Source organism: Arachis stenosperma, chromosome 10 (genome assembly GCF_014773155.1).
Source record: "Arachis stenosperma cultivar V10309 chromosome 10, arast.V10309.gnm1.PFL2, whole genome shotgun sequence".
Taxonomy (NCBI): domain Eukaryota; kingdom Viridiplantae; phylum Streptophyta; class Magnoliopsida; order Fabales; family Fabaceae; genus Arachis; species Arachis stenosperma.
The window spans coordinates 63,640,021-63,712,109 of NC_080386.1; the positions used below are offsets into that span (position 1 = coordinate 63,640,021).

General features: G+C 35.8%; 3 protein-coding genes and 1 non-coding gene across 5 annotated transcripts; 2 read left to right on the forward strand and 2 right to left on the reverse strand.

The window, feature by feature from the left end:
- Positions 1 to 20,087: 20,087 nt before the first annotated feature.
- On the forward strand, positions 20,088 to 25,117 carry LOC130954623 (polyadenylate-binding protein 8). Its single transcript, XM_057881379.1, has 9 exons — positions 20,088 to 20,837; positions 22,223 to 22,341; positions 22,448 to 23,104; positions 23,185 to 23,262; positions 23,390 to 23,479; positions 23,812 to 23,949; positions 24,083 to 24,256; positions 24,344 to 24,547; positions 24,673 to 25,117. Exons 1-9 carry the CDS (start codon positions 20,585 to 20,587, stop codon positions 24,916 to 24,918), a joined length of 1,959 nt encoding a protein of 652 aa, XP_057737362.1. The 5' UTR covers positions 20,088 to 20,584; the 3' UTR covers positions 24,919 to 25,117.
- Positions 25,118 to 32,415: 7,298 nt separating this feature from the next.
- LOC130958552 (small nucleolar RNA R71) lies at positions 32,416 to 32,522 on the forward strand. Its single transcript, XR_009077666.1, has one exon. It is a non-coding gene; the product is annotated as a small nucleolar RNA R71 (small nucleolar RNA).
- A 2,690-nt stretch (positions 32,523 to 35,212) lies between these two features.
- On the reverse strand, positions 35,213 to 36,644 carry LOC130957180 (uncharacterized). The gene is made up of 4 exons (XM_057884050.1): positions 36,545 to 36,644; positions 36,086 to 36,271; positions 35,642 to 35,708; positions 35,213 to 35,513 (listed from the first exon to the last, which is right to left on the reverse strand). The coding sequence occupies exons 1-4, from the start codon at positions 36,642 to 36,644 to the stop codon at positions 35,213 to 35,215; spliced, it is 654 nt and encodes a 217-aa protein (XP_057740033.1).
- Positions 36,645 to 43,765: 7,121 nt separating this feature from the next.
- LOC130954265 (probable E3 ubiquitin ligase SUD1) lies at positions 43,766 to 50,613 on the reverse strand. Of its 2 annotated transcripts, none has more exons than XM_057881003.1 (9): positions 50,059 to 50,613; positions 48,777 to 49,469; positions 47,354 to 48,121; positions 47,056 to 47,267; positions 46,602 to 46,964; positions 45,786 to 45,943; positions 45,543 to 45,706; positions 45,300 to 45,446; positions 43,766 to 44,763 (listed from the first exon to the last, which is right to left on the reverse strand). In XM_057881003.1, exons 1-9 carry the CDS (start codon positions 50,437 to 50,439, stop codon positions 44,281 to 44,283), a joined length of 3,369 nt encoding a protein of 1,122 aa, XP_057736986.1. In that variant the 5' UTR covers positions 50,440 to 50,613; the 3' UTR covers positions 43,766 to 44,280. The 2 variants fall into 2 exon arrangements, with proteins under 2 accessions (XP_057736986.1, XP_057736985.1); XM_057881002.1 differs by having other exon boundaries at positions 45,786 to 45,946.
- Positions 50,614 to 72,089: the final 21,476 nt, after the last annotated feature.

Below are 72,089 nucleotides of genomic sequence, written 5' to 3' on the forward strand. Positions count from 1 at the left end.
TTCGTACTTTTGTTTGTAGCTTGGATCCTTTTGAGGTCGTGACTTGTGGGGTGTCCAACTTGTTTTTCGGTTTTCTCGCTTTTATTTTGTATTTTTAGCGCCTTATAACCGATTTCTTTATGTTGGTCCCCTTCTAAGTTATTTTTGTAATCCTCTTTTCTGGGCCTTTGCCAGGTCTCTTTAAGGGATTACTTTTATAACTTATCTTTGTAGGAGACCGACTTCGTTAGTTCGATCTTTTCCTAGTTGTTTTTGTAATCCTCTTTCTTGGACCTTTGTTAGGTATCTTTCAAGGATTACTTTTACAACTTTGTTTTGTAGGAAACCGACTTCGTTAGGTCGATCTCTTCTAAGTTGTTTTTGTAATCCTCTTTCTTGGACCTTTGTTAGGTCTCTTTCAGGGATTACTTTTACAACTTGTTTTGTAGGAAACCGACTTCGTTAGGTCGATCTCTTCTAAGTTGTTTTTGTAATCCTCTTTCTTGGACCTTTGTTAGGTCTCTTTCAGGGATTACTTTTACAACTTGTTTTGTAGGAAACCGACTTCGTTAGGTCGATCTCTTCTAAGTTGTTTTTGTAATCCTCTTTCTTGGACCTTTGTTAAGTCTCTTTCAGGGATTACTTTTACAACTTGTTTTGTAGGAAACCGACTTCGTTAGGTCGATCTCTTCTAAGTTGTTTTTGTAATCCTCTTTCTTGGACCTTTGTTAGGTCTCTTTCAGGGATTACTTTTACAACTTGTTTTGTAGGAAACCGACTTCGTTAGGTCGGTCTCTTCTAAGTTATAGCAATTCCTCTTTAATAGGGTTGACCAGACCTCTTTCCAGGGATTCACTGATAACTTGGACTGGCTTGGTCTGACTTTTTAATGTCGGCCAGTCTTTTTTAAGTTATTATATAGCAATCCATAAGACCTCGTCAGGTTCTTTTTTGGGATCACTTTCGATAACTTCTTGCATTATTCTGTGTTCATCTTTTGCCGATTTGTAGATTGTGGTTTCTGTCCTGGTTTAATCGACCTTTAGGTGAATCGTGTTTTCACCTTTGTCATTCGATTATTCCTATCTAGATCGTATAGTGAATCTGTTCTTCACTTTTTGTTCGATCCGTTGCTCTATAATCGGACAATGAATGCTTCAGATTAATGCGTCTTGAGAACTTTGTAGAATATCTGAAATGTATTTTATTTAAAGAAAGTGCAAATATATACAGGCGGGAGTTTTTCATACCCTTAAGTCGGATTGAATCTCAATCTTGACGCCTCATTAAAAACCTTTTCAGGAAAAAGAGTGCATCTTGTGATGAGACCTTTATCTAACTATAGTACCTTCTTAGGTTACAGGCGTGCCATGATCTGGGGAGTTCTCGTCCCTCGAGTTTGGACAGTCTGTAGTAGCCCTTCCCAAGTACCTCTGTGACTCGGTAGGGTCCTTTCCAGTTGGCTGCCAGCTTTCCTTCCCCAGGTCGAGTTGTTCCAATATCATTTTGGATTAAGATGAAATCATTCTCAGCGAAACCTCTTGGCACTACCCTTTGATTATATCTGGAAGCCATTCACCGCTTTAGTGCTTCTTCTCTGATCCGAGCTCTTTCTTGGATTTCCGGGAGTAGGTCGAGCTCTTCTCTTTGAAGTTGAGAGTTGGTTTGTTCATTGTAGTGGACTACTCGGGGAGATCCTTCTTCAACTTCTTTTGGAATTTTTGCCTCCACTCTGTATGCTAGTTGAAATGGGGATTCGTTTGTAGTGGAATATGGAGTTGTTCGATACGCCCATAGGACTTGTGGAAGTTCCTCGGCCCAAGCTCCCTTTGCTTCTTGTAGTCTCCGTTTCAGCCCGGCCAATATGACTTTTTTGGTTGCTTCGGCTTGTCCATTGGCTTGGGGGTGTTCGACGGAGGTGAACTAATGTTTTATGTTTAAGTCGGCCACTAGTTTTCTGAAGCATGCATCTGTGAATTGGGTGCCATTATCCGTGGTGATGGAGTATGGAACCCCGAACCTTGTAATAAAGTTCCTATATAGGAATTTTTGACTTCTTTGAGCAGTGGCATTGGCTAGGGGTTCTGTCTCGATCCATTTTGTGAAGTAGTCTCCCCCTACTATGAGGAATTTGACTTGTCCTGATCCCTGTGGGAAGGGTCCGAGAAGATCGAGTCCCCATTTTGCAAATGGCCAGGGTGAGGTCATGCTAATGAGTTTTTCTGGCGGGGCGATGTGAAAGTTGGCATGCTTCTGACATGGTGGACATGTCTTTACAAATTCGGTAGCTTTCTTCCAAGACTTCCTTTGTATTGGAGGTCGGGACGCATTTTAACAATGGTGTTGAGATCCCTCTTTTGTATAGGATGTTGTTTATGATAGTGTAGTACTGTGCCTCCCTTTTTAACCTTTTTGCCTCTTTTTCATCTGTGGGAAGCGCTTCTGTTTTGAGGTAGTTAATTATGGGGGTAATCCATCCTTGATCCCGACCTGTTATGGCTAGGATTTTTTTTTCTTCCGATATTGATGGGTTCTGCAGTATTTCCTGGATGAGGCTTCTATTGTTGCCCCCTGGTTTGGTGTTGGCTAGCTTTGAGAGCGCGTCAGCTCGGGCATTTTGCTCGCGGGGTATGTGGCAGATCCTATATTCTCCAAGTTGTCCGAGCTGTTCTTTGGTTTTATCCAAATATTTTTTCATGGTAGGATCTTTGGCTTGGTAGCTTCCCATTATTTGCGAGGTAACGACTTGTGAGTCACTGTAGATGTTGAGTTTCTGAGCTCCAACTTCCCTAGCCAGCTTCAAACCAGCTAATAACGCTTCATATTCCGCCTGGTTGTTTGAGGCCGGGAATCCGAATTTTAGGGAAAGCTCAAGTTGGGTTCCTTGGTTGCTTTTGATTATCACACTTGAACCGCTTCCGGCTTTATTTGAGGAGCCGTCCACGTATATGTTCCACTCTATGGGGATTTCTGTGGTGTCTATGAATTCTGCAATGAAGTCGGCTAGGTATTGTGATTTGATGGCTGTCCGCGCTTCGTATTGGAGGTCGAATTCGGACAACTCGATTGCCCACTATAGGATTCTTCCTGTTAGATCTGTTTTCTGCAGTATCCCTTTTATGGGCTGGTTGGTCCGAACTCTGATGGTGTGCGCTTGGAAGTATGGGCGAAGTCGTCGGGATGTGAGTGTCAAAGCGTAGGCGAACTTCTCTATTTTCTGGTAGTTTAGCTCTGACCCATGTAGTGTTTAATAATGAAGTAGACGGGTTGTTGTCCCCCTTCATCTTCTCTAATTAGTGCTGAGGCTATTGCACGACTTCTTACGGCGAGGTATAGTATGAGTGGTTCTTTCTCTCGTGGTCGAGATAGAATGGGGGGCTGTCCCAGGAATTCTTTAGGAATTTGGACAAGGCTGCCAGTCTCCCATTGAGTTGTTGGACTTCTTTGACGCAGGTCGGGCTTTTCATGTTGAATATGGCCTGGCATTTATCTGGATTTGCCTCGATTCCTCTTTGTGTGAGCATGAAGCCCAGGAATTTTCCTGCCTCTACTGCGAAGGTGCATTTAGCCCGGTTGAGTCGCATGTCGTGCTTTCGTATGGTGTTGAACACTTGAACCAAGTCGGTTAGTAATATTTCTTCACTTTGTGTCTTTATCAACATGTCGTCCACATAGACCTCTATGATTTTTTTGATGTGGTCTGAAAAGACTTTATTCATTAGCCTTTGATAAGTAGCTCCTGCATTCTTAAGGCCGAAAGGCATTACGATATAGCAATAATTTGCTTTTGGTGTGAGAAACGAGATTTTTTCTTGATCTGGTGGATACATTGGAATCTGGTTGTAGCCTGAGTATGCGTCCATGAACGAGAGATACTTATATCCTGATGAGGCATCGACTAGAGCATCGATGCTTGGGAGTGGGTAAGGGTCTTTTGGGCAGGCTTTGTTGAGGTCAGTGTAGTCGGTGCACATTCGCCACTTCCCGTTTGACTTTTTCACCAAGACGACGTTTGCTAGCCATAGTGGGTATTTAACTTCTCTTATGAACCCTGCCTCTAGTAGTGCTTGTACTTGCTCTTCTACAGCTTGAGACCGGTCTGGCCCGAGTTTTCTTCGTCTTTGTTGTACCGGCCGGGATCCCAGGTAGACTGCCAGCTTGTGGCTCATTAGTTCGGGATCTATGCCTGGCATGTCGGCAGCTTTCCATGCGAAGAGATCAACATTATCTCGTAGAAACCGTATTAACGATTCTTTTGCGTCTCCTTTCAGGATCGTGCCAATATTAGTTGTTTTGTCTGAGGTATCTCCGATCTGGACTCTTTCTATTTCTCCTTCGGGTCGTGGGCGGAGTTCTTCTCGTCTTTGATCTCCGCCGAGTTCGATTGTGTGGAACTCTCCTCCTTCGCCTCGGAGATTTAGAATTTCGTTATAACAGCGACGCGCCATCTTTTGACCTGCTTTTATTGTAGCTATCCCTTCTGTAGTTGGGAATTTCATACATAGATGTGGAGTTGAAACTATTGCTCCGAGTTGATTTAACGTTGTCCGACCTATTAAGGCATTGTAGGCTGAGCTTACGTCGACTACGATATAGTCTATCTTAAGTGTTCTGGATTGGTTCCCCTTTCCGAAGGTCGTTTGTAACAATACGTATCCCAGTGGCTGTACTGGGGTATCCCCAAGTCCGAACAGGCTGTTCGGGTATGCTCTTAGTTCTTTTTCTTCTAAGCCGAGCTTGTCGAAGGCAGTTTTGAATAAGATGTCGGCAGAACTTCCTTGGTCAATTAATGTACGGTGGAGGTTGGCGTTTACCAATATGATTGTGATTACCATGGGATCGTCGTGTCCTGAGATGATTCCGGATGCATCTTCTTTGGTAAACATGATTGCTGGGATGTCTGGCACCTCTTTCTTGCCTTCGACATTATATACTTCTTTGAGGTGTCGCTTGCGGGATGATTTGGAGATTCCTCCTCCAGCAAATCCACCGTGTATTATGTGGATATGTCTTTCCGGTGTGCGGGGTGATCGTTCAGATCGTCCGACATCTTCATCTCTTCTTCTTTTTCTTGGTTCTTCATCCCGGTTGGCCAGGAATCGATCTAGTTTTCCTTCCCTAACTAATTTCTCTATGAAGTTTTTCAAGTCAAAGCATTCGTTGGTGGAATGTCCTCGGACTCGATGATACTCACAGTATTCGTTCCGATTTTCTCCTCCCCTTTTGCCTTTAAGTGGCCGAGCTGGGGGTATTTTTTCCGTATGGCAGACTTCTTTGTAAATATCTACCAGGGATACCCTAAGAGGGGTGTAATTATGATATTTTTTGATTTTCTCTCTGGAGCGATCTTCTTTTTTCCTGGATTCTTTATCTTTATCTCGGTAGGCAGAACCGAACCTCGAGACTTCCCCAAGTCGAGAATTCTCCTCCATGTTGATGTACTTTTGTGCCCATTCTTGTACTTTGTCTAAGGATGTCGGGTACCTCTTTGATATAGATTGGCTAAATGGTCCTTCTCGTAGGCCATTTATGAGACCCGTGATGGCAGCTTCTGTTGGTAGACTTTGTATATCCATGCATGTTTTGTTGAATCTTTCCATGTAGTTACGAAGACTCTCCCGATCTCGGAAACTCGAGATGGATTTTGGAGGTAGGTTGTCGAACCATCTAATGGCTGTCTTGGTAAGAGTTGTTGGAAAGACTTTGCAGCGAATTGCATCTGAGGCGTCAGTGAGGTACATTCTACTTCTGAAGTTGCTGAGATGGTGGTTGGGGTCCGAGGTGCCGTCATATAGAGTCATATCCAGAAGTTTGAAATCTTTTAGGATTTTGATCTTCATAATTTCCCTGGTGAATGGATCTTGATCTTTCTAAAAGCTATCCTCTGTGGAGGGTCTTGTAGCTTTAGTTTTGAGATCGGCTTCGAGTTTCATAAGCTTATCTTCTAATTCTCGGCGACGCCTTATCTCCCGATGTAGATCCTCTTCTTTTTCGCGTTGATGTTGGGCTTCTTTCTCAAGTTGAATTAATCGATTTTGAAGTGCTTCTATCATCCCTGGATTTGATGAATTTTTGTCTCCATTGGGTTCTGGAGTATCTTTAAGTATAGGATCCGTGTTCTTGTGCGGCGTTCTATCCTCCAAACCTAAGTCGTGGTCGTTGTCATGGTTGTCCGCCATGGTGTTGGGATGACTTCCAGGCTCCCCGGCAATGGCGCCAATGTTCCGAGGATTACCTGAAACTGTAGGTCGATCTCGGACGAGATCTTCTGTGTAGGTTGGAGCTGTTGTGTCCGACTTGTTGGACTTGGTGATGGTGCTGATCCTTCGTCCCCGGAGGGTGGGGGGTACCTGCAAGGGACTCCGATGCTTAAGTTAGCAAGGGTATTAAGCAGGTATTTAGTAGAATCAGAGTATGAGTTATACCTGGGTGCTCCAGTGTATTTATAATGGTGAGATATGGCCTCCTGTGGATAAGATAAGTTAGTTATCTTATCTTATCTTTATCTTATCTCTAAGTGAGGTCATCTTATCTTCACGGGAACCGCCCTTCTCTCTGTAGGCTTGGGCCGCCTTAGGATTTGGGGCGTGTTTCTCTATTTGGACCCTTCTCTGGGCTTTCCTGGGGACTTGACCGACCTCTTTTGGGAAGAGGTCGGGTTATCCTGACCTGAAGAGGTCGGTCACTTTGTCTGTCAAACATCCCGGGTCGGACACCTCGACCCAGGGTATGAACAGTATCAGTGTTAGAAAAAGTCAAAACAAAATTAAATCATAAAAAATAAACAGTGTGTCCGTGTTAATAAAATAAAAGAAAATCATAACTAATTGAAAACAAAATGAACCTATAACTTAGACAAAAATAAATATTTACTTAAAATTGTGAATATAAATTCTTTTAAGTTACTCTTTCAAAGAATCGTGATTATAGATTCTTTTAGGTTACTTCCAAAACCATGACTATAGAACCCTTTAGATCACCCCCTGATAAACCCCATTTTTAGGGTGTATCTTGTGCTTAATTTAGGGGATTTTATCAACCTTTTCTCACATTTATTCAATGAAATAGCATGGTTTTATAATTCTCCCTTAATTTGTGCTTAAGTGTGAAAACATGCTTTTTAGTTTTTAAAATAGCTAAATTTCATTCACCTTGATTCCATTAGATGCCTGGATATCTTTGTTAGTAAATACAGATTGAAAAGGGCTAGGAATGGATCAAAGGAGGAAGAGAAAAGTATGCAAAATGGAGAACTCATGAAGAAATGAAAGAATCGCAAAGCTGTCACCCCCTAAAACTGTGACTATAAACTTTGTTAGGTCATATTTTTTTGAAAAGTCATGATCAAAGACCTTTTTAAGTCATCCCCCAAAATCGTAACCATAAACCCCTTTAAGTCACCTCCTAGAACCATGACCATAGACCCTTTTACATCACTTTTTTTTTAAGAAACTATGACCATAGACTTCTTTAGTTCACTCCTAAAATTGTGATCATAGGTCCTTTTAAGCCACTCTTTTTCATAAAACCGTGACTATAGGTACTTTATGGTCATTCTTTTTTAAAAGACTGTGACCATAAATTTTTTTTTTGTTACAGTAAAAAATTGTGACTATAAACCTTTTATAGTCATAATTTTTTACTGTGACAAAAAAACTGTGGTCATAGACCTAAAATATTATAATAAAAATTCATATTTAAAATTTTATTTAAAATATGTGTATAAATATAGATATAAAATATTTTTTAAATTGAATCATGTATATAAAATAACTAAGATGAGAATAAAAAAAGTACATTTTTGTGATAAAATTAGATAAAATTATGAATTACATATAAGTTTCAAATAATCTAAAACATAAGCATCTTTGTCTAAGTCTTTTACGGGAAGATAAACTAGATCTTTTAGGGAGTTGTTTTCCTACCAATAATCCACCATTAATATTGTTAAATTTCCAAACTATGTAACCTATTTTGTGGTACCATTGCAAGCAAAACACTTGAACTTGTACGTTTAACACAATAAATATTTAAATAAACTTGAATGATCTATCTGCATAAAAAATGTTTAAATACGAGTCAATTTTGATTAAGAAAATGTTGAAAAGAAATTTAAAAGACAGTTAAAATGATAAATTCTAGTTTATTAAGAAGCCTAAATATCATGTAATTATTTTATATCTGACTTTATTTAGATTAAAAAAAATAGAAAGAGTGAATAGTCTTGTAAGACCTCGATACTAAAAGTGAGAAGCATCGTGGAGAAGAAGGAGAATTATTGAATAATAGAGTGTTGAAGATGAAAGTGCGTCCTCCGCGAGTGATTTCTAAAAGCTATCTTTTCGGAATATGAGTGGTGGAAGATAGTCTTACTGTCTTAGCATCAGGGATGACCATAGCTAGGGTAAAGTAAGGGTTTGAACTCAACTCTAATCCTATTCACGAGTTGAATTTGTTATTAAAATTTAATTCTACTCTATTTACGGATTGAAAACAACTAAACCCTAATTCTATTTGTAGTTAATCTGTGGACTGCAGGTAATCAACCCTACTCGCTGATTTTCACAAATAACAATATTATTATATAATCTAATGAGCATGCAAATTAAAAATTTAATACAAATAACACAATCATTCAACAAATAACACAATCATTCCATAAACAATATAACTATCAAATGTTTAAATCTACATAAAAATTTTTGTTTAAATTAACTAGCGGCTCAACAGGCACTGTCGTACTTGTTCAACCGCTTTCCTATTGAGTTAAAAAAATATTTTTATATTTTTATTTTTAAAATTGGAAATTTAATATCAATAATTAAAAATAAATTATGAAAAAATAAAATATTTTAAATTATTTAATATATGTAGAATGTATAAAATAAATAAGTTTAAATTAAAAAATAAAAAAATTAAGTTGTTATTATATGTAACAAAATCAAGATAAAAATTTACTAATATTATTTACAAATTAATTATTTATATATTAAATTTATTTATTTTCTCAATCTTATTTAATTTGAAATAAATTTAAAAATTTATATTCATATTCAAAACGTTCTTTTAGAAGATACATAATTCTAATAGATAAAAAATTATTTCTTTAATCTTATATTGAACAACTTTAATTATCTTAAATTTTATTATTATTTCAAAATTATTAATTTTTATTTTGACTATATCATTTCATTATACTATACACTATTATTTTTTCTTATTATTTTTTTACATGTATAACTATTATTGTCTCGCCGTCACTATTATAGTTCCTTGTTTTATTGTCCTTCCTTGTTTTCTTCTTCTATTAACCTCAACCGCAATCTATTACCACCATATCATTATCGCAACTCTCATTTTTTTATCACTTTGATTCATACATATCCATTGTGTTAATTTTTTAGTTGTTAAAGATTTGTTAAAAAAATTATATTCTTGTTTGATTTAGATATCTAGATGTATAACTTATTGGGAATAAGGAGTATGACCACAATCCAATCAATCATGTTTCAAATAATTTGTTATTGTTATTATATTAAATGTTAATATAATAACGTCCTAGATTAAATTTGGAGATTTATTATTATGATAGTGATCATAATATTGAGAAATAAATCTTTTATAATTTAATCTAAATTGTTCTTGGTCATAGGATTATTAAAAAGGGCATTAATAATCCGGAAAGACCAATATATATATAATGGTCTTCATTGGATGAAGATTAATAGATCTCATTTATTAAATTATATATATAGATGCTGCATATAGAGATATGACCATTGAACTGACTCACTTTGAGAATTTCTAATGGTTATAATTACCGTATATTTGTCAATAGGATATTCTCAAGATGAACATAGTAATAGAGTTTCCTTTGACATGCGACTGTCATAGTAATTAACAATGTATTTATTATACTTTGATTCCGGACACCTAATACCCTAGGGTGCTAGTTGAATGGATATTGGGTATGATTTAAATACTTGTAGAATTAATGATTAGTCAACAAGGAATCCATTAACTCTCGGTAAAGAGTTTGAACTCTATGATTATAATGAATGAGATGAATAAAACCTTGGCCAAGGGGATTGAATGAATGAAGAAATGAGTTTCTTAGGTCATTCACAGTTCATTATAATAATGGTAACAAGTTAGAGTTTGACAATTAAACCATACTCTAAGGGTTAACCAAGAGCTGTAAAGATGGAAGGAATTATACTTTGTTCTTCTGAGGTTCTTAGTAAAAATATATTACTTCATACTATCAGGCCGTTGAGGAGTGTTGCTAGACGCCAACCTTGATTAGTAAATTTAGTATGACTAATTTACTACCCGCTTAGTATTGAACCTATGGGGTCACACACTAACGAGTGTTCTAATATTTGCTATAGAATTATTTAATTATTATTTTGATTTGATCAAATAAATAATTATATTAATTCAAATGGAATATTATTATATTTTTTGCTAGCACCAAAATTATAATAATAGTATGATAATTGAGAATATTAAATGAGATTTGAGAATAATTAGTTATTCTATTTCTAAATTTGAATTATAAAGTTGGATGAGATCCTAACTGATTCTGTTTCAAATTAAGTTATGATATGATTCATAAATTTGAAAGATTCAAATTAAAATAGTAAGATATGATTCAAATTTGAATTGAGATTCAAATTTAAAATCAACAACAAATCTCATACTATATATAGGTATGCCAAGAGTAGAGGAAAACATGAGAAAGACAGAGAGAATAATAAGGGTTGTTATTCCTTTATCTCTACGCACATAAATGTATGTAAACCTAATTCTTAGAGAAGAATTTTATGGTGTGCAAAGAGTTGCAAGAGGTTTCTCAATTAGATCAGATGTCCATTGGTCCAGGGGTTGACAGCAAATATTGGTCTCGGTGTGGATACGCATAGCGCCTTCGTACCATCGAAGGAGAAAAAAGATTTTTACTAGCGTACTCAGGTATTTAGATCTGATCTATATATTCTTTATTATTGGAATAAAGTTTAAGCACAAAAATATATCTTTAAGGATTACTTTATGTTCTTCCGCTGCGTGTTATGAACACATGATAATCCTTCAGTGGTATCAGAGCTTTGGCTTTTTGTGTTTAAATTTTTATTCCTATTTTTTAAAGTTTGTGAATTAATAGGATTAATTCAAATTACTTTTTTTAGTATATGATGTATTTATTTCCATTGAGATGGTTTTCTAATAAATTAATAGTTAATTTATTTTAATTATTTAATTGTGATTAAATTATCCATTTTTAATATAAAAGTTATATTTATAATCAAATATTTTGTATGATTTTATTTATTTATTAAATTTTATTGTGATTTTGATCACAATAAAAAGAATAAGATACAAAATATCTTTTGTTCATTTTTTATATATATAAGTGTTTATATAAAGGTCAAATTTGATTTGATCATTTTTAATGCTAAACGTTAGTACATGAAAAATCAAATTTTGATTTGATTGATGTGTTTTGAACACTACAATTTTAGAAATTAGTTTTTCTAATATTCTTGATTATAAAGAGTGGCCTGACAATCAGGAGTTTTATTTTCAAGATAACAATCAGTATATACATTTGATGTATTAGAGATTTAATTTTATATTTTTCCTAGACAACCTGGGAGTATAAAATTTAATCCAAGAATACTGGTAGAAATTCTCAAACAATAGAGATAAGTCTTAAAAGTTAGGATATTGTCAAAAATAAATTTATTTCTTGTTTACAAGGAACGACCTGACAACCAAGAGACTTATAATCACGGATAAAATTTATTCATGTATATGATGATGCATAAGGAGAATTAATTTTATACTTGAACCTAGACAACCTAGGGGTATAAAATATAATTCAGTTAAATAATTGTCTGACAACCAGATAATTATTTGGGATTTTAATTATATGAGATATAATTTAATCATATTTATTTGGAATAGGTATGAGTAACAATTTGACAACCAAGGTACTCATTCATGATTCTAAATAATTTTGCCAGAAATATAGATTTCTTGTTTACTTTCATATTTTAAATTTTTAAATATGTCCATCTTTCGTATGGCATACTTGAAAGTAATAAATTGGCTATACATTTAAGAATTGTTCTTATGTATGAAGGGGTTATCATGGACATGATAATCCTATAGAAATAATATTGTCCAATAAAATTGGTGATGGAATAGTCAGTACTTGTGAAGTATCTAAAATATTATTTTACTATAATATAGGTTGTTTTGACAACCATGAGTTCTAATTTCCAAAGCATATACCACTATTTATTATTGAACATCTTGAGAAGATGTATGGTGTTCCAGTAAGATAGTATGACTATCAAAGATTTTATTTAAACTAGTGGGAGTATTGGGCAATATATTTTGAATTAAATAACTTTAGAAGTTGGAATGCCATTAGCCAAATGGCTTTAGCGAGAATTGTTCTTACAAGCATTTTTAGAGATTTTTTTGTTACAAACAAAATTTTTCTTAATATAATTAATGTTTGTGATCGTTTTAGACAAACTCAATATTAGTATTGAGGATGCCAATTAAAATTGCTCTTAAGGATTAGTTTGACCAATAATAAAGATATTGAGTATTTTTATTATAAGAGCTTAAAGTAAAATCTCTATCTAATTGATATTCTATTGAATAGTGAATGAGATTCTCAACACATAAATACTAGTACTCTATGTACTCTATCATGTTTAAAGAAACATAGAATTTGATTTATTTGAAGATAAGTGTTTGTTAAATATTTGGACTACGTTTTAGAAATGTTGCTAAATTAACAAATTTCTCACTAAATTAATTTTTTTCCCATATGAGATATGGAAAAGGCATAAGCTGAAACTCAAGAACATTAGAGTTTGGAGATGTCTTATATGTGTTAAGAGATTGCACAATAATAGAATTGATATTAGGTCCAATAAATGAGATTTATTGGTTACCCTAAAGAAATAATGAGATTATTTTTATCACTCTTCTTATGACAGTGTCTATGATAAGAGGTAAAACTCCTTTTTAGAAAATGGATTCCATCTTAAAGAAAGAGTGGGAGTACAAACTAACTTTTCGAAAAGGTAGCCTATTTGTATAATGATATAATTCTATAAAGATAGATCTAATGGTTACTTAGATTTTTTATAATCATGTTCAATAAGAATTGTCTTTAAAATAAAATTATGCACTGTTGTAGTGGGAGATTTCATGTTTTAAGAAAACGAGATATTTATTATGCACTAGGTGTATTTTACAAAAGGTCAAGCAAATATGCTCAAGAGCAAATGTGTTTAAAGTCAAAAGAGTTTTGATAAACACAAATGTGCATTGAAAAATTATACACATGATTGATTGGCTCTAGTGCAAGTGGGAGATTGTTGAGATAATAGTATGCCCAAGATCCAATCTATCATGATTGGCTCTCGTGCAAGTGGGAGATTGTTGGGAATAAGGAGTATGACCACAATCCAATCAATCATGTTTCAAATAATTTGTTATTGTTATTATATTAAATGTTAATATAATAACGTCCTAGATTAAATTTGGAGATTTATTATTATGATAGTGATCATAATATTGAGAAATAAATCTTTTATAATTTAATCTAAATTGTTCTTGGTCATAGGATTATTAAAAAGGGCATTAATAATCCGGAAAGACCAATATATATATAATGGTCTTCATTGGATGAAGATTAATAGATCTCATTTATTAAATTATATATATAGATGCTGCATATAGAGATATGACCATTGAACTGACTCACTTTGAGAATTTCTAATGGTTATAATTACCGTATATTTGTCAATAGGATATTCTCAAGATGAACATAGTAATAGAGTTTCCTTTGACCTGCGACTGTCATAGTAATTAACAATGTATTTATTATACTTTGATTCCGGACACCTAATACCCTAGGGTGCTAGTTGAATGGATATTGGGTATGATTTAAATACTTGTAGAATTAATGATTAGTCAACAAGGAATCCATTAACTCTCGGTAAAGAGTTTGAACTCTATGATTATAATGAATGAGATGAATAAACCTTGGCCAAGGGGATTGAATGAATGAAGAAATGAGTTTCTTAGGTCATTCACAGTTCATTATAATAATGGTAACAAGTTAGAGTTTGACAATTAAACCATACTCTAAGGGTTAACCAAGAGCTGTAAAGATGGAAGGAATTATACTTTGTTCTTCTGAGGTTCTTAGTAAAAATATATTACTTCATACTATCGGGCCGTTGAGGAGTGTTGCTAGACGCCAACCTTGATTAGTAAATTTAGTATGACTAATTTACTACCCGCTTAGTATTGAACCTATGGGGTCACACACTAACGAGTGTTCTAATATTTGCTATAGAATTATTTAATTATTATTTTGATTTGATCAAATAAATAATTATATTAATTCAAATGGAATATTATTATATTTTTTGCTAGCACCAAAAATATAATAATAGTATGATAATTGAGAATATTAAATGAGATTTGAGAATAATTAGTTATTCTATTTCTAAATTTGAATTATAAAGTTGGATGAGATCCTAACTGATTCTGTTTCAAATTAAGTTATGATATGATTCATAAATTTGAAAGATTCAAATTAAAATAGTAAGATATGATTCAAATTTGAATTGAGATTCAAATTTAAAATCAACAACAAATCTCATACTATATATAAGTATGCCAAGAGTAGAGGAAAACATGAGAAAGACAGAGAGAATAACAAGGGTTGTTATTCCTTTATCTCTATGCACATAAATGTATGTGAACCTAATTCTTAGAGAAGAATTTTATGGTGTGCAAAGAGTTGCAAGAGGTTTCTCAATTAGATCAGATGTCCATTGGTCAAGGGGTTGACGGCAAATATTGGTCTCGGTGTGGATACGCATAGCGCCTTCGTACCATCGAAGGAGAAAAAAGATTTTTACTAGCGTACTCAGGTATTTAGATCTGATCTATATATTCTTTATTATTGGAATAAAGTTTAAGCACAAAAATAGATCTTTAAGGATTACTTTATGTTCTTCCGCTGCGTGTTATGAACACATGATAATCCTTCATAACTATTATATAAATACTTATTTTTCATACTTACTTGTTAAGTCATATTTTATCATTTAAAAAAATAAGATATCAAGCATTCAAAAATTTTGTATAGAATAATAAAATAAAAATAAAAAAATTTATAAGTTATTTAATTTTGTTAATATATAGAATAAGTGAATTTAAATTAATTTAGGTATAATGCTAACAATGAAGATAAAAATTTATAAATATTTTGTAAATTTATTTATTTCACCACCACTCTTATATTAGCTTATTATCTCTTTCTTCCTCTATTTTTTTATTCTCTTTCTATCTTCTCTTCAATCCTATTTAGTTACCATCATATATTAGTTCATGATTATTACACTCAAGGGTGAATACTAATTTAAAAATAAAGTTCAAAAAGAAAAATCTCGTAACTCTTATGTGAATCATCTACACTCCTATAAATGTAACGAATGAATAAATTTAACTTTTTTTTTATTATGAGTAATTTTTTATTATCTAATGCATATAATTCACATATTTTTATTATGATAAAAGTTGAAAATTAAAGTTAAATGACATTAGTACTTTTTGGTTTAATAAAATTAAAATAAAATACAAAAATAAGAATAAAAACTAAAAAAATAGATGGCTCTAGAGAAGGATAATGTTAAATTTTATGTCATTATGTATGAAAACAATAATTTATTTTATTATATTTATTTTTGTACCAAATAATAAAAAAGTTAAATTTTATGTCTGTTTTTTATTACTTATTTTACTTATCTATATTTGTTTAATTTAGACTTTAAGTCATGTTTCCTTTCAACAAAAAATAGTTACCAAGTCATTTTCATTTTTTTATAGGAGTACATCTATGATATCATGATTTTAATAATTAATATAAAATTTAAAAAATTAAATAAACATATATTTATTTTTATTCATGTGAATTATATATATTCCTATAGTCAAGAAATAGATTTAACTTCTTTTATAATAAATAGTTTTTCAATTCTTTTTTATTTATCCTATAAAAATTAAATATTAAAACTAATGTTAATACTTTTTTATTAATAGAGCTAAAATATACATAAAAATAAACCTGAAATAAAAATAAAAATACAAAATTTTGAATTCTAAAATATAAAATGGTTATAAGATAAAAAAATTACTTAAATATAATTTTTATAAGGTACCCAATGAATGAATTTAGATGAATGAATATTATATGTAAAATGAATTCTAATATATTGGTACAAAAATTATTTTGCGTAACTTTTTAAAAAAAATATTATCTTGTTAAACTATTTTACTTTTATTCTTTTAAAAGCATGTCCACAATAAAAATAATCCGCATGAATAATTAACGTCCAATAAAAAATTTTGATAGAGTTGCTGTAAAAAATGTGTGAAAGTTTTTTTATTCCATGTCACTGTCGGATGTATGGGAGAAATTTTTTTTAATAATAAACTTTTCTCGGGTAATATTGAAACTTAAATTTAGACGACATTATATATTGTGTAGGTAGCTAGAGTATATTAAGAGAGTATGATAATAATTTGAAGAGAAAATTATTTTTTGTAAATTTATTTTTAAAAAAATTGTCCTTATTGAATTATTTTACTTTTATTTTTTAGAAATATATCCAAATAAAAAAATCTACAACAATAATTTACATCCAATACGAAAATTTTTTTATTATACAGTAACAATAATATGAGATGATAGATAGTAAGAGAGGTAGAAGATAATGATAGAAGTTCCGTGAATGTGAATTAATAAGATAGAGAGAACGTGAATGTATGTGAAAAGAAAGAAGATGAGGCAGTAGAAGTTTTTTAACATAGAATAACTGATATCTAGTGGGTAATATTGGAACGGGTAAAATTGAAAAAGAATTTTGAACACCAAAACAGGTTTTGCCATTATATATTGTTATAGATAACACAAACATAAATAAAATGTGATATAATGTTGTATTTGTATATCACTAAAATAGAATCAGTTTTTATATAAATAAAAGTGTTAAATTATCAATTGATAATCTTAGCTCAATAATAAAAAATTTTTATATTAGGTGAGAGGTCTTGATTCAACACTCACTCATCCAATTAGTTCTACACTCAACTCTACTTGCAGCGAAACGAATTAACAATTTTACTCGACTAGGTTGGGTAGGATTAGAAACCGGGTGAATTTTGCCAATGGGTTGGGTAGCAAGTGTTAAAAAAGTTGAACAATTCATGTGTAGAGGCTGATTGCGGACCATATACTAGGGGTGTTCGCGGTAGGGTTTTGATCGGTTTTGAGTCAAAAACTCATCCGATTCGAACACTAGTTCTACTTACAGTGCGGTTTGAATTGGATACTTTTTTTTAAAAAAAATCCGATCCAATCCGATCCAATTTCAAGCGGTTTGGATTGGATTGGATTTGCGGTTTTGTAAATTAAAAAAATTAAATACATATAACAAGTCTCAACATAAAATTTTAAATAATCAACAATGACATAACAAATCTCAACAATATCTTAAAAAACCAACAATAATATAACAATGGAAATAAAATTATAGGTTAATTAAAATAAATAAATAAATAACATTTTGAACATAAAATATTTATTAAATAATAATAATAATAATAATAATAATAATATATGAATAATATAAAAATATATAACAAATTGAACATGTTATAAGTATAATTGTAAATATTTAATAAAATAATAATATTATAACACATTGTGCGGTTTGGATTGGATTGGATTGGTTATGAAAAGTAGATCCAAAATCCGATCTGATCCAACAGTTTGCAAAAAATAGAATCCAATCAAATCCGAATTAGTACGGTTTTAATCAATTTTTTATTTAGATTGGATTGGATAAGTGGTTTAATTTGGATTGGTTTGGATTTGAACGCCTCTATCATATAGGCGATTAAGGGAATATCTCTATTTTTTTGGTCATGAGTGATTAAGGGAATATCCATTTGTTTTCTTTGTGGTTTGGGTTTCGGCCAAAATAAAGCCCAAAAATGTAATCAGTCTAAAAAAGAGTGATAGTAAAAGAAAAAGATGTGGAAAGAAAAGACTTAGGGGCCTGCTACACATACAAGTAAAAAGGCCGTACAAGTTTTACAAGTTATCAACCCAAACTTTATTAACATGCGCACTAACTCATTTTGAATGGAGCGTAACTACACGCGCCCCACTCAAACGGTTCCTCTTCGTCTTCTTCTTCTTCTTCTTCTTCTTCTTTCTCTTCCTCTTCCTCTTCGTCTTCGTCTTCTTCCTCTTCCTCTTCCTCTTCCTCTTCCTCTTCTTCTTCTTCTTCTTCTTCTTCTTCGTTTTTTTTTTCGATTTTCATGGTTTCTGAAATTCTTCTTCTTCTTGCTGCACGTTCTTCTTCCTCTTACTCTTCTTCTTCTCCTTTTCTTTCGTTTCTGCACATTCTTCTTCCTCGTTTTCTTCTTCTTCTTCTTCATTTACGTCTTTTCTCTCTGTTTTCTCGTTTTTTTTTCAATTTTTCATGGTAAAATCGTTTTTGAAGAAGAAGAAGCAGCAGAAGATGAGGTGGAGAAAGAGAAAGAGTTCTGAATTATGCATAAGATGTACTTCAACGAATTTTGGGTGTATTTTCTTAAATCCTTTGGGTGTATTTTCTGTAACCCTTTGAGTGTATTCTATAATCGTTTGGGTGAATTCTTGTAACCATTTGGGTGTATTTTCTGTAATCTTTTGGGTGAATTCTTGTAACCGTTTGGGTGTATTTTCTGTAATCTTTTGGGTGTATTTCTGTAATCATTTAGGTGTATTTGAGTGATATCTGACTGATATCTATGGGTGTATCTGACTCATATCTATGGTTGTATCTTACTGATATCTATGGGTGTATTTTTCATTTCAGAAAAAATGACAGGCATTACAGAAATACACCCAAACGATTACATAAAATACACCCAAGAGATTATAGAAATACACCCAAACGATTACATAAAATACACCCAAGAGATTACAGAAATACACCCAAACGGTTACAGGAATTCACCCAAACGATTATAGAAATACACCCAAACGGTTACAGAAAATACACCCAAAGGATTTAAGAAAATACACCCAAAATCAATGCATAATTCAGAACTCTTTCTCTTTCTCCTCCTCATCTTCTGCTACTTCTTCTTCTTCAAAAACGATTTCAGAGCTTGATGTCAAAAAACAATAGAAATCGAGAATAACGAAAAAAGAAAACAGAGAGAAAAGCACGTAAATGAAGAAGAAGAACAGAAAGAGGAAGAAGAACGTGTAGCAAGAAGAAGAAGAAGAAGAAGAAAGAGAAGGCAAGAAACGTACCTTGAATAATGTTTTTTCGTTTTTTCTAGTGATTTTGATGAAGGAGAAAGAGAAAACAAAAAGAGGAAAAGAAATTTCAATAAAAAAAAGAGGGAGGAAGAGAAGAAAAAGAGACACAGAGGAAGAGGAAGAGGAAGAGGAAGAGGAAGCACGGAGAAAGAAGAAGAAGAAAAAGAGGCACAAAAAAAAACGTGAAACGGCATGAATAAAGCGCGTGTAAGTGACGTAGGAGTTGCAACACGTTTTGTTGGATTAGGCATTAATAAACTTGTAATAGTTACAAGCCCTAATCACTTGTATACTGAGCTTTCCCCAAAGACTTAATAGTTAAAAGTAGACAAATGACAGCACCAACTCACCAAGCCAAGCTTAGATCATGCCCCTTTTAACAGTTTAACGGCCCATAGTAATGTAGTAAATACAACCTCTTACAAAGTGAATGGGTCCAATATGTCAAACGCAATTTTCACCCTAGATTCTTCATTCTTCCGCTTACGTTTCTTTCCCCTTAAATCCTTATCTACTGTTTTTCCTCATCCCACTGATCTCATAGATGGTCCCACACACCCCCTTATCCAACGGGTCAGATTTCATCGAAGGATTGTGTTAGGGTTTACCCAAACCCGCCACCATCATCATCCACCACCCAACCCCAACCCACACACTATATACTCTCTTTACTGCGCCATTTCTCACTCCCCTTTTTTCCTCTTCGGTACTCTCTTCCTGTGCTCTCTCTATTTCACTTTTTATTATTACACCATTTTTTTCCTTTCTCACGCGCCGCCGCGCTTCTTACCGGCGGCCACCACTTATCCTTTTTTCGCATCTACCTCCATATCTCACCCTTCCCTCTCCTCGCTTTTCTCCATAAAAAAACCAAAAAATAGAAAATTTTTAGAAAAAAACCTAAAATTTTTCCGAAGGCTGTGGTTATTGTTCTTCAAATCTACCGTTTAGCTCAGTCTAGCTAGGGTTTATTTTTCGGTTCTTCCTTAGGGTTTTATTGTTCTGAATAACAAGAGGAGGGGGAAGAGAAAAAGAAAAAAAAAGAAAAAAGAAAATTTGGGTGAAAAAAGAAACCAGGAGTTATTATTTTCTTCTTCTTCTGCTACTGCTGCTGCTGTTGTGTTGTTGAAGTAGTAATTGTTGCTGTTGTTGTAGTAGCTGTTGTTGTTGTTGTTGATTGAGATGGCTCAGGTTCAAGTTCAGCCTCAGAATGCGATGGCGGGTCCAAACGGAGGAGCAGCTGGTGGTGCTGGTGGAAACCAGTTCGTGACGACGTCGCTTTACGTTGGGGATCTGGACCCGACCGTGACTGAGTCGCAGTTGTATGACCTATTCAACCAATTGGGTCAGGTTGTGTCCGTTAGGGTTTGCACCGACCTCACTAGCCGCAGATCGCTCGGTTACGGTTATGTCAATTACAGCAACCCGCAAGATGGTTAGTTAGTTATTTTTTTTATTTTTACTTCTATTTATTTTATTTTACTTATTTTGTGTTTGGTTATTCCGCCCTTTGCTGTTTTTCTGCTATTGATGAGTAGTTAAATTTAAAATGTGTCGGGTTCTCTGGTTGTGAAATGGATTTGTGTATAAGGTTGCTGCTTGTTTATCAATGAGTTAGTATCAGGACTTGGGTTAACATATGTTTGCATTTTTTGGGTGCTAATTTATTGTTTGGGTTTGTGTTGTTCTCACGGATGTGTTCATGTCAGTTTATGGGCGAGAGATTCTTGCTAGGCTTCTAATTTTTTGTTTGCCGCCTTGCTCTGGTGAAACCTAGAGTAGCTTGATATAATTGAAAGCTCCGGAAGATTTACTGGCTTATTTACATTGGTTAGTTGGTTATATTATGTTCTAAATTTCTTTTAATGCAACAGTAGACTTTGTTGAGCACTTGTAATTATCTATCGTTTTATGATTTATTGTTGCATAAATACTGGGATATTTTGTTTATGAAGTACTCTATTATAACAAGTATTTGGCTAAAAACTAATGGAAATTTTTTATATAATCAAGGCATTGAAAATATAAAATATTTATCTTTTCAAACATTTTCAATGAGGCATGGAAAAGAAGTTTGAATGCTATGTTAAAAATTAAGCATTCTGCAGCAAATTGTTGCCTATTGATTATTTAGAGGGTTTGGGTGTACTCTATTTCCTAGGGATTTTTACCCTTCCCTGTAATCTGCATTATCAGTGTATAAAACATGCACTGCTGGATCATTTAGTATTAACATTGGCCTTTTTCGTGTATTTGGAAGACTTAGCTGTTGTAGTTCCAAAAGTAACTGGTGTAAATCTAATGATAATTTCAACTCTAGATGAATTTTGAAGAGATCATGGAGCTATTTGATCACTAATGTCTCAAATACATCTTACCAGAAAAGCTCCTTGGTGTTGGACTTTCAGAAAATTTAGAGTACTTTTTTACTTTGCTGTAGATTTCTTACAAAGTACAACAATTAGTTTCCACATTTGTCATCGAAAGCATGGTGGAGGAAATAATTGCTAGAATATATTCCAATGCAATTTGTGCTCTTTAATATATTACATGTTTGGTTACTGTCCATGCCCATTCTGCGATGGGAATAGTTTCATGAATTATAACCATATTTTGAAACTTGATTTGATGTGGTTATCCTTCTTGTTTAATTAGTTTGTCGTTGGTCTGATATTCTTTTATGTGTTTCCATCCATGATCTTCTCTGCCCGAGTATTACTATGTGTTATTATTGATGTTGTGATGAACCATAAGTTATTTGCTCTTTTATCATCTGATTCAGTGTTCTTGCCGTTCATAAGATTTGCTACCTGTGTACAGCTGCAAGAGCACTGGATGTTCTGAACTTCACTCCTCTGAATAACAAGCCTATCCGCATTATGTATTCGCATCGTGATCCCAGTATTCGTAAAAGTGGTGCTGGAAACATATTTATCAAGGTATGCTCGTCTTTTTACACATTGCTTTGTAATGGAAACATTGCTTTCAGTTTGCATGTCTAGGTGATCCTGACTCCATTTCTTTCTTTTGTGTGGATTATTGCAGAATTTGGACAAGGCAATTGATCACAAGGCATTGCATGATACATTTTCTTCCTTTGGGAATATCCTTTCTTGCAAGGTTGCTACAGACTCATCTGGCCAGTCAAAAGGGTATGGGTTTGTGCAATTCGATAGCGAAGAAGCTGCTCAGAAAGCCATAGAAAAGCTGAATGGCATGTTGTTGAACGATAAGCAAGTGTATGTGGGACCCTTCCTTCGCAAGCAAGAGAGAGAAAGTGCCACTGACAAGGCAAAATTTAACAATGTGTTTGTGAAGAACCTATCTGAGTCAACCACGGATGATGATTTGAACAAGGTTTTTGGTGAATTTGGGACCATTACCAGTGCTGTTGTGATGAGGGATGGTGATGGAAAGTCCAAGTGCTTTGGATTTGTTAACTTTGAGAATCCTGAAGATGCTGCTAGGGCTGTTGAAGCACTTAATGGCAAAAAATTTGATGACAAAGAATGGTATGTTGGAAAAGCACAAAAGAAATCTGAAAGGGAGCATGAGTTAAAACAAAAATTTGAGCAGAGCATGAAAGAAGCTGCTGACAAATACCAAGGGGCAAACTTGTACATCAAAAACTTAGATGATACCATTGGAGATGATAAACTTAAGGAGCTGTTCTCCCCATTTGGCACTATTACCTCTTGCAAGGTATGTAGTATATTTGGCGTCACGCTATATGTTTGCTAGCAACACAATCTCTGTACATTATTTCCTTTTTTAATTGAAAGGTTATGAGGGACCCTAATGGAATCAGTCGAGGATCAGGGTTTGTTGCATTCTCAACTCCTGAGGAGGCCTCTAGAGCTGTAAGTCATTTGCTAATTTTTTGTTGGAAATAATTGGTAATTTTTCTCAGCTGATTAGGTTTCTTCCCCTTAGTTTTATAATATTTTTCTATTGATTTCTATTATTATTTGGTTTCCTGTTTTGTAGCTCTTGGAGATGAATGGAAAAATGGTGGTAAGCAAACCCCTCTATGTGACTCTTGCCCAGCGGAAGGAAGATAGAAGAGCTAGATTGCAGGTATCTCGTTATAAACATTGAGCACTTTTTAACTTAGACCATTTGTAGTTGCAATTGTGTAGTACCAATGCAGAGAAAAATCTCTCTTGCCATTCCCTCCTTTTAAAAAAAATTACTGATCTACACAAGCCTTCTCTGGTCACTTTATCATTACTTGTATACATTTTTGTATGCTTAGACTAGATTTTCGTAGTAAAATACCTGGTTATTTTGTTATTTGAGGTTGGTAACATGAGCTGTAGTGATGATGTCCCTTGCCTTGTCACCATTCTATAAGGATTAGTTTTGTGACTATGAAGATGTTTATATGTTGGACTCAAATAAATATACAGGCTCAGTTTGCTCAAATGCGGCCCATTGCGATGGGACCCACTGTTGGTCCGCGGGTGCCAATGTATCCCCCTGGTGGTCCAGGTATTGGTCAACAAATATTTTATGGTCAAGGCCCTCCTGCTATCATTCCTTCCCAGGTAATCCCTTCTTTCTACTTTGTTTCTGGACTTGAACCATGTGGTGAGCTTGAATGGAGCTCAATATTGTTCCTGTTTCTCCTTTATGTGGATAATAATTTCCTTATTCTTCTCGCCTCTTGCCTTTTGCTAGCCTGGGTTTGGTTATCAACAACAACTTGTGCCTGGTATGAGGCCTGGCGGGGCTCCTGTTCCAAATTTCTTTGTGCCAATGGTTCAGCAAGGACAGCAGGGGCAGCGTCCTGGTGGAAGACGTGCGGGTGGAGTCCAGCAGTCCCAGCATCCAGTTCCAATGATGTCACCTCAGGTCGCTTGAATTCTATCTCAATTCATTTTTTTGCATATCATCTATATCCTATTTGGTACACTGACCTGGTTATTTTGGGGTTGGCAGATGCTTCCTAGGGGACGTATGTATCGTTATCCACCCGGTGGTAGGGTTCCTGATGTTCCCATGCCTGGTGTTGCTGGAGGCATGTTTTCTGTTCCGTATGATGTGGCCGGGATGCCTATGCGTGATGCAACAATCTCCCAGCAAATTCCTATTGGGGCTTTGGCTACTGCATTGGCAAATGCTTCTCCAGAGCAGCAGAGAACGGTAGGTCTTCTATCCCCACTCAATTTTAGAATGATTGTTGTTTATATTCTCCTGTGTGATCAGATGAGTTCCTGGTCTGTTGCTTGTTAGTTTTTATAACTGACTGTTTGGTTGTATATTTGTAGATGCTGGGTGAAAATCTCTACCCTCTGGTGGAACAGCTGGAGCCTGATAATGCTGCCAAGGTGACTGGAATGCTTCTGGAGATGGACCAGACTGAGGTTCTGCACTTGCTCGAGTCACCCGAAGCCCTGAAGGCAAAGGTGGCCGAGGCAATGGACGTCTTAAGGAATGTTGCACAGCAGCAGCAGACTGGCGGTGCTGCTGACCAGCTTGCTTCATTATCACTCAATGACAACCTTGTTTCTTGAGATTTATATGTTGGGCTTTACATTCCTAGTGATGATGGATCTCTATTGTCGGCGCTTGCTTGATACAGTTTTCAGGTTGAGTTTGTTTCACTAGATTAGATACTTTTGGTTTGTTCTGGACCCCTCCATTTGGTTTAACGCTTATTTAGATTATGCCGGGTGCAAGGAATTATTTAATTTCATGTTTCTAGTTTGGTTGCATGAGGTTTTTTCTGGGAGGTTAGATTATACATTATCTGTGATTTGCTATGCCAAGTTTTGATTGCGTTGGGTATGATTGTTATGTTTCTAGTAACTACTGGGAGGTTGAGTCATCCTTGTTTCATTTGGTGTCTAAACAAAAGAGAAAACTAAAACAAACTCCTAGCCTAAATCAGAACGGATGATTTGTTGGAGAATAACACTAGGCCCTGACCAAATCACATTAGAATTATTTCTTGTTTCATATCTAGTCATTCAATTCATCGCGTTGTTTGCTTTGCTAACTATTCAATCAACTTGAACATACTAAGGTCTTGACAAGTTTTGTGAACTAAATCAGCAATTTCAAGGACGTATCTATGGTTCACAATGACTTTCAAACTGCAATCTTAGGTTAAGACAAGTCCCCTCTAGACTATGAGAACTACCAGAGCAGTCAAGAGTCTTTAATAATACCGCTAAAATTAGCTAAATTCAAATCAGAAAATAAATTTACATCACAATAATACTGCCAAAATTAGCTAAATTCAATTTAGAAAATAAATTTACATCACAATTAATTTTAAAGGTGTTATCTACAGGAAGTTTACAACATTATTGATTTTTGAGGGTGCTGAAAGAACAGGAAGTTTCCAACACTATTGATCTTTGAGAGTGCTGAAAGAACATGGTGTATATAAAATCTTTGATCTATGACAGTGCTTTTGCTAAGGGCAACTACCTTGTGATTCATCCAATGATTTCCGACACTGAAAATATCATTATACCAACCATCACATTTTGGCCCCAAAAAGAACCTTATTATCAGGCACGATTTTTTTAAACCACGTCTCAATGAAAGTGTTTTCAAACGAGTCAATAAAGCGAGTATCTAACATTTGCCAAAGCCTCTTGGATTAACACAGTTCCGCAAGCAATGCTCAACTGTTTTCAGAGTCGAATTGCATCTCTGGCACAAATCTGAAATAGCTAGATGCTTCCTGAAACGGAAAGCCTCCATCAGGAGAGCGTTATGAAGCCCAAGCCACATAGTGAATTTGATCTTCAACGAAAGATTTAAATGCCATAACTAGCTCCAATTACTATTACCATTTCAATCCACTTTATGCTTCAACAGCCAGTGTAACCCTCTCTTGCACTATACCTTTTTGTCTTTGCAGGCCACTAACTCCACCCCGTATCTAGGTCCGCCGATTTTCGGTAAGTAAGGCCGAAAATGAATTGCTTAACTGCAAGAGGAATTGTCGTAGCAAGTGTATCCACCATCCAAGATCCATCGCGCTACAAATTAGTCACTACAAATTCCGACTCAGATATGTGAACATAGGGAACAAGATCACAAAGTCTTCCAAACGTAGTTCACTCGTCATACCATACGGATTGCTGCACATCCCCTACATTCCACCTAAACCCATCCTTAAGAGCTTCATATGTTTTGAGAATGTTTTTTCAAATGGTCGACGCATTCTGTCCATGACCACCACCAAAACAATTTGAATTTCGAAGGTATTTTTGCATCACAATCTGCACCACAGTTTGTTTTTATTATTGAAGTAATCCCAAACCAACTTGCCAAGAAGTGCTAGATTAGCACAATATGTATCTCGTACATCCAAACCACCTGTCTTTTTGGGAGTAATAGCTACTTACCAATTAACTAAAAACAACCCTCTCCCATTATTCTAGCATTTCCATAAGAACTGTCGCATCAGTGAATCAATCTTTTCACATGCATTCTTTGAAAGTAGAGTTACCTGCATGTTGTAGACTGAAATAGAAGCCATTACCGACTTAACCAAACAAAGTTTTCCTACCTTATTCAGCAGATACCCCTTCCAACTAGCAAGCTTGTTCTAAATTTTCTCAATGACTTCTTGAGCAATCTTTCTAGAAGACCTTTTAGGCCCAATATTAACCCTAGTTACCGTCCCAAGTCCTGGCAAAAACGAATACAAGAGACTCTTGAGAGCATCTCTTTCCTTCTCATAGACACATTCTTTGAACATTGAGCCCTAGACTTACTAAGATTCACCCGCTGGTGCGGAATTTAAAACCACAAACTAACCGGCAAGTGCACCGGGTCGTACCAAGTAATACCTCAGGTGAGTGAGGGTCGATCACACGAAGATTGATGGATCAAGCAACAATAATTGAGTAATTAGCTTAGTCAGACAAACAAAAAATGGTTTGAAGATTCAAAAGTATTAACAATAAATTCAGAATATTAGAAAGACAAGCAAGTAAATAAGTTGGAAAAAACAATATGAAGAAGGCAGTTAAGGCTTCAGAGTTATCTATTTTCCGGATTGATTTTTCTTATTAATTTATTTTAATCATGCAAGATTTAATTCATGGCAAACTATATCTGACTAGACCCTAATCCCTTAGACCTTTCTAGTCTCCTCTAATTCTCATCAATCGCCAATTCCTTGGTCAATTAATTCAAATTAGGGGATGAAGTTTAATTCTAGTTATTATGCCACAAAAATCCTAATTATCCAAATATAAGAGGATTATATGTCACGTATCCCGTTAAATTAAGATAATTAGAATTTAGGAGAAATTGTTTTCAAGCTGTTGTTCAAGTAAAGAGCTTTTCCAAGTTATACAAGAACTCAATTAGAAAAAGGGTCATACTTCCGTTCCACCCAAATTCATAAGATAAAGAACGAAAACAATTCTAGAAATATAAATCAAAACATGAATTAAAATAGAAAAATAATAGTATCAATCCATACAATAGACAGAGCTCCTAACCTTAACAGTGGGGGTTTAGTTGCTCATGGTTCAGAGAGAAAATAAGGATTCAGGTAAACTGTAAAAGTGCGGAATGAGGTGGAATAGAATAATATTATCTTTTATATCTAATCCTAATTAGTTTAAAATCTAATTTCTAAAATTAAAATAATATATTTTTCTATTTTAAAATTTAAATTTAAATCAAAATTAATTAAATAATTCGCGCCTTGTAACGTGGGGACCACTTGACTTCACTGGAACCGCGCCTAACTTGGCAGAGAGCTACGCCTTACTTGAGTGCCAAAATGGGGCCCAAAAATCGCCCCAACGTTTCATGCGTTTTCTGCACGTGATACATGTAATGCATACGCGTCAGCCACGCGTACGCGTCGATGGTCTTCTTCGCGTGTCACGCGTACGCGTCAGGTACGCGCACGCGTCAGGTACACGCATGCATCGCTCCTCGCTGATCATCTCTTTTAATTCTTGTTCTCCTTCCATTGTGCAAGCTTCCTCTCCATCAAATCCAGCCAAATGCTACCTAAAATAAACAAAATTGCACGAGACTCAAAGTAGCATCCAGAGTGGCTAAAAGATAATTAATTCTTGATTAAACTCAACAATTTAAATGCAAATTCACTAGAAAAAGATAAGAAAGATGCTCACGCATCATAACACCAAACTTGAATTGTTGCTTGTCCTCAAGCAACCAAAATAAGTGGATGATTAAGATGTGAATTTGCATGAGAAGTGAGAGTTTAGTCATGCTCAAGTCTATTTTTGAAATGGGGTTTATTCATTGTAATTTTGAACAGTTTTGGCATCTCACTCTCCTTTGAATTAGAAGAATGTCAGTGTCATTTGGAATTAGAATCCGAATCATAGTATGAATTCTCTGATCTTTATACTCCAGTTTAATCCTTGAATGCAGCATAATTTTCTTTAATTTATTTTTCTTTGGTGCTTTGCACCTTGAGCCTAGCCGTGACTTTAAATGTTTTGTCTCAAGGGTTACTTGACACAGAAACACCACAAGCACTTAACTGGGGAACTTCCTTTAAGTTTTGATTTTTCTTTCAGTTACTCCGAGATAGTGGTGCTCAAAGCTTTTGGCATACTCTGTTAAACGCACTTGGTCTCGACTCTAACTGTTCTTTCTCAAGGATTATTTGACACAAAAACACCATAAGCATATGACTAGGGAAACAACTCTTTGAGCTTTTAATCATGTCTAACCTCCCTAGTCATTGATGCTCAGAGCCTTGGATCTTGCTTTTATAGTTTTTTTTCTTTTGCTGTTTCTTTTGCTTCAAGGATTAAATTTTTGTTTATTTCAGAGGAGTCATAATAATTTTCTAAATTCCTGTTCCTTATACATCAACATTCTTTGATTCAAATCCAAATATCCACCGTTTATGTCATGCATTCAAAATCACAAATAATACCACCACATTTAAGTAAATAAGACTACTCTTAAAATTAAACTAAATTTCTCAAGCAATACATCACTTTTCTTTTCTTTTTTAATTTAAGCTCAGTGAGCAATACATGAGGCAAAATTTTTTTAACTAAAAGTACTAAAGATCATGCAAGCAATCAAAGCAACAGAAAATAGAAGACAACAAAATAAGAACGGAAGAGAAATAGAATGAAAGAAACTCAACCACCTCAGTTATGCTGGTGGCCATCTCATTCCTTCATGAAGAATATTCAACTCCCTTTGGTGCTAAACAGACAAAACCATAAGCGAAGCGTCAACATCAAACTTAAAGGTTTGCTTGTCCTCAAGCAAAGAAGAACTGAAAATAGAGAGGGACATAAAAAGACACACGAAAAAAATAATTAGTATGAGAAAAGAAGAGTAAAAGGATAAAAGAACAAGAGGGAATTAGGATTTGGGAGGGAGAGAGAATGTAAACAGGGTGGTGCGCGGGGTAAATGATGCAGCGCGATCGACGCGCACGTATACAACACCCGTACGCGTGGTTGGTCACATGGTGAGGGTGACACGTACGCATCAGGGATGCGGACGCGTGGGTTGAGTTGCGCGGCTAGCACAGTACCAGCGCAAGACCAGCATAACTTTCGGCCATGCACCCATTTACGTCGATTTTTCAAGGCACGCGTGCGCGTCAGGCACGTGCACGCATGGGTGGTTCGAGAACCAGAGGGATGCGTAAGCGTCTGGTACGCGTACGCGTGGGTGAGCTGGTGCACGATGCATAATTCCTGCACAACTCCAGCGCAACCTTCGGCCTATTTTTTTTTCTTTTTTTTTTTCCGAAGTGTTCAGTTCCTGTTCTAAAATAGCTGCATGATCAACACACATGTAAAACGAAAGAAAAACAGTAAAAACTCAATAAAAATCAAATAAATAAGAAAACCACTACTACGGAAAATAACTAAGGATACAAAATTATCGGGTTGCCTCCTGACAAGCGCTTCTTTAACGTCACTAGCTTGACGGTCAGCTCCTCTAAGGAGGAGGATCATAGGGGCTCAGCTCTTCACCCCTTACTTTGAACTTCTTTCCCGTGTCTCCATAAAGTAGCTCAATATGCTCTAGAGAGAGGATTCTGTTTACTGTATAAATCCACACTGGATTGCTAGTCAACACCATTTTCATTCCTGGGGAGAAACCTTCAGTGGGGTTCTTTTTGTTTTTCCATCCTCTGGGTACTTTCTTCTTTTTGGGAGCCTCCTCCTTGGTAGATGATGCATTCCTGACACCAAACTTAGGTTTGATGTCAGGAGGAATTTTATTGATTGTCACCAAAGGAGGTTTGAGTTGCAGATTCTGCTGTGCATCATCAGGGGGTTCTTGAAGGTTTGGATTAATAAGCTCAGTCTGCATGCACCTCTCCTCTTCACCTACTGAATGTATATCTTTTAAGACATGAAAGACTAGTTGCTCATCATGCACTATAAGCACTACTTCACCCACTTCTACATCAATCAGAGCTCTTCCAGTGGCTAAAAATGGTCTTCCTAGAATTATAGAGGCATTCTCATCCTCCCCCGTGTCAAGAATCACAAAATCTGCTAGGAGGATGAACTTACCTACTTTGACCAAGATATTCTCTACTAATCCGTATACAGGCTTCGTAGATTTGTCTGCCATCTGTAATGCTATTCTTGTGGGTTGTGCCTCTTGGATTTGCAGGTTTTTCATCACAGACAAGGGCATTAAATTGATACTTGCTCCCAGATCACATAACGCTTTCTCAAAGGTTGTGCTCCCAATGGTGCATGGAATTTGAAAACTCCCTGGATCTGGCATCTTCCTTGGCAAGTTATTCTGAATTATGGCACTACATTCCTTAGTCAGGACCACTGTCTCATCTCCCTTTAAAGGCTTCTTCTTTGACAACAATTCCTTCATGAATTTGACATAGAGAGGCATTTGCTCCAAAACCTCAACAAAAAAATATTGATTTGCAACTTTCTGAAGACTTCCAAGAACTTTGAAAACTACTTGTCCTTGGTCTCCTTTTGAAGTCTCTGAGGATATGGCATTTTAGGCTTGTACTCAGGAGCTTTTGGCAATATAGGATAAGTGTCAAGAGAGTCTGGGAATGGGTTGTCCTCACGCTTTGGAGGGACGTGCTCTACTTCTTCCTTCTTCTCCTCTGGAGCTTCTTTTTCAACTGGCTCCTCATTAACTTGTGCTTCCATACTTGCTACTTGTCCACTTATCAAGGTGATAGCCTTGCATCCTCTCTTGGATTTGGAATTGTGTTACCAGGAAGGCTATTAATGGTCCTCTTATCAATTTTATTAACTTTTGTGGCTAATTGGCCCATCTGAATCTCCAAGTTTTGAATTGTATTTGCAGACCTCTCAGGTATTTGCTTGCTCAGTTGGCCCATTTGCACCTCCAAGTTTCTAATAGAGGTTCTGGTTTCCTGCATAAAACTCCTCATCATCTCCCAATTAGAATCTTGTTGGGATTGAGAATTTGCCTACTGAGGTGGTTGTTGTTGATGAGACTGAAATTGGCGGTTATTATGATTGTTCTGTTGGAATCCGCTCTGAGAATTATTGTTGAAATTCTGAGATCTCTGAGGTTGGTCCATCCACCTAAGATTGTATGTCTTAGAGTATGGATCATTATTGGGGTTTCTAGGACCATTCTCCATCTAATTTACCTGTTCAAAAAAAGATTGAGCATAATCATAATTCTCATTTTGTATAAAATTACCTGTCATGTCATAAGGGACCTCTTGAGGTGGATTTTGGGTGTTGATAGCTGAGACTTACATGCCACCCATCTGTTGAGTAAGTAGACTTATTTGCTGAGACATAAGCTTGTTCTGAGCAAGAATAGCATTAAGAGCTTCTACTTCCATAACACCCTTCTTCTGAGGAGCCTCAGAGTTCACAGGATTCCAGTTAGATGAGTATAAATATTGGTTGCTAGCAACCAATTCAATAAGCTCAATAGTCTCCTCTGGTGTCTTCTTCTTGTACAGTGAACCACCAGCAGAATTATCTAAGCACATCTTGGACATTTCACCCAAACCTTCATAAAAAATATCTAGTTGGGTCCATTTGGAGAACATATCTAGAGGGCATTGCCTAGTCAGTAGCTTGTATATCTCCCAAGCTTCATAAAGAGTTTCACCATCCTTCTGTCTGAAGGTCTGAACCTCCACCCTAAGCTTAGTCAGCTTCTTTGGTGGGAAAAAGTTAGTAAGAAACTCAGTAACAACCTTGTCCCAAGTATCCAGACTCTCCTTGGGTTGGAAATCTAGCCATAGCTTTGCTCCATCCCTCAGAGCAAACGGGAAGAGAATGAGTTTGTACACCTCGGGTTTCACTCCATTTGTCTTCACAGTATCACAAGTCTGCAGAAAATTAGAAATAAATTAATTTGGATCTTCTTAGGGAAGACCATGATATTGGCAGTTTTGTTGCACCAGGGTGACCAATTGTGGCTTCAACTCAAAGTTGTTCGCATCTATAGGAGGCACCACAATGCTTTTTCAATAAAGATCTGCAATAGGAGCAGAGTAAGAGCCAAGCACTCTCTGTTGCTCATTCCCATTCAGATTTGCCACATTGGCATTATCAGCACTGTTAGGATCCATAATGGATTCTACAACCTTGTAAAGTCTTGATTGTTGCAAACATCGCCTGAAAGTCCTTTCAGGTTTAGGATCAAAGTCTAAGAGATGTTCTTTGTCTCTGCTCCTGCGCATAAACAAACAGAAGACAAGAAAAGTTAGAATTTTCTACGTCAGAGTGCAGAGAATTCCCAGTGAGGTAACCTGAATAAAGAGATAAAAATATTGAATAAAACAAACAAACACTAAATTTTGAGAATCACTAGTAAAATTAAGATTAAAAATTTTTCGAAATTATTAGGCAAATTAAATAAGAGAAATTAAAATAAGACTAACTAGGAAACACCAAACTTAATTTCAGAAATTAAGAAAAATATTAGTGCTATTTTTATGAATATATATATTTAAAACTAACTAATAAAAGAAAAGAAATAGAAAACGAAACAGGGGAGGGGGTATTAACGAAAAAGGAAATAAATAAAGAAAGAAAGAAAAATAAAATTTAACAATACTAAAAAAAATAATTAATGAAAAAAATATTATCTAATTTAAGCAATCAAACAACGAGTAGTTGTCAATCACAATCAAACCCCGGCAACGGCGCCAAAAACTTGGTGTGAAATTTACAACCACAAACTAACCGACAAGTGCACCGGGTTGTACCAAGTAATACCTCAAGTGAGTGAGGGTCCATCCCACGAGGATTGATGGATCAAGCAACAATAATTGAGTAATTAGCTTAGTCAGACAAACAGAAAATGGTTTGAAGATTCAAAAGCATTAACAATAAATTCAGAATATTAGAAAGACAGGCAAGTAAATAAGTTGGGAAAAACAATATGAAGAAGGCAGTTAAGGCTTCAGAGTTATCTATTTTCCGAATTGATTTTTCTTATTAATTTATTTTAATCATGCAAGATTTAATTCATGGCAAACTATATGTGACTAGATCCTAATCCCTTAGACCTTTCTAGTCTCCTCTAATTCTCATCAATCGCCAATTCCTTGGTCAATTAATTCAAATTAGGGGTTGTGAAGTTTAATTCTAGTTATTATGCCACAAAAATCCTAATTATCCAAAATATAAGAGGATTATATGTCACGTATCCCGTTAAATCCAGATAATTAGAATTTAGGAGAAATTGTTTTCAAGCTGTTGTTCAAGTAAAGAGCTTTTCCAAGTTATACAAGAACTCAATTAGAAAAAGGGTCATACTTCCGTTCCACCCAAATTCATAAGATAAAGAACGAAAACAATTCTTGAATTATAAATCAAAATATGAATTTAAATAGAAAAATAATAGTATCAATCCATACAATAGACAGAGCTCCTAATCTTAACAGTGGGGGTTTAGTTGCTCATGGTTCAGAGAGAAAATAAGGATTCAGGTAAACTGTAAAAGTGCGGAATGAGGTGGAATAGAATAATATTATCTTTTATATCTAATTCTAATTAATTTAAAATCTAATTTTTAAAATTAAAATAATATATTTTCCTATTTTAAAATTTAAATTTAAATCAGAATTAATTAAATAATCTGCGCCTTGTAACGCGGGGATCACTTGGCTTCACTAGATCCACGCCTAACTTGGCAGAGAGCTGCGCCTTACTTGAGTGCCAAAATGGGGACCAGAAATTGCCCCCAGCATTTTCTGCGTTTTCTGCACGTGGCGCATGTCACGCGTACGCGTCAGTTACGCGTATGCGTCGATGGTCTTCTTCGCGTGTCACGCGTACGCGTCAGGTACGCGCACGCGTCGCTGCACAAATCTCCAAATCACGCACACGCGTCAGGTACGCGCACGCATCGCTCCTCGCTGATCATCTCCTTTAATTCTTGTGCTCCTTCCATTTGTGCAAGCTTCCTCTCCATCAAATCTAGCCAAATGCTACCTAAAATAAACAAAATTGCATGAGACTCAAAGTAGCATCCATAGTGGCTAAAAGATAATTAATTCTTGACTAAACTCAACAATTTAAATGCAAATTCACTAGGAAAAGATAAGAAAGATGCTTACGCATCACCCACAGGCCTGATGCTTTGGAAAATAAGTTCATGCACTGCATAACCTCCTCTACCTAAGCTTTCGTAGCTTTACAAAACAAAAGTAGATCATCAACAAACATCAAGTGGGTTTTTTTGGGCGATGTCTGGAAACCGACGCCGATATCCATGAGCCCTGCAAAACCTGATGGGTAATAAAACAAGCAAGACATTCCATACAAAGCACAAAGAGATATGGGACATAAGACCCCCTTATCTCAAACCCCTCTGGAGATTAAAGCTCTAAAGTTTCTCGTCGTTCCACAAAACAGATAAAGAAGATGACGTCACACAAGCCATAATAAGATGAATAGTAGCCCTCGGAAAGCCAAACCAAACCAAAATTGCTTCAAGAAATCTCCAGTCTACCCTGTCATATGCCTTCTCCAAGTCAATCTTAAAGATCATGGTCCCTTTCCTATACGTAGTGTTCTTCATGAAACTCATAATTTCCTCCACAATGATGATGTTCTCTGTAGTACCTCTTTCCGGGATAAAACCACCATGAAGCGGGCCAATGATCTTTGACAGAAAGGGTCTAACCCTGTTCATCAGCACTTTTGTAACGATTTTATAAAGAACGTAGAATCTTCAACTTTAGGAATTAGAACAACGTAGGTCTTGAAAATAGCAGCATTTAAAATCTCTCCCTCAAAGGCTCTCTTGACTAACCCCCACACATCATAGCATAGAGAGTTCCAAAACTCCTTATAAAACAGGGTCTGAAAACCATCTGGTCCTGAAGCTTTAAAAGAATTCATGGTCAGTACAGCACATTTCACTCTTCCAACTCCACCGCTTCAACCAACCTTTGACAGGCTTACTAAGGGAAGGACTGGGAAAGTCTTTCATAGCATGAAGATCAATATGCTCCCTTGTAGATAAAAAACTTCTAGAAGAAGGAGTTTGTTGCTTTCTCTAGCTCCTGCGACTCAGTAGCCCAAGTTCCATCTTTCAAAGACAGTCTACAAATTTTATTCCGCTTTTTCCTGATGATTATTTGCAAGTGAAAAAATTTAGTGTTCATGTTCCCACACTGAATCGGCCGCTCTTCTGATTTCTAATACCACATAAGTTCTTCTTAAAGAATGATAGTATTTAGTTCATCATAGATACCTTGTTCTTTTGCCCTCGACCCCAAATCCTCCATACACTCAAGAGAAATCTGAATATCATTCAATTGCCTCTCCAACTCCTTCTTTTTGACAAACACATTACCAAAAGTTTTCTTATTGAAGAGAAGAGCATCCATATGTACCTTTATCAAACTTTTAACAACATCAGGGACCCCGTTATTCCAAGCTGCACAAACAAAGATGAGTCATCCTTGTTTAGTTATTTTAATATTTTTCATTCGTAATTCCTAATAAAGATATGGAACTACTTAGTACGGTTTTCTTAAAGCGATTAAAGGGCCCGTCGCTATTTTATACAATGGCAAAATAATTTGTTTTTCTTTTTCGGTCAATCTTCATTAAGGCTTAAGTTTAGAGAAAGACAGACAATGCACAACAACTCGACCTGGATCGTCTTTTTATTATGTGTTGCTTTAGCTTTTAATCCGCAAATTTTTACCTTTCGTAAATGGAAATGGAAAAGACTCATACAAAACTTGTACGACAAAAATAGCAGGAGAAATAAAAAATGCAAAATTCTTTGCTGCTTTGTTAGTCATAATTTGCATTAATAAAAAAGTAGAACTTTTCGCTCCAAAATCAAAAGAAAAGGAGGTTCATGGCCAAGGCTAAAGATATCCGAGTAAAGTTTATTATTTATCATTAATGGTTTAATTACTCTGTTCGTCCCTATAGTTTTACCGAATTTTCAATTAGGTCCCTATACTTTTTTTCTTTTCGATTAGGTCCCTATACATTATTTTTTTTCAATTTAGTCCCTGCCATGACAAAACCGTATGAAATAACAGAATATTCTATTCAAAAATCGAATATTCTCATGTTTGAATTAAAATAACTAATTAAACCCACTTCTATTTTTTCAAAATGCCAAAACTACCCTTAGCATTTTGTCCCAAAATTAAAGAACCCTAGGCAGCGCTTGCTCTCTGAATCCAGTGGCGTTTCTCCACCATTCATCTGCATCGTCATCCATCTGCGTCATCATCCATCTACATCGTCGTCGTCCTTGGTCTGTGCTGCACTGCTCTGCTTTATTTGTCTTTGGTCTGCGCTGCGATGCACTGCGTCTGCTCTATTCGTCGTGTTCCGTCACCGTGCCTCACTTGGCAATAAAAGTAATAACGAAAGAGTGACGTGGGAAGGATGCAGCATCTTGCTTGACATCAACGACGGTGACCGTCTCGTCTTCGATCGCCTCTCCCCCGCTGCGTAAGTTATTCTTCTTCTTTATTAATTAATTAACTAACTTAATAATAATAACAATAATGTTTTCATTACGCAAGAAATTGAAGATTGGGAATAAGAACTACTCTGTCCAACCTTTAATCGGCACTCGCTTCGGTTCTCTCTTTCAGCTCGATAGCACTTCCCTCTCTCCTTTTTATACCTTCCCCTCAAGGTATTTATGCTTATGCATCATTGCATATTATAATAGTTTAGTGCTGATGTAAGTTATAGTTTCTAGTTTCAATTCAGAAACTATTCCTAATTTATAATAACCTCCAAAAGTAATTCTATTAATCACATGGGTGAAATAAACTTATAGCTGATGCTACTAACAATATGGAAATAAAAGATGGTGGTCAACCGAATCTTGAATCCAAAGATAATCACGAATTGGTTGACAATAACACTGCACAAACCCTCACTAGTGAAGATATTGAAGCCATGCGAAAGTAACATTTTATGCAATCCTTATTTAGATGTGAAAAAGAAAATGTTTATTAAAGCATTATTAACTGTTCGTGATATATTACTTGAAGAACTTCAAAGACTTGGTAAAGCAATTGATCAAGCTCTTGATATTTCAGAACTTCTGTTAAATATGAACAAGATGAACTCATGAAAGTCCATACTTCCAACAAATCAAGTTTTGCAACAAAAAAATCACAAAATGGCCAAGAGTTTTTGTTTTTTTTTTTCATTTTCAACTTATATATGAATTATTATTCACGTTTTAAAATAACTACAGTTAATTCGTCCAAATTGGTACCAAATTTGTACAGGGATTTAGTGTTGATTTTTTGAATGCTGGAAACCTCAAATCTCTTAGTCAAAAAGAACTTTTGAAGTGTTTGAATTTATTAGGACATCAATTGTTCAACTTGTGGAACGAATTTTTGAAATTTCATAAGTTTGCTTTCTCATCTTGTATTATTATTAATTTGATAGTTGATTATTAAATAAACATGCATAATTATATTTGGTCCAATGATATTCACTTGTTGATATTGTTTGACATGGTTTAATCCATGAATGTGCGAAAAAAATTTTAGACTACTATTGCCATGTCTTGTTTGAGAAAATTATGTGCAGAGAAAATTGGTTCTCTTGTTTGAAAAATTATATAGAAATTATTTTTGTAAACAATTTTAGTTATTACTTTTTCACAAAGATGATCCTGCTCCGACTTCTTTTGTTCCAAAAGCAGGCTAGCTACTATGCTTTGATTGAAGCTTTTGGTGGAAAGAGCTATCTTGTTGGGACACTTGATGAACTTAAGTCTGCTCTTTTAGAAACCTTCTCGGCTCGGATACCGGCCGTTATCAATGTTATTGTTGATCCCTATGCTGGTTCAAAGAGTGGGAGGCTCCAATACAAGAATTGATTTTCAGATTATCTGTATTATACTGAAATTACATTTTCTATGGTTTTCGTTTTTAGATTTTAAATTTCAATAACACAAATACCGAGCCTTGAGGTTTTCTATGGTTTACCATGATATGATAAAGACACAAATTATATTCTATGAATCCACACAGATGTAAAATGTTACATGATCATAATGAATCCTTGAATGATAGAAGTTGAATTTGATATATACTTATTACTACTATATCTGTTTCATTTTATCCATTACTTTATTTTTGTATATTCTTAAAATAAAGTATTTTAAAAGTCAAGAAAAATGAGAAGGTATTTTTGGTACAATTTGTATATCAATAAGCAAAAGAATGATAGTGACAAAATAAAAGGGATTATAGGAATATTTTTCATGTCGTAGAATCATTGAATATGGATTATAGTAATATCTTTCCTTGAATATTTATAATTTTACTGAATTTTCAATTAGGTCCTTATACTTTTTTTCTTTTAAATTAGGTCCCTAAGGATATACAAGTAATTTCACAATTCACTAACATTTCTTTGATGTTTAACGTTAACAGGAATTAAATTGAAAAAAAAATGTATAGGAACCTAATTGAAAAGAAAAAAAAATATAGACCTAATTAAAAATTCGATAAAATTATAGAGACCTACAGAGTAATTAACCATCATTAATTTATTAGATTTTGCACCCGTGACCATGGGGAAGTATGAAATAAAGCAACTGTGTTCGAACTTGTGTTTGAAATGATAGATCTTGTTTGGATAGTAATGAAAAAAAAAAGGTATCGGGTATGTATCGACAAATAACGGATTTACTTACATGATTATTTAATTAATTATATACAAAATACAAAATAAATGAAATATAACGGTAAAATAATTTAGAAATGGGTAAAGTATCGTTTTTGTCCCTAAACATTTGGGATAAGTTCTATTTGTATCCCTAATATTTAAATCATCCTATTTGTATCCCTAATGCTTATAAAAATAATTCAATATTATCCTACCGTCAATTATACTAACAGATCAGATTGTATTTTTCAATCATTCTCACTTTGATGTATTCATTCTCAATTAGGTCTCACTTGAATGTGTTCGATTTCAATATTGTACCTACTATTTGTATTCAGATTCAATTATATCCCCAAAAAAGTGAATTATGTAAATATTACAGGAATTAATTTCAACTTTTGATGAGTTATTATCCGGGATAGATCATCGGTTCTATCCTAGACATTCGTATTTTATCTTTAAGAAGAGATTTTCAGAACTCCAACTAAAGCTCTTGATGTGTAATTGACGGCAAGATAACATCAAATCACTTTTACAAATATTAGGGATACAAATAGGACGATTTCAAAGTTAGGGACACAAATAGGACTTATCCCAAACGTTGGAGACAAAAACGATACTTTAATCATTAGGAAAAACATTGATATGATACTTTTAAGAGTAAAGTGATAATTTTATCTTTAAGGATTTTGAATTCGGACTAATTAACTTTTGAAAAAAAAAATACTAATTAAGTCTTTCATGATAGTAAATAGTGAACATGTATGTCCTTCCGTTAATAAGTGCAATAGTGCAAAATGAAACGAAATTGTCTATATATTTCGTTGTCTACAATGGTGCATATTTTATTATTGCCACATAAGCATGGAAACGATATATTTTTAGACATTAAAACATTCACTATATTTTGAATTTTTATATAATCTTTATAAACTGTTGTATATTAACCACAAATCCTACCAAAACAGGTGAAGTTTTACTCCAAAAGTTATCTACGTGATGATTTTTCATAAACAGATACATCACATGAGTTAATGGTACATATAAGTATCACTATTAAATTTTACGTGATGAATTGATAGAAGAACATAACATGTCTATCATTTAATATCGTGAATAATCAAATTATTACTTTTTTTTTCTTCGAGGACTGGTTAGTTTGAAGCAAATTATTTTTAAATGACACAAATTATAGTTAAACTAGGGTTTAGATAAATTTTATGCAAAGTCATTTTATTCTATTATTATCCAAATTAGTCCTCAAAAATTTTTAAAATGGACATTTTAATCTAAAAAAAATTAATATACAGATTAATCCCCAATCCGTTAGACATAATAATATCCAAACTGCATGTCTAAGGAGAAATATGCTAAAAGTTGATCTATATATTTTTTTTACTAAAATATCTATTTTTAAAATCTAGACTTATTTGGATAATTACTCTTTTATTATTTTGATTTTGTTTCGCCCTTTTCTTAGTAGGGTTGTTCATGGGTCGGGTAAAACTGGGTTTGGCCTGACTCAAATCCGGCTCTAAATATACACCGGATCTATTTTTTGGACCCTAATCCGAGCCTAGACCCAATGAAACCTAAATATTTTCGGACCACAACTATACCAGGTCTAAACCGGGATCTTTAAAACTTTAACAATAATTTATAAAGAAATTTATTTATGATGCACTTATTTATAAAGAAAAATTTTGTTACCGAAAAGTTGATATCTATATTTAAACTTGAAGAAAACCATAAATTCTAATTTGATGCTTCTTTGATCTATTTTCTAATTCAACAATTGTGATTAAAAATTAAACAACAAACTTATAATTAATATAACATAATATTGAAATTAATTTAAAACATATATCTTTTTTAGTTCCTTTAGGATGCACATGGATCAGATGAAGTCAGGTTCGCCTTGACCCAGACTCGGCCTACAATAATGGCCAAATCTATTTTTAAGACCTTTATCCGACTCTAGATTCGGTAATCACACCAAATTAGCTCTAAAATGTTCGAAATCGGATCGAATCTTTGGACCGGACCAGACTGAACCATATGCACCCCTACTTAGATTTCTCTTACTGCATTTTGCTGTTATGCGAAAATTGGGAGAACCCCACTTTCCTCTACTAGTAGTCCTGGCTTTTGTACACACTTTTCTTCCATTCGAAATAAAATTGCATCACAGTCTTTGAGGAAAAAAAAAACAAATACTGCTAGGCTGCATAACGATGTTCTAATTCAACTATGCGTGATGGGAGAACGGTACATAATAGTTAGGGTTCTGAAATAGTCGATCGCTTTTATTTTCAATAACCATACTTTTATTTTCAATAACCATACTATGTGAAAAAGAAAATTAAACACCAATCAAACTATAAAATACGTATTTAATTAGGGTTAAGTACTTTTTCCGTCCCTAAGGTCTGGAGTGAAAATCAAATTCGTCCCCAACTTTTTTTTGTTATTAAAATCATCCTTAACGTTACAATATGTTATAAAATCATCCTTTTTTAAAATTTTAAACTAAAATACCCTTCATCATCATCTTTTTCCTTTATCTTCCTCACTCTATTATTTACTTCAGCCTCTACCTCAACCTCCTCCCTACTCCACTGTCTCCACCCAAATCTTCAACAACAACAATACAACAATTTTTTTTAATTTCAAAAAAATCAAACAAAACCAACATAGAATCAACAATAACATTATATCCAGTTTCAAAAATCCATCACAACAACACCAACTATTTTTTAAATTCAAAAAAATCAAACAAAACTAACACATAATCAACAGCAACAATATACTTAAATTCAAAAATTCATCAACAATAACAACAGTACTTCAAAATTCAAGACAGAAAATTCCAAATTCCAATCCTTCAAACTCAAGAGAGAGAACGCAGAAAAGAGGGAAGACAGAAGGGAGAAAAAAGAGAGGAGGAAAACTCAGAGAAGAGGGGTGGTGTTGCTGCCGTCCGTCGCTATCGCGGTTGAAGGAAAGAGGAGGAAGAAGCGACGGCACGGAAGCTACTGCCATCACCGACGCTATCGCAGCTGTGGCTGAGGAGAGGATAGATCGAGCGAGGAAGAGCAGAGCCCCTCACCACCAAAAGCTCGACAACGGTGATGGAGCCCGACGTCAACAGAACAGCTCTTCGCCGTCACTGTTTCTTGCCATCACCGTTCCCTACCATCATTGTTCCCTGCCGTCCTCCTCCTTCTTCCTTTTCTTTCTTCTCCCTCTGCTCCTCTCTTCTCTCTCATCTGCTTGTTTTGTCTCTCTCTAGTCACGACACAATGACGGCAGCAACGGCGACGGCGGCGGCCACACTCTTTCCCGCCGTCACCTCCCTTTTCGTCCTTTCCTTTTCTTTCTTCTTCCCTTATGTTTCTCTCTTCTTTCTTCTTCCCCTATGTTTCTCTCTTCTGTTGTTTGTCTTTTGTTTTTTTTTTTTGTTTTTTTTTTGTTTTAAGTAAGGATAAGGGATGGAATTGTTTGTCGTTTGTTTTCTTTTTGTTTTTCTGTTTTAGGTAAGGATAAAGGATGGGGTAGGGGTAACGGATGGGGTGGAGTGGGATGTTTTTTTTTAATATTTTTTTTATTTAAAAGGTAAAATTATCCCAAAAAATGTTTTTGAACAAAAGGATAATTTTATAATGTTTTAATGTTTTGTAACGTTAAGAATGATTTTAATAACAAAAGAATGTCGGAAACAAATTTGATTTTCACCCCAAACCTTAAGGACGAAAAATATACTTAATCCTATTTAATTATTTCTCTACTTCAAAATTTAATTATTGTAATAACTGATTATTTAATTTAAAAAATACTGATTAATTAAAAAAATACATAAGGACTAACTGTGATACTCTTCGTGTACATAAAATAATTTTTATCATCAGTTTTTCTTTAGCTGCTTTTTTTTTATTAACGTTTTTTCTTCAGCTTTAGAAATATCATTATCAATAACCAAATTTGATCTAATTCACATTTCTTGAATTTTGTAAAGATTGTTTTTTTCAAAAAAGGTTGAATAGTAATTTCAGTAGACCCTTAACGGGTTCCTCATACATTTCTTCAAAACGGGAAATGTATGGATTTTATAGTCTACAAGCAGGAACCTACCTAGCAAATATATATGTTTTCAATTACTTTTAATAAATCGTTAAAAATGTTATTGTCGAGATCCATCAAGTTTGAAATTTGAAAAACGTCCAAAAAGTAAAAGAAATCCACATTTGCAATTTACATCTTGTATCAAAGAATAAAAAGGTTTCTCCGGTAATTGAAGACCTTGTGCCCATGACAAAAAATTAAACGCTAACTAAACATCTATTCAAATTAACCTTGCTTTCATTCCCTAAAAGTAACCTTCTAGCTACCCATCAGAAGTTCACGTTGGAACACCCTAGGAACTTTTGTATACAGGTTATGGTTAACTTTCATGATCCTACATCCTCATGTCTACTTCAAACCACGATAATCCAAACATTTCGAAAGGCAACCCAGACTCCAACATGCTACCCGCTTCCTTCTTTCAACAACCCAAAAACATAAAAAAACAAAAAGTAAATAATTTCTACCTTTATTTTCCTACCATTAGCTAAATTATTGTGCAAAACATACTGTTTTTTCTCGACTGAAGTACAGGTGTTGTGACAGATGTTGTAATAACTATCCAAAGAAGGTGCATAATTATACATTACCGATTCATGAGCAGAACCAACAGGCATGAGGTTTAACAAGTTCTCATACCTGAAATACATCTCAGCCTGCCTGTTGATTTATGCGCCTCAGCCTAAGTCCAACATCTACTTCGTGGTCAGATAAAATTGTATCCGGCACACCTGTAGAAGCTCCCACTTCATTTGCCTTCTCGACATGTTCTCCAAAGTTGTGCAACCGCCGGCCAATGAGATACCGGTCATCGCGTATTGAATTATGAAGATTCGTAAACCAAACATGAAATCTCTTGGCACAAAAGCACAAGAAACTGAAACAGAGGCATCCCAACCATGCAAACCGATATACAGCAGAATTGACCACCAATGGATACCCAAGTACCGGAAACACACCTCTGGCAAGAACATAAGGTACACACAATGCTGTCAATAGTTTCATTATGATTGGAAGTACAATTTCCCGAAGGACCCAAAGGCCTTGTAGCCTGGAGAAACCATCTTCTCTCACTCTCTCAAACTTTACTCGCCAGCTGTCATCCACAAGAGGCATCATGTGGTCTAACATAACCTATTCAAAGAACTAAGTCAGCACCAAGAAAATCAAAGCAAGCTTATCAATTCCAAATTATTAGTCGGGTATGAAAAGGCTTCAACTTTTCTTTAGCAATACTTGGTCAGCTGATAGGAAATTGATGAACTTAAAAATTATAGAAGATGAGCCAAAATTTCTCCCTGCTTACAATGCAAAGTATAACTCACCAGGACCTAACCTTACAAGTCATTCTCATAAAAAGTTAATACCATTGCCAACTTGATATCCAAAATAGGGTGTAAGAGGGTATATAATCCTACTAGGAATAATAAACTACATATGCTAGAAGGAAGTATGAACAACAGGTGTAGATGATAACATGGATCAAACAATGACATTGGATTCTATACTGTCTCTGTCATATGGCTATGTAGATCCAGATAAATTGGACAATCTGTGGGATAGTCATTAATTAATGCGAAACTTTGTGAGTTACTATAAAATGGATCAATTACAAAAGTTAGTACAGCCAAGGAAATGTAGATAATTTTTTAAAAAACAAAAACACTTACCAATCTTGTCCATATCTTTAGGAATATAAGGCCTAAAGCCCAGTCTTGATAGAGGAGGAACACAGGACTTTCGTCCACTGGAACTCTCATTGGCACGATGACCAAAAGCTCAAAGAGAAGCCCAATTAGCACCGGGATGACAAATATCTAAAATAAGGGGAAGCGGGGAAGATAATTTAAAATAAAGAAAAACTATGCATAAGCAAAATCAGGCTGAATAACAAGATCAATGACCATCCTTACCCATATAGACAAAAGTGCAGAACTCTTCATAACAATGGCACACCACTTCCATATTTGGCCAAACAAGACTGAGGCCCTCCTTTTTTTTAATTGCTCAATCGAGTATCTAACTCCAGCAACAGCAGTCCAGATCACGTAGCTTCCAATTACGAATGCATACAGATCTGAAGAAAGATACAACATTACAACCACATTCATATTAACAAAGTTTGGGAACAAAAACCAGTTCACTCAATTACATACCGTTGCACTTAATGCCATGCGTTATGGGCAGACGTGGAATAGAATTGAAAAGTGCCCGTCCAAGTGAAATTGGTACAACTATCAGGGCAGAGTTGAAGACAAGCAGGGTCATCCAAGCTATCACCAGTAGTAGAACAATGCGAAGTGCAAAAGCATAACTGCTAGAGTAAGAAAATATGTAATCAGATGGTGCCAGAGAAATAGCTTCCGAAACATGAGTGTACACACACAGATTAGCAGCTAGACCTATCATCGATGAATTATGCAAAGTAAACTGTTAAGTATCTAAGAAAAGTGGGAAACCACACCTTAAAAGCTAGCTGTTAAGGGGGAAGAACCACTCTCCTTATATACAACATCAAGCATCCCATATTACTCAATGTGGGACTTTGAGCACCCCATAATACCCAAGTCCCTAACAATACACCGGCCCTGGAGAGCCGACGTCCACGGCGGCTTCACTCTATCGACACTGACCCAACGGTAGCCACTTTGCTACAGTCTATCAGTATTCGGTACCACGCTCTGATACCATTGTTAAGTATCTAAGAAAAGTGGGAAACCACACCTTAAAAGCTAGCTGTTAAGGGGGAAGAACCACTCTCCTTATATACAACATCAAGCATCCCATACTACTCAATGTGGGACTTTGAGCACCCCATAATACCCAAGTCCCTAACATAAACATAAAAAAATAAAAGATAAAAAAAGTAAAATGTACAAAAAGGTCCCATAGACAAAATAACTATATAGAGAGGAGGAAGGGCCTAAATCATAATAGTGGGACTTTAATCTAACAATACGGAAGGAACTCACTCAGAATCAGATTGTTCATCATTATCATAATCCTCTGCCGCATTTGGATCACCTGCTGCATTAATAACCCTATTCAAATCATCCCCTGCAAAGGCCACCATACCCTGATCGTGCACTCCTGCTTGTACAACCTGTAGCCTGTCCTGCCTAACTGGTTCCCCATTTCCATTTTCTTGACCACCATTGTCATCAGGTCTAGGCAGTAAGAAATCAGTTAAACCAAGTGCCCAACCAACTGCTGTGAACCAGTATCGAAGCAGGGATTTAATAGTTGTCCGCAATTTAAAATGCTCAATAGCAAATGGGATACAAATCTGAAAGAGAAGCATGTCCGCTGGGATTTCAGTGAATGGATCAGAAACCCTGCAAAAATATGTATTTGAAGTTAATAACTATTGTAGAGAGGCTGAGTGCATGTATGAAATGTTGGAACCGCTCAAGGAGGTCAGCTTACGATATGTCAAGTGGGAAAATAGAAGGAGCCATCCGCATGGCAAGTTTAACAGGCAAAAATACTAGCATCACAATCAAACTGCCATAAACTGCAACAGATAACAGAACCCTGCGAGCATGCTTGTGGACAGGATCATCAATCAGATCACGGAACGGATTGTAGTTTGGATCAGCTGGATCCCGAAGGAAGTACAGAACCCCATTGCGCAAAACCTGCCATAAGAAACAGATGAAACATGTAAACTAGTAGTCAAAAATAGAAATAGCTTTAAGAATCATGTCATATGAGCAAATGTTACCCCTCTAAGAAGGCTGACAAATATGCTAATTTGTAGCATATACACAATCCCCACAACCCAGTGAACTAGGGAACTGGCTAAAGGTGATGCAGAGAAGAACTGAACTCTGTGAACCATTGTCTTCCCAAACATCTGTATGGTGCAAACATCAAGCCACCATCCACACATCAAGGGGAATACCCCAAGTTCAATAACCAAAAGGAAAGCAACCTTAACCATAGTCATCAAGTGCTTCATTGCTGCCAAAAACTGCCTGAAGAGAGATGGAATTGTTTCTGCTATAGAAGCAATACCATAGAATCTTCCCATCATCAAAGGCTCACCCTTCGTGTAACGAATCAAAGCAACAATACCAAAGTAGCAGAAAATTAGACTCAATATGAAAATATATCCTATTGCTAAAGTAGTAACATCTGAAAGCCTTGAAGTTCCAATTGACACTGCTTTCAAGAGATCTGACGAGGCAGATTCACTTATGTTGTTTGCCATTTCACTCAATCCACTAGCATTCGCTTTCAGCATGTCTGCAACCTGACCAATTGATCCACTTTCTTGAGTCTCAGATGACAAATTCTTAACAGCTGTTAATGCATTTTTTAACGTAATATTTGCTAGGGAAAGAGATGCGTCAGTAAGTGGGGCCATAGCAGATATTACAGGACCACTAGCAGTTGAGAAGAACCAAGATAGATAATGGAGTATGATGCGACCCAATGAGAAGGGCACAAAGATTACAACACCAAGGAAAATCATATTGCTTGCAAGCACCTGCATGTGGAACAACATATTTAATCTCTAAATAAAATACCATGTAAAACAATGGGTTCATTTTGTCAAAGAAAAACATTAAAATTATCATCAAAGTTTATCAGCACAATATATAACTTAATGAACATAAGCTGCTGCTTCAACAAAATGACCAATTAACATAAGAAAGATAATCATAGAATTCAATACTCATGCTCCACCTAATGATCAAAACACAGCCAATAATCAATTTTAAGGGAATGAGGCTTGGATTTCATGCAACCAACCCCCAAATTTAAATTTTACATGCAAAAGTAATGAATATTTTTCTCTGATCAAGTAAAATTCATCACCTCATATTAGTGCATTCCTTCCATTCACATGTTATGAGAGAAGTTTATTAATCAAGATTGCATTTCATCCATGACCGCAATAGCATACTAAAATAATGTTTGAATACAAAATATACATCATCATTATTCGGGAGAGGAGCTTGTTAAATATAGCTCACTGACATAAATGCAACTAAAATAAGCTTAATCATTTTTGGCTAAACATTCTTATCTGCCTAGGCCAACTTGTCCATTTTTTATAAAGAAGCAATAACAAGACCAATAACATTGTAATAAATGAATAACGAACATTAGACGTTATAACATGAATTTAATAGACTTACAGTAAATGCGTTCTCAACCAAATGAAAAACTGGACCCTGCATGCCGACAAGTTCATCAAAGGGCACATCCTCTGCTCCATCAGCATCATCCAGACCATCAAACATCTGCTCAACATGGGCCTCAAGACGTGCTGCTTGCATCTCCCACCGTGCAGCAACATTTTCAGCATTTCTTCTAATCACTTGTCCAGCTCCTGCAATTCCTTGTGCTCCACCAGCATCTTCACCATTCCCATCACCATTAATATTACGATTAGCTTGTCCAGGAGCTCTTCTAGCAATTCGCGCTCCATTTCTGTCCACTTCATCTTCCCTATCAGCATCCTGTCCCCCAATTTCTCGCAAATGCCTAAAGTAATCTCTCAGAGAAGTGGCCCCAAGAAATATGAAGACAATGCTTGCAGAAAGCAGGAAACCATGGAGGCAATCAGTCAGAATAACTGCTGTTGATAAATGACTTAGGAATAGCCTCTGGGCTTCACTGAAACTTCTTACAAAAGCTAATCGCCATATCCAGAATGTTATGAAAGGTATAATTAGGAGCCACACGGATAGCACAAAGCTCAGGCGCAAGAAGAATTGCAGAACGTGGCAAGCTTTCATTGCCATTCCAACCACAAATTCTTGAAACGGTAACCTAGCTGGGGCATTCTCAGCGTAAACAGGAGAAAACGAGAATGCATGCTTGCAGACCTGCAGCATATATGAAACAAATTTAGGAGAGCCATCAAAATCAAAAGGGATGTAAGGCTTAGAAGTACACCATAAACGTTGTCCCAACTCAGGTACATTCAGGCAGGGTTATTGGCGTGTTGAACATAGCATATGAACTGATTTTAAAAACAAAGCCCTACTTTCAGTATAAGTTTATTACATATGTTTCCGATCAACTCTTCCAAGTCCAAGAGTAACCAATTGTATGACACATTGCCATCACTCTTACTTAACATCAAATTAGAATACTTCTAAATCTTCGTCTTCATCACTAGACAGCTCATGTGAGCTCAAGTTCAGGTAAAACCTAGCTAAATAATCATATAGAACCAATACTATATACATGGGAGTTAACTTCTGAGAAAGGAACTCTCACCAGCTCTATTTAAATAACATGTGTGAAATATAAAAGATACGGATCAGAAATTCAAATTTTTCTAAAAAAGCATCTATAGAAGTTAATCCATGCTAAGTTCAAAGGATCAAACCAAACAACGAACTACAATCATGTTTCAGAGCTATGACGGCGAACAACTAGGAAGAAATAGGGCAAAAATAAGGGATTAACCTCGCATTGGCGAGCGTTGCTGTGATTCAACCACTGAAGGAGACAATCCTGATGCACAAACTTGATACTCCCGCTGCACGCACAAGGATACCGGAGAGGGTTCTCGGCATCGCCAGGGTTCCTGCATATCCGGCACACGTCCTCTTCCTCCTCGTCATCGTCTTCATACCTAGCAGTAGGCGAAGCCGCCGGCGCCGGCGCTGCCGACGATGCGGTTGATTCGATCTCCTTTCCTTTTGCAGCGCGAGGTGACGAAGCCAGAGAGGAGGCAGAAGACGAAGGGGAGGAAGAGGAAGACGACGACGGCGGAGAGTTTGCAACAGTTTCGGCGGCGATAGGGCTGCCGTCGAGAGAAGGCGGTGGCTCGTGCGCGATCTCCATGGCGGATTCGAACCGAACCGGCCTGGACCGGCGATGACTTAGGGCAAGTCAGAAACCGAGTCGGTGGAGGCGCTGAAGAGAAAGAAAGGGAATAAAAGATGGAAAGAGAGAAAAGAGAAAGAAAAGAAAGAGCGGCGACGATCGGAGATGGCGGTGTGTTGAAAATGAGTTATTCCGGGATTGCCCTTGTTTGGTTATTTATATTACGCGCGTGTTGGCGTTGTTGGTGACGTATATGGTACATGGGCGGTTGGGATGACGTGGCAGATCGTGATTTGTATGTGGCGGTTTATGGTTGCGCCTGCCGCTTCTTCTGCCTTTGCCTGTTGCAAGCAAACCCAATCTCGTAAATTCAGCGGTTGTTCAGTGTTTTTCAACGTAAAAACCAAATTAACCAAGTTGTTTTGCTCAGGTACATTTCACTCGCTCGCTTACTTTAGTTGCTTTGCTCAGCTAAGCTTATTTTTGTTTATTTTCCTTTAAAATTCTGGCTTCTTGCCAAAATAGAATTTAATCTGCGAATGGATAGGATTTCTTTTAAAATATGAATATCAATTTAAATATTTTAAAATTAGGAAATTTATTATTATTATCATTATTTAAGGTAATTTTAAAATATCCGATAAAATAGTGCATCTTTCATTTTAGGATATTAACACGGTAACTGATGAAATTACATAATACTAATATCCTTATGAAATATATGATTGAAATTTTGATTATATAAAAATTGTTGTAAAATAAATAAAAGATATATTAAATATAAAATAAAGATGTATACATAAAAGACTCTAACATTAAAATAATTAGTTCAATAATAATTTATATATATATATATATATATATATAATATTATATGTTGTAATGTGTATATATATAAAGATAGAAAGGAGTATTAAAAGTAAAGAGAGAGAGAATTGCATTTGCTTTTGTTTTATTATTGCTGTGTCAATATCATGCACTGAGGTTGTCTATTTATACATGCAAGGAGGCAAATATTTTCCACTATCATAAATGTAAGAGCTTTGATAATGTAGCCATTCAGCATGGAAAAGATGATTCTTTCATGGTCATCCATTTCATCCTTATCGCAACACTCTCCTTTGGATGACTATTAAAGATTATTGCCTCGTTAAAACCTTACTAAATAAAAATCCAGTGGGAAAAAAAACTTTAGTGAAGGAAAAAGAGTACAATATCCTTTAGTGATGGGGACTGTCTCATTAAAAACCTTGTCAAGAAAAACCCAATGGAAAAAAAATCTGACCAAGGAAAAAAGAGTACAGTCTCACCCTCTTGCTGACATCATTTAATGTCTCGAAATCGGCGCATCCCAATCTCATGTACCAATCTTTCAAAGGAGGATTTTGGGAGTGACTTTGTGAATAAATCTGCCAGATTGTCACTTGAGCGAATCTGTTGGACATCAATTGTCCCTTGATTTTGATTATCATGGGTGAAGAAGAATTTGGGAGAAATATGCTTAGTTCTATCACATTTGATGTATCCGCCTTTAAGTTGAGCAATGCATGCTGTATTATCTTCAAACAAGACAGTTGGAGCTATGTTATGATCAATCAGTCCACATGATGACAGAATATATTGAATCAGGCTCCTCAGCCAAAAACACTTACGACTAGCTTCATGAATCGCTAGTATTTCAGCATTATTAGAGGAGGTTGCTGCTATCGTCTGTTTCGTAGACCTCCATTATATAGCTGTACCACCATATGTGAACAGGTATCCTGTTTGAGATCTACCTTTATGTGGATCAGACAAGTATCCGGCATCTGCATTGCCAACTAGTTGTGACTTGGATCCATAGGGATAAAACAATCCCATATCAACCGTTCCATGAAGATATCGAAAGATTTGCTTGATTCCACTCCAATGTCTTCTGGTTGGAGAAGAACTATACCTTGCTAGTAAATTCACAGCAAATGATATATCGGATCTTGTATTATTAGCAAGATACATTAGCGCTCCAATGGCACTAAGATATGGTACTTCAGGACCAAGGATATCTTCATTCTCTTCTTTAGGACGGAATTGATCCTTTTCCACATCCAAAGACCTTACAATCATTGGGGTACTCAAGGGATGTGACTTATCCATATAAAATCTCTTCAAGATCTTTTCTGTCTATGTTGTTTGATGAATAAAGATCCCATTTTTTATATGCTCGATCTGCAGGCCGAGATAAAACTTAGTCTTTCCAAGATCTTTCATCTCAAACTCTTCTTTTAGAGTTTTTATAATTGTTGGAATCTCTTCAGGAGTCCCAATGATATTTAAATCATCAACGTACACAGCAATAATAATGAATCCAGATGCAGTTTTCTTTATGAAAACACATGGGCAGATATCATCATTCTTGAATCCGTTTTTGGCCAGATACTCAGTAAGACGATTATACCACATTCGTCCAGATTGCTTTAGACCATATAAAGATCTTTGCAATTTAACTGAGTATAACCCCTGTGAATATTCATTGGATGGTTTAGATATCTTTAGTCCTTCAAGGACTTTCATATAGATATCCCGATCTAATGAGCCGTATAAATAGGCTGTTACCACATCCATTAAATGCATATGCAGTTTATGATATGCAGATAAACTGACTAAATAACGCAATGTTATCGCATCCACTACAGGAGAATACGTTTCTTCATAATCTATACCGGGCCTTTGTGAAAAACCTTGTGCCACAAGTCGGGTTTTATAGCGCACAACTTCATTTTTCTCATTTCGTTTTCTCACAAATACCCACCTATATTCAACAGGTTTTACATCTTCTGGTGTACGGACTACAGGTCCAAAGACTTCACGTTTAGCAAGTGAGTCTAACTCAGCCTTCATGGCTTCTTTCCATTTTGGCCAATCATTCCTTTGTCGACATTCTTCGACTGATCTTAGCTCAAGATCCTTACTTTCATGCATGCTATTTAATGCCACATTATATGCAAATATTTCATTGACATATGTCTTATTTTGGTCCCATTTCTCTCCTGTAAAGACATAAGTTATCGAGATCTTATCATTTTCACAATTTTCAGGTACTTGAACGTCTTCTGACGTTAACACTATATCAGAATTTTGGACAACTGTAGGTGTCTCTACTATGTCTTTTTCAACAGGAATATTATTCACCTCTTTTCTCTTTCGAGGATTTTTGTCTTTGGAACCGACAGGCCTGCCACGCTTCTGGCGTGAATTTGCTTCAGTGGCTACTTGTCCTACTGGGACATCAATTCGAATTGGGGCATTTTTTGCTGGTATATAAGATTTAGTTATCCTCTTTGTATCGGAAAATGCATCAGGCAAATCATTTGCTATTCTTTGCAAATGTATAATCTTTTGAACTTCCAGTTCACATTGCCCTGATCGAGGATCTAAATGCATCAACGATGATGCATTCCAGTTAAGCTCCTTTTCAGGAAGCTTATTCTCTCCCCCTAATGTTGGAAATTTTGATTCATCAAAATGACAATCCGCAAACTGGGCTTTAAATACATCTCCAGTTTGTATCTCAAGATACCTCACTATAGAGGGAGAATCATATCCAACATATATCCCCAATTTTCTTTGGGGTCCCATTTTGGTGCGATTAGGTGGTGCAATGGGAACATATATCGCACACCCAAATATTCTTAAATGGGAAACATTTGGCTGCTGGCCAAAAGCTAATTGCATAGGAGAGAACTGATGATAACTCGTTGGCCTCAAACGAATAAGTGCTGCGGCATGTAAAATAGCATGCCCCCAAACCGAGGTTAGGAGATTTGTTCTCATAAGTAAAGGTCTAGCAATTAATTGGAGGCGCTTAATAAGTGATTCTGCTAACTCATTAGCCATACAATAAGCATCAAAAGCTTGGGAAGTAAATTCACCAGCATTATCAAGATGAATTGCTTTGATTGGATTTTCTGGAAATTATGCTTTTAATCGAATAATTTGAGCCAGTAATCTCGCAAATGCTAGGTTGTGAGAAGATAATAAGCACATATGTGAGAATTCAGGTCCACATATATCCCCTTGAATCCTTTCTAGGAATTCAGGGGACTCAAATCCAATCTTTACTAGTGATGGCTTTAAAATTAACTTTCCTTGAGAACATGCAACACAACAAAATTCACTAGTTTTAAGAATCTTCTGGTTCTTTAGTGAATATCCATGAGAGTTTTCAATAATTCTTCTCATCATGGTTGTTCCTAGGTGACCCAATCTATCATGCCAAGTTATGAATTCATTTGGGCTAGTAAACTTCTGGTTCACGATGGCATGTGATTCTATTGCACTAATCTTGGTATAATATAACCCAGAAGAAAGTGAGGGTAATTTTTCCAATATAACCTTTTTATTTGAATCATGAGTTGTGATACATAAGTACTCATGACTTCCCTCATTCATAGTCTCAATATAATATCCATTTCGGCGAATATCTTTAAAGCTCAACAAGTTTCTTCGAGACTTGGTAGATAATAGTGCATTATTTATTATGAATTTTGTTCCTCCAGGAAACAAAATTATAGCTCTTCCGGAGCCTTCAATCACATTGCCTGAGCCAATAATAGTATTAACACATTCTTCTTTTGGGACCAGATGGGTAAAATATATATCACTTTTGAGAATAGTGTGCGAACTTGCACTATCCGCAAGGCATACATCTTCATTATATATCCTTGTCATTTTTTTCAAAGACAAATAATAATAAAATGAGTAGTATGCACAGTTTAAATTGAATACTTGATTGGAATTATTTTTCTAAGAAATACTGCACATAAAAATAATGTCATATACTAAAATTTTATTTTAAAACTTGACACATTTAATGATTTCAAAATTTATAAACATTAATATTTCATTATTTATGTACATCACATTTGAAACTTAAATACATAGAAAATAAAATTTAACAATAAGTTCTTTACATTATTTATTTACATAGATACTTCACAATCCCACATATTAAACTATTCCATCATTTATCAAATGACCAATATTTCTGGTGCACAAAATTGTAAATCACACTTTTCACAAATCCTACCACTAACCAGCAAGTGCACTAGGTCGTCCAAGTAATACCTTACGTAAGTAAGGGTCAAATCCCACGGATATTGTTGGCTTGAAGCAAGCTATGGTTATCTTATTATTCTTAGTCAGGATACCAATAGGATTCTTTAGTCTCAATTGTAAAATAAAGTGAAAGGGCATAAAATAATTAATTGTTACTTAATAATGGAGAATATGTTGGAGTTTTGGAGATACTTTGTCCTCTTTATTTCAGCTTTTCTCTTGTACTCCTCTTCACACACGCAAGACTCCTTCCATGGCAAGTTGTATGTAGGGTGTCACCGTTGTCAATGGCTACTTCCCATCCTCTCAGTGAAAATGGTCCAAATGCTCTGTCACAGCACGGCTAATCATCTGTTGGTTCTCGATCATGTCGGAATAGAATCCATTGATTCTTTTGCGTCTGTCACTACGCCCAATAATCGCGAGTTTGAAGCTCGTCACAACCATTCAATCCTTGAATCCTACTCGGAATACCACAGACAAGGTTTAGACTTTCCGGGTTCTCATGAATGCTGCCATCAATTCTAGCTTATACCACGAAGATTTTGATTAAGGAATCTAAGAGATACTCATTCAATCTAATGTAGAAAGGAGGTGGTTGTCAGGCACACGTTCATGGATTGAGGAAGGTGATGAGTGTCACAGATCATCACCTTCTTCATGGTGAAGCGCGAATGAACATCTTAGATAAGAGCAAGCGTGTTTGAATGGAAAACAGAGATAATTGCATTAATTCATCGAGACGTTGCAGAGCTCCTCACCCCCAACAATGGAGTTTAGAGACTCATGCCGTCAAAGAGTATAAAATTTAGATCTAAAAATATCATGAGATACAAAATAAGTCTCTAAACTAGTAACCTAGGTTTACAGAAAATGAGTAAACTAAGATGGATAGTGCAAAAATCCACTTCTGGTGCCAACTTGGTGTGTGCTGGGGCTGAGACTTAAGCTTCTCACGTGTCTTGGCTATTTCTGGAGTTGAACGCCAGGTTGTAACCTGTTTCTGGCGTTGAACTCCAACTTGTAACCTGTTTCTGGCGTTGAACGCCAGACTGCAACATGGAACTGGCGTTGAACGCCAGTTTACGTCGTCTATTTTCGCGCAAAGTATGAACTATTATATATTGCTGGATAGCCCTGGATGTCTACTTTTCAACCCAATTAAGATCGCGCCAATTGAACTCCTGTAGCTCCAAAGATTCCATTCCGAGTGCAGAGAGGTAAGAATCCAACGGCATCAGCAGTCCTTTTTCAACCTGAATCAGATTTTTGCTCAGCTCCCTCAATTTCAGCCAGAAAATACCTGAAATCCTAGAAAAACACACAAACTCATAGTAAAGTCCAGAAATATGATTTTTGCCTAAAAACTAATAAAAATCTACTAAAAACTAACTAAAACATACTAAAATCTACATGAAATTACCCCCAAAAAGCGTATAAAATATTCGCTCATCACAACACCAAACTAACTGTTGCTTGTCCTCAAGCAAAGATAATAAAATAGGATAAAAAGAAATCAAGAAAAACAATATCTCAGAGTTTCAAGTGAAGCTCAGATTCTAATTAGATGAGCGGGGCTAGTAGCTTTTTGCTTCTGAACAGTTTTGGCATCTCACTTTATCCTTTGAAGTTCAGAATGGTTGACATCCATAGGAACTCAAAATTCAGATAGTATTATTGATTTTCCTAGTTTAGTATATTGATTCTTGAATACAGTTACTTTCTGAGTCTTGGCCGTGGCCCTAAGCACTTTGTTTTCCAGTATTACCACCGGATACATAAATGCCACAGACACATAACCGGGTGAACCCTTTCAGATTGTGACTTAGCTTTGCTAAAGTCCCCAATTAGAGGTGTCCAGAGTTCTTAAGCACACTCTTTTGCCTTGGATCACGACTTTAACCACTCAATCTCAAATTTTTCACTTGGACCTACATGCCACAAGCACATGGTTAGAGACAGCTTGATTTAGCCGCTTAGGCCTGGATTTATTCCCTTGGGCCCTCCTATCCATTGATGTAAATATTTTTTATTTTTATTTTTTGCACTATTTTTTCTTGCTTTAAGAATCAATTTCATGATTTTCAGATCAGCAATATTCTCTTGTTCATCATTCTTTCAGGAGTCAACCAATTTTAACATTCAAAATTCAAGATAAAAAATATGCACTGTCAAAGCATCATTCAGAAGACAAAAAGTATACCACCACAATAATGAATTCATGTTGATGATGATGAGAAAAATAAATTATGACTTAATTGAAATAAAATCAAAATAGATATACTAATTACTTCGTATATATACTTCTAAGGTAAATTCCTATAAAACAACTATCACAGAGTTAAAGCTAAAATTAGAACTCAACAACCTTATTTTGGGAAGTGGATGTTCCTCTAGTCTGTGGGGTGCTTGGTCTTTCAAGAGATAATTTTTTATGCTTCAGTTCCTTTAAGTCACGCCCTTGCTTCTTGTTCCCTAAGCAATTTGCAAAGCATGCTATTTGATTATTCTGTTCTTCCTTTATTTGGGTCCATAGCTTCTTGCAACTTGGTAACAGATGCTTCAAGATATTCCCATATTCAAATTAAGGGAATTCTGGAGAAATTCCTGTGCTCTCTTGATGGGGTCATCCTGCACTTGTTGTTTTTCCATTGGGTTTAGTGATTGGCCGCTCAACTGAGATATACTCAGTTATTCCCATCCTCACTCCAGCATCTTTGCAGAGCATAGAAATTAAGCTTGGATAAGCCAACTTGACATCTTTGGAGTTCTTGTTTGCAATTATGTAAAGTTCACGTGAAATCAGTTGATGAACTTCCACTTCTTTTCCCAACATAATGCAATGGATCATCACTGCTCTTTTAACGGTGACTTCAGAACGGTTGCTAGTGGGCAATATAGAATGCCCAATGAAGTCCAGCCATCCTCTAGCGACTGGTTTGAGATCTTCTCTCTTGAGTTGATTTGGGATGCCCTTGGTGCTGGTGGTCCACCTAGCTCCAAGGATGCATATATCCTCTAGAATCTTGTCCAGGCCCTTGTTTGTTCTCATCATTCTCCTATTAAAGGAGTCTGGGTCATCTTTCAGCTGAGGTAGCTGAAAGATCTCCCTGATTTTGTCAGGGTGGATGTGAACAATTTTTCCTCTGACCAAGGTCCGATAGTCATAGAGGGCAGTTCCAGATATTCTCTGCCTGTCTGTTTGCCACAGATTAGTGTAGAATTCCTGAACCATATTCCTTCCCACTTTTGTTTCAGGATTAGCTAGGATTTCCCAGTTCCTGTTTCGAATTTGCTATTGGATCTCCGGATATTCATCTTCTTTCAAATCGAATTTGACTTCTAGGATCACTGATTTTAGACCCATTATTTTGTAGTAATGGTCTGAATGTTCTTTGGTTAAGAACTTCCCTTGATTCCAAAGTGGTTTTGGAATACTCTCTTTCTTGCCTCTTTGAGTGGGTTGTTTTCCTTTAGGAGCCATGATCTTAGTGGGTATGATTTAGTGATCACGGATAAACACACTAAACTTAGAGGTTTGCTTGTCCTCAAGCAAAAGAAAAGAAAGGAGAGGGATAGAAGGAGAGCTAGTGTCGAATGGTGGATGAGAGGAGGGGAGCCGAATGTGGATTTAAAAGGGGGGTGTTTTTTTTCGAAAAATTTAAAAATATAAGATAGAAGATATGATTTATAAAAGATAAATATGATAAGAAAAATATATAATTTAAAAATAAAAAGTTGTGAATGATATTTGGAAAAGATAAATCTGAATTTTTATTTTGAAAAAGATTTTAAAAGATAATTGAGTTTTGAAAAATTTGAAAAAGAGTTGGATTGGATTGGAAAAAGATTTGTGTTTATGGATTAAGATACATTTGATATTTTTGAAAAAGGGATTTTAGAAATTAGGATTAAAATTTTTGGAATTGAAGAATGAGAGTTTGTAACATATTTATGCAAGAAATCATGAATTGAAACATAAAAAAAAATTAAAAAATTGTGAAGTAAAAACGAATTTACCTCCTCCCCACCATCCTGGCGTTAAACGCCCAAACGCAGCATGTTTTGGACATTTAACGCCCATTTGCAGCTTCTTCTGGGCGTTCAATGCCCAGTTGTTGCTTCTAGCTGGCGTTGAACGCCAGAAACTCCTTTGTCACTGGGCGTTTTTCTGAACGCCCAAGACACTATAAATCTGGCGTTGAATGCCCAGAAGGTGCTTCTTTCTGGCATTCAACGCCCAGAAGATGCTTCTTTCTGGCGTTCAACACCCAGATGGCTATCCTTACTGGCGTTGAACGCCCAGTGAGTGCTTCTTTTGGGCGTTCAGTGCCCAAAACAGCTCTTACTGGCTTTTTCGCACTAATGAGCTTCTTTTTGCTATTTTATCCTCTGAATCATTCTGTAACTCCGTGAACTCAAGCAATTGCTATTTTACCTTGAAGATAATTGACATAAACCTGTAAAAATCAATTAATTAACAAATAAGCCTTGTAAATGGCTGGGTTGCCTCCCAGCAAGCGCTTCTTTATTGTCTTTAGCTGGACTATTACTGAGTTTTAATCAAGTCTCAGTTTTGAGCATTCTTGCTCAAAATTGCTTTCAAGATAATGTTTAACACTCTGTCCATTAACAATGAACTCTTTGTTAGAATCATTATCCTGAAGCTCCATGTATCCATATGGTGACACACTTGTAATCACATACGGACCTCTCCACCGGGATTTCAATTTCCCGGGGAATAATCTGAGCCTAGAATTAAATATCAGAACTTTCTGCCCTAGCTCAAAGACTCTGGATGATAATTTCTTATCATGCCATCTTTTTGCTTTCTCTTTGTAAATTTTTGCATTTTCGAAAGCATTGAGTCTGAATTCCTCTAGCTTATTTAACTGGAGCAATTGTTTTTCTCCAGCTAACTTGGCATCAAGGTTTAGGAATCTGGTTGCCCAATAGGCCTTGTGTTCCAGTTCCACTGGCAAGTGACAGGCTTTTCCATACACCAGCTGGTATGGAAAAGTTCCTATAGGTGTCTTGAATGCTGTTCTGTATGCCCACAGAGCATCATCCAAGCTTCTTGCCCAATCCCTTCTACGGTTAATCACAGTCCGTTCCAGGATTCTTTTAAGTTCTCTATTAGAGACTTCATCTTGCCCATTTGTCTGTGGATGATATGGAGTGGCCACCCTATAGCTAACTCCATATCGAACCAAAGCAGAGTAAAGCTGTTTATTGCATAAATGAGTGCCCCCGTCACTGATTAGTACTCTAGGGATACCAAATCTGCTGAAGATGTGTTTCTGGAGGAATTTTAGCACTGTCTTAGTATCATTAGTGGGTGTTGCTATAGCTTCTACCCATTTGGATACATAATCCACTGCCATCAGAATATAAGTGTTTGAGTATGATGGTGGGAATGGCCCCATGAAGTCAATACCCCATACAACAAACAACTCAATCTCCAAGATCCCTTGCTGAGGCATGGCATTACTGTGAGACAGATTGCCAGATCTTTGGCAACTGTCACAATTAAGTACAAACACTCGGGAGTCTTTATAAAGAGTAGGCCAGTAGAAGCCACATTGGAGGACTCTTGTGGCTGTTCGCTCACTTCCAAAATATCCTCTATACTGTGATCCATGGCAGTGCTAGAGGATCTTCTGTGCTTCTTCTTTAGGCACACATCTATGGATTACTCTGTCTGCACATCTCTTGAAGAGATATGGTTCATCACAAAGATAGTACTTTGCATCCGTGATCAATTTCTTTGTTTGCTGCCTACTGTACTCTTTGGGTATGAATCTTACTGCCTTGTAGTTTGCAATGTCTGCAAACCATGGCACTTCCTGGATGGCAAAGAGTTGATCATCCGGAAAGTTTTCAGAGATCTCAGTAAGAGGGAGGGACGCCCCTTCTACTGGTTCTATTCGGGACAGGTGATCTGCTACTTGATTCTCTGTCCCTTTTCTGTCTCTTATTTCTATATCAAACTCTTGCAGAAGTAACACCCACCTTATGAGTCTGGGTTTTGAATCTTGCTTTGTGAGTAGATATTTAAGAGCAGCATGGTCAGTGTACACAATCACTTTTGATCCTACTAAATAAGATCTGAACTTGTCAATGGCGTAAACCACTGCAAGTAGCTCTTTTTCTGTGGTTGTGTAGTTCTTCTGTGCATCATTTAGAACACGACTGGCATAATAAATGACGTGCTAAAGCTTGTCATGCCTTTGTCCCAACACTGCACCAATGGCATGATCACTGGCATCACACATTAATTCAAATGGTAATGTCCAGTCTGGTGCAGAGATGACTGGTGCTGTGACCAGTTTAGCTTTCAGAGTTTCAAATGCCTGCAGACACTCTTTATCAAAGATAAATGGTGTGTCAGCAGCTAGCAGATTACTCAGAGGTTTGGCAATTTTTGAAAAATCCTTTATAAACCTCCTATAAAATCCTGCATGCCCCAGAAAGCTTCTGATTGCCTTAACATTGGCAGGTGGTGGTAATTTTTCAATTACCTCTACCTTAGCTTGATCCACTTCTATTCCCTTGTTCGAAATTTTGTGCCCAAGGACAATTCCTTCAGTCACCATAAAGTGACATTTCTCCCAGTTTAAAACCAGGTTAGTCTCTTGGCACCTCTTTAGAACAAGTGCTAGATGGTCAAGACAGGAGCTGAATGAGTCTCCAAATACTGAAAAGTCATCCATGAAGACTTCTAGAAATTTTTCCACCATATCAGAGAAAATTGAGAGCATGCACCTTTGAAAGGTTGCAGGTGCACTGCACAGGCCAAATGGCATCCTTCTGTATGCAAATACTCCAGATGGACATGTGAATGCTATTTTCTCTTGATCCTGGGGATCTACTGCAATTTGATTATAACCTGAATATCCATCCAGAAAGCAGTAGTATTCATGACCTGCTAGTCTTTCTAGCATCTGGTCTATGAAGGGTAAAGGAAAATGATCCTTTCTGGTAGCTGTATTGAGCCTTCTATAATCAATACACATACGCCACCCTGTAACTGTTCTTGTAGGAACCAGTTCATTTTATTCATTATGAACCACTGTCATGCCACCCTTCTTAGGGACGACTTGGACAGGGCTTACCCAGGGACTATCAGAAATAGGATAAATAATCCCAGCCTCTAGTAATTTAGTGACGTCCTTCTGCACCACCTCCTTCATGGCTGGATTTAGCCGCCTCTGTGGTTGAACCACTAGCTTAACGCACCCTCCAATAGGATTTTGTGCATGCATCTGGCTGGGCTAATGCCCTTAAGATCACTGATGCACCACCCAAGAGCTGTCTTGTGTGTCCTTAGCACTTGAATTAGTGCTTCCTCTTCCTGTGGCTCTAAGGTAGAGCTTATGATTACAGGAAAGGTATCACCTTCTCCCAAAAATGCATATTTCAGGGATTGTGGTAATGGTTTGAGCTCGGGTTTGGGAGGTTTCTCCTCTTCCTGAGGGATTTTCAGAGGTTCTATTATTCTCTCTGGTTCCTCCAGATCAGGCTGAACATCTTTAAAGATATTCTCTAGCTCTGATTCGAGACTCTCAGTCATATTGACCTCTTTTACCAGAGAGTCAATAATATCAATGCTCATGTAGTCATTTTGGGTGTCTGGATGCTACATAGCTTTGACAACATTCAACTTAAACTCATCCTCATTGACTCTCACGATCACTTCCCCTTTTTGGACGTCAATGAGGGTTCGTCCAGTTGCTAGGAAAGGTCTTCCTAGAATGAGAGTTGCACTCTTGTGCTCCTCCATTTCCAGCACCACAAAGTCGGTGGGAAAGGCAAATGGCCCAACCTTGACAATCATGTCTTCAATTACGCCTGATGGGTATTTAATGGAGCCATCAGCAGGTTGGAGACATATCCGGGTTGGTTTAACTTCATCAGTCAATCCAAGCTTTTTGATAGTAGCTGCAGGTATTAGGTTGATACTTGCCCCAAGATCACATAGAGCTTGCTTGGTACAAGTACCTTCTAATGTGCATGGTATCATAAAGTTTCCGGGATCTTTAAGCTTCTCAGGTAAGCTTTTCAGAATGACTGCACTGCATTCTTCAGTGAGGTAAACTTTTTCAGTTTTCCTCCAATCCTTCTTAAGACTTAAGATCTCTTTCATGAACTTAGCATAAGAGGGTATTTGCTCTAGTGCTTCTGCAAACGGAATCTTTATTTCAAGAGTTCTGAGATAGTCTGCAAAGCGAGCAAATTGCTTATCCTGTTTCGCTTGACGAAGTTTTTGAGGATAAGGCATTTTGGCTTTGTATTCATCAACCTTAGTTGCTGCAGGTTTATTACCTACAGTCGTGGGTTGAGAAGCCTTTTTAGAGGAGTTGCTATCAGCACTTGTATGTGTCTGATCCCCACTGGTGTTTGAATACCAGGGGTGGAAGCTGGAGTGGCGTTAGACGCCAACTCCTTATCTGTTTCTGGCGTCTGAACGCCAGAACTGGGCTTCCTTTGGGCGTTCAACGCCAATTCCTTGCTTGTTTTCGGCGTTGGACGCCAGGACTGAGCATGGGTTGGGCGTTCAACGCCAGCCTTCCACCCATTATCTGGCGTTTGAGCGCCAGAATTATTCCTCTCTGGGCTCTGACTGTCCTCAGAGGGATTTTGGGTAGCAGTCTGTTCATTTCTTGGCTTCCTGCTGCCTTGATGTGGGGTATTTAATGTTTTTTAACTTCTTAATTGAACTGCTTGGCATTCTTCTGTTATTTGTTTTGATAACTGCTGTTCTGTTTGCTTCAACTGCACTTCCATATTCATATTAGCCATTCTTGTTTCTTGCAATATTTCCTTGAATTCGGCTAGTTGTTTTGTTAGAAAATCTAATTGCTGATTGAATTCAGTAGCTTGTTCTGCAGGACTGAGTTCAGCAGTTACTGTTTTAGCCTCTTCATTGATGAAAGGTTCACTGTTTAGGTACAGATGCTGATTTCTGGCAACTGTATCAATAAGCTCTTGAGCTTCTTCTATTGTCTTTCTCATGTGTATAGATCCTCCAGCTGAGTGGTCTAGAGAAGTCTGAGCTTTCTCTGTAAGCCCATAATAGAAGATGTCTAACTGCACCCACTCTAAGAACATTTCAAAGGGGCATTTTCTTAGCATCTCTCTGTATCTCTCCCAGGCATCATAAAGGGATTCATTATCTCCTTGTTTGAAGCCTTGGATGCTCAGCCTTAGCTGTGTCATCTGTTTTGGAGGAAAATAGTGATTCAGGAATTTTTCTGACAGCTGTTTCCATGTCTTTATGCTGTCCTTAGGTTAGTTATTTAACCACCTCTTAGCTTTGTCTTTTACAGCAAATGGAAACAGTAATAATCTGTAGACATCTTGATCTACTTCTTTATCATGTATTGTGTCAGCAATTTGTAAATATTATGCCAGAAACTCTGTAGGTTCTTCCTGTGGAAGACCGGAATACTGGCAACTTTGCTGTACCATGATAATGAGCTGAGGATTCAACTCAAAACTACTGACTCCAATGGAGGGTATACAGATACTACTCCCATATGAAGCAGTAGTAGGGTTAGCATATGACCCCAGAGTCCTTCTGGACTATACATTTCCACTTAGGTCCATCTTGGAGTAAAGGAGGTAATGTGGATTTAAATTTTTTTTAATATCAGAAATTAAAAGGAAGATAAAATAAAGTAAATGAAAATTAAATAAAAATTCAAAAATTAGAAAACCAAATAAAATAAAAAAATTGAAAATGAAAATAATTAATTAATTGAAAAGATTTGAAAAATTTTGGATATAATTTTCGAAAATTAAAGAGAGAGAAAAAGTGGTTAGAAAGTTTTGAAAAAGATATGATTTTAAAAAATTTGACCAAGTCAACCAAAAGGATTTGAAAATAATGAATAATTAAAGGAAAAGATATTTTTTTTTTATTTTTGAAATTTTATGATGAAAGAGAAAAACACACAAAAGACACAAGACTTAAAAATTTTTAGATCTAATACTCCTTGTTTTCGAAAATTTTGGAGGGAAAACACCAAGGAACACCAAACTTAAAAATTTTAAGATCAAAACACAAGGAAGACTCAAGAACACCTTGAAGATTCACAAGAACACCAAGAACAAAAGAAAGAACACCAAACTTAAAATTTTTAGAAAATCACAATAAAATTTTCGAAAATTAAAGAAAGATTAACAAGAAAACACCAAACTTAAAGTTTGCCACAAGATTTAATCAAAGAAAAATTATTTTTGAAAAAAGTTTTAAAAGGAAGATACCCAATTGCCAAGAACATAAGCCAACGCTCTAGCCAACTGAGCTATAAATGTAACGTGTTTTAATATTGTATATAAAAAAATATATTTTTGAAAACTAAAATTTTGGAAAAGCACAAGGAAAACACGAAAAACACACAAAAATAGGAAGAACTAAAGATCAAACAAGAAAATTTGACAAGAACAATTTGAAGATCAAGGAAAAATAAAGAACATGCAATTCAAAAATTTAAAGGAAAATATAAATTATGCAATTGACACCAAACTTAAAATATAAAACTAAATTCACATAAAAATTAAAAATTAATAAGGAAAAAATAAAATTTTTGAAAAATTTTTGAAAAGAAAATAAAGGACTCAGATTTAATGACTCTATAGCATCAAAAATAAATTATTCCTAATCTAAGAAACAAAATAAATCTTTAGTTGTCCAAACTCGAACAATCCCCGGCAACGGCACCAAAAACTTGGTGCACGAAATTGTAAATCATACTTTTCACAATTCGTACCACTAACCAGCAAGTGCACTAGGTCGTCCAAGTAATACCTTACGTGAGTAAGGGTCGAATCCCACAGAGATTGTTGGCTTGAAGCAAGCTATGGTTATCTTATTATTCTTAGTCAGGATACCAATAGGATTCTTTAGTCTCAATTGTAAAATAAAGTGAAAGGGCATAAAATAATTAATTGTTACTTAATAATGGAGAATATGTTGGAGTTTTGGAGATGTTTTGTCCTCTTTATTTCAGCTTTTCTCTTGTACTCCTCTTCACACACGCAAGGCTCCTTTCATGGCAAGTTGTATGTAGGGTATCACTGTTGTCAATGGCTACTTCCCATCCTCTCAGTGAAAATGGTCCAAATGCTCTGTCACAGCACGGCTAATCATCTGTTGGTTCTCGATCATGTCGGAATAGAATCCATTGATTCTTTTGCGTCTGTCACTACGCCTAACAATCGCGAGTTTGAAGCTCGTCACAGCCATTCAATCCTTGAATCCTACTCGGAATACCACAGACAAGGTTTAGACTTTCCGGGTTCTCATGAATGCCGCCATCAATTCTAGCTTATACCACGAAGATTTTGATTAAGGAATCTAAGAGATACTCATTCAATCTAATGTAGAATGGAGGTGGTTGTCAGGCACACGTTCATGGATTGAGGAAGGTGATGAGTGTCACGGATCATCACCTTCTTCATGGTGAAGCGCGAATGAACATCTTAGATAGGAACAAGCGTGTTTGAATGGAAAACAGAGATAATTGCATTAATTCATCGAGACGTTGCAGAGCTCCTCACCCCCAACAATGGAGTTTAGAGACTCATGCCATCAAAGAATATAAAATTTAGATCTAAAAATGTCATGAGATACAAAATAAGTCTCTAAAAGTTGTTTAAATACTAAACTAGTAACCTAGGTTTACAGAAAATGAGTAAACTAAGATGGATAGTGCAGAAATTCACTTCTGGGGCCCACTTGGTGTGTGCTGGGGCTGAGACTTAAGCTTCTCACGTGCCTGGGCTGTTTCTGGAGTTGAACGCCAGGTTGTAACCTGTTTCTGGCCTTGAACTCCAACTTTTAACCTGTTTCTGGCGCTGAACGCCAGACTACAACATAGAACTGACGTTGAACGCCAGTTTACGTCGTCTATTTTCGCGCAAAGTATGAACTATTATATATTGTTGGAAAGCCCTGGATGTCTACTTTCCAACCCAATTAAGATCGCGCCAATTGAACTTCTGTAGCTCCAAAGATTCCATTCCGAGTGCAGAGAAGTCAGAATCCAACAACATCAGCAGTCCTTTTTCAGCCAGAATAAGATTTTTGCTCAGCTTCCTCAATTTCAGCCAGAAAATACCTGAAATCACAAAAAAACACACAAACTCATAGTAAAGTCCAGAAATATGATTTTTGCATAAAAACTAATAAAAATCTACCAAAAACTAACTAAAACATACTAAAATCTACCTGAAATTACCCACAAAAGCCTATAAAATATCCGCTCATTAATTTCCTTCAGGATCCTCAAAGAAATCAGATACATCACAATGAGTGGTGGAATTTCCAGCATCATTTGAAACGAAATTCGACTCTTTTCCCTTGTCGTCCTTTTTCAAAGATGCCTGATAAAGATCGACTAGGTGCCTTGGGGTACAACAAAGACGTGACCAATGGCCCTTTCCACCACAACAGAAACACTTATCCTCTGTTGATTTATTCTGCCCGATATTTCTTTCTTTATCCCACTTCTGGTGAGATCCTCTCTTTTGAACATAATTCTTTTTCCTTCCATAATTTTTCTTGTTAATAAAACCTTGCCATTTACCTCTTCTGGGGTAATTTGCCGCATTTACTTCAGGAAATGGGGCGGCGCCAGCTGGGCGCACTTCATGATTTTTCAATAAGAACTCATTGTTGCGTTCAGCAACAAGAAGGCAAAAATTAACTCAGAATATTTTTTAAACCCTTTTTCTCGATAGTGCTGCTGCAGGAGCACATTCGAGGCATGGAAGGTTGAGAAAGTTTTCTCCAACATATCATGATCAGTTATCTTTTCCCCACATAATTTCATTCGTGAGGTGATTCGAAACATTGCAGAATTATATTCTTTTATAGATTTAAAATCTTGTAAACGCAAGTGCGTCCATTCATATCGGGCTTGAGGAAGTATCACCATTTTCTGATGATTATACCTTTCTTCAAGGGCTTTCCAAAGATCTGCAGGATCTTTTAATGTGAGATATTCATTTTTCAATCCTTCGTTAAGATGACGACAAAGAAAAATTATGGCTTTGACTTTATCCTTCTGGGATGCATTATTTTCAGCCTTAATGGTATCTCCAAGATCCATTGAATCAAGTTGGATTTTAGCATCTAATATCCATGATAAATAATTGTTTCCAGATATATCAAGATCATTGAATTCAAGATGAGAGAGTTTCGACATAATGAAAAATTGCTACCTGAGTCTTCTTAAAAATTTGATCAGAGTCTCGTGCTGATAACGTGTTGTAAAATAAATAAAAGATATATTAAATATAAAATAAAGATGTATAAATAGAAGACTCTAGTATTAAAATAATTAGCTCAATAATGATTTATATATATATATATATATATATATATATATATATATAATATTATATGATGTAATGTGTATATATATATATATAAAGATAGAAAGGAGTATTAAAAGTAAAGAGAGAGAATTGCATTTGCTTTTGTTTTATTATTGTTGTGTCACACTGAGGTTGTCTATTTATACATGCAAGGAGGCAAATATTTTCCACTATCATAAATGTAAGAACTTTGATAATATAGCCATTCAGCATGGAAAAGATGATTCTTTCATGGTCATCCATTTCATCCTTATCGCAACAAAAATTATCGATATTACTATATAAAAGATTTACCATAGCAAATTCTTTTATTTTATTTTATTAATTTATTATTTTTTTAATTTCTTGACATAAAAAATTTTATGCTTTTAAATCATTAAATGTATAGTGGCGGAAGTTTGGTTTGGTTTGGTTCGTTGGTTATTGAGAGCGAGGAGCTCCAAGATACAAGTAATACCAAATGAATCACCAAACTCGCCATAAAAATGTAGAGCATAGCTGTCTTTCGTATAGTGATAATCAAATTCATTTTTCTCGTCCATTTAAGGACAATATTTTTTATCTTCTTATCTTTTTATATAAATTGTATGTGGTCCTGTTGTTGATTTTAAAAAAATTATATAAAATCATGATAATTACTACGATTTATTTACTGGCATTTTGTAGTGTCTAAATTTTTCTGATGATCATAAATCGTGGCCTCAAGCTTGATTTTATACCAAAAACATAAAACACGTGATTTTCATGATTTACGAAGTCATAGACAAAACCAAAGAGATTCTCATCATTTATGTACATAGAAAAATTATCTCGGAGAGTAAAAACTATGGACATATATGATCATAAAACGAATTATACAAGTATAAAATCAATATCTAACTATGTACATGTTTTTAGATTTTTAACAATAGTATACGTTATTTTAATTTACGTTATTTTAATTTTTTATTTATCTATTATTCACAAACTATACAAGTATAAGATTAGAAACAGTACATTTATTTAAAATTTTTAAATTAAAAAATTACGAATACATTAATTTCTAATGGGTCATTTAAAAAAAAAATCACAAATCATAGTATATTTTGAGCCTATTAGAAGGTTTGGTAAGGTATACTGCACAACGGAATGTTACGATAAATTACCCATATTAATTATACTGACTAAATGAAATTGCTCATGTGGCAAAAAACACAAACGAAGCGGTTAGAAATGTTAAATTTTTTAATACTACTGCCTTGACTATAATAAATGTGTTGATACTTGATAATGTGAAATTTTAATGCTAAAAAAATATGTATAATTATGTTTAATTTTAAGAGTATTAGAATTATTTTTAAATTAAAAAGTTTAAATTAAAGAAATAAATAAACATATATGTATTGTTTTAAATTAATGTATTTGTATTTTTTAAATTAAAAATTTTAAATAAATATATTGTTTCTCATTTCATACTTGTATATTTAGTGAATGTTAGATAAATAAAAAAATAAAAGAACTGACACTATTGTTAAAAATTAAAAATGTGTACATAGTTAGATATTAATTTTATACTTGTATAATTCATTATATGTTCATACGCACCCATAATTTTCACTCTTTAAGATGGTTTCTATATGTACATAAATCATCGAAATCTATTTGGGGCTAAATAATTTGGTTATGGAGTAAAAAGTGGTGTTTTGGCTGAAAATGGAGAATTTAGTGTATTTATATTTGGATAGATGTGTCAGATGATAGATCCAGCACGCAGAAGGCGTGTTATAGGCACCACGTGGGGGGCGTGGAGGCCACGTGGCGAAGACTGGTTGAATGAACCACACAGCACATGGGGTGTGTGGTAAGCCGACGTGCTGACACGTGGCGAAGCGTGATTGGGTGAAGCTTCAAGCACGTCCCCGTGGCAAAACGTGGTTGGCTGAGGCAGGCAGCATGTGGGGGGCGTGTTGAATACTCCCTCTATATAAGACTAAGCTCAGTATCATTTTCATTCCGAATGAGAGTGTGCTTTGAGCGTTCTCTTAGTGTGTTGGTAGTGTAATGGAGGGTACCGCAAACTTGGTGGTATATCGCAATGGTGAGATAATACGGAATACTCATGAAGAAGTGAGGTTTGTGTGCCAGAATCCATTTTCATTTGTAGTTCCATGCACCATGACCTTTATGGAGCTTAGGAACGGTCTCTATCAAAGCATGGAGAATGGTATGTTAATGAGAGTGAGCAGAATTATGTACCGGAATCCGGTTGTAGTTTTTTATGGACTAATACAGTTTGATACCATGCCAATCATTGACCAAGCAAGTATGCAGAATATGTTTCAAATTCACCGGCAGACTCAAAAGTGATAGCCACAAATTGAGCTGTATGTTGAGTTTGAAACTGTAGAGGCAGAAAGGATACAAAATGGTTTAAATATAGAGGATGATAGACATGCAGTGTACAAAGTAAATATACAAAAGATTAACTACGAATTACATAGGTCAACATACGAAACATTAAATACGAATTACATTAACTTAATTCTTAGAATTAAATCTAAAAACGCTAAACCCAAGCTCACTTCTTTCGAGCCAACCAATTCAGTCCCTTACCCATCATGCCCTGACCGAACCGCGACGGGGTATACCTATCAGGTGGATTTCGCTCCGTCCATAGGTCATACGGGTGACCTGGAACTAAGTCATCCACAGTCGGAGCGGCCGAACCACCTGCCTCTGTCGGAGCAGCCAACCCACCTCCCTCTGTCAGAGCGGATGCACTGGGGTCATACTCGTGAACAACTGTATATGCCCGCTGCGGCTGAGGGAAACCACTATCACATGACATACCCCCTGACGTGTGGTCGGAAGTAGGACCCTACAAACCATGGCCCATACCTATTGATGCCATATGTGGATCAGTCGATCTTGACGGTGAACCCATAGCACTAAAATCTGACCAACCACCCAAACTAGTGTTGGCCCAATGCTATAGCTGCTGATCTCCATAACTGCTGACGGAAAATTCAAACCAATCATGACCAGCTTGAATAGTAAGTATGGGCTGAGAGTGCTGAGAGTGGTGGCTGCCCTAAAATAATGTCAAGCTCGGCTATAAATGACTGTGTGAATATTTGAAGTTTAATTTATTACTTTACTTTGGTAGTATTTTAATATTTTTACCATATTTATAGATTAATTTTGATGTA

Coding starts and splice junctions, on each gene's coding strand:
- LOC130957180 (XM_057884050.1), bottom strand. CDS start 36,644: ATGACTAACAAAGCAGCAAAGAATTTTGCATTTTTTATTTCTCCTGCT. Junction 35,709..36,085: donor GTCGAGGGCAAAAGAACAAG/GTATCTATGATG, acceptor TTAAAGCTTCAG/GACCAGATGGTTTTCAGACC. Junction 35,514..35,641: donor CTATGCTATGATGTGTGGGG/GTTAGTCAAGAG, acceptor GCTGATGAACAG/GGTTAGACCCTTTCTGTCAA.
- LOC130954265 (XM_057881002.1), bottom strand. CDS start 50,439: ATGGAGATCGCGCACGAGCCACCGCCTTCTCTCGACGGCAGCCCTATC. Junction 49,470..50,058: donor GCAACGCTCGCCAATGCGAG/GTTAATCCCTTA, acceptor TATATGCTGCAG/GTCTGCAAGCATGCATTCTC. Junction 45,947..46,601: donor GATGAACAATCTGATTCTGA/GTGAGTTCCTTC, acceptor TTCTTACTCTAG/CAGTTATGCTTTTGCACTTC.
- LOC130954623 (XM_057881379.1), top strand. CDS start 20,585: ATGGCTCAGGTTCAAGTTCAGCCTCAGAATGCGATGGCGGGTCCAAAC. Junction 23,480..23,811: donor ATAGAAGAGCTAGATTGCAG/GTATCTCGTTAT, acceptor ATAAATATACAG/GCTCAGTTTGCTCAAATGCG. Junction 24,257..24,343: donor TTCCAATGATGTCACCTCAG/GTCGCTTGAATT, acceptor TGGGGTTGGCAG/ATGCTTCCTAGGGGACGTAT.